Here is a 72089-nt window from a genome sequence, read left to right as displayed (position 1 = left end):
CAACCATCCGATGTGCCTTCAGAAATGGCACTATCCGCTTAGGTGTGGGACTAACCGTACCTTTCCACTCTAACTTAGTAATCCCAGATATGGCTAAAGTAACCGTCTTAACATGACTATTTAAGATCGCATGGTACGGGGATTACCAACTCATGCCCAAAATAACATCAAAGTCCGTCATATCTAGAATCATCAAATCAACCCAAGTCTCATAACCTATCATAGTGACTACACAGGATATGTACACCCGATCCACCACTGCGGACTCTCCCACCAGAGTATAAACATAAATAGGAACATCAAGAGACTCAACCATCATATCTAGACCCGATGCAAAATAAGTAGACATATATGAATAAGTAGAAATGCGATCAAATAAGTGCAATAGTCCGACCTATGATGTGCAAAAATAATACCGGTAATCATAGCATCTGTGGCCTCTGCCTCTGGTCTACCCGAAAATGCATAGCACTGGGCTCCACCACCACTAGACTGGGAACCCCCACGACCGGTCTGGGTGCCACCCCTACTTGAATGAGAATTCTCTCTACCATTCTGTGAACCACCTCTCGACGACCGACTAACTGGTCTCGGAGTAGAAAGCTGGGGTGGGAACCACCCTGCCGAGCTCTGGGGCAATCTCTGGTATAGTGCCCACCTTGACCACACTCAAAACATCCACTATGGGCTGCTGGCTGAGGAGAAGAACCAGAATAACCACCACGACCACCTAGCCGAGAATACGATGACTGAGAGCTCTGCCGCCGACTATATCCACCACTACAACACGAAGTACCACCCTGAGAAATCTGGATAGCTGCCTGAACTGGCCGATTGAACTGAGCACAATGGCCTCTACTATAGTGATCACGACCTCCAAAAAAGGAACCTCTAAAACCTCCCGAAGAACAAGGCCTCTTCCTAGACCTATCCCTAAAGTCCTGGCACCTAAGGGTCTCCATACCCCCGCAAGAACAAAGACTCGAAAGTCCTTTCTTTAAAAGGCTGCAAACATAGCAGCAACTTTGAGATGATACGATAAACCTCGAATGAACTTGCGAATCCTCTCCGCCTCATCAGGTAGAATAGTCGAGGCATGATGGGACAAGGCATGAAACTCTATCTCGTACTTAGTAACACTCATAGATCCCTGCTCGAGATGGTCAAACGTCTCACGCCTCTCTTCACGCAAGCTGAAAGGAACCCATTTCTCTAAGAAGACTCTCGAAAACTCCTCCCAAGTGAGCGGAGGCTATTTAATGGGCCTAGTCTCTAAGAACGCTCTCCACCACTGCTTGGCGGGGCCAATCATCTACATAGCCAGGAACCCCACACCATTGGACTCCACTAGTCCAAGGGTGTCCAACCTCTCATGGAACTAACTAAGAACTCATAAGACGCATCAGGATGTCTCATAGGTCTGCGGCTTCATCTTGTCAAAATTTTCCCACCTCTTCTGCTTATCAACAGTCATAGCAGGCTGAACCGCTGGTCGTGCAACAATACCTGGAAAAGCTATACCCGGAGTAACAACACCTATAACTGGAATTCAAAATTCCTGAGGAGTCACAACGGCGGCTGACTGCGCTTCTGGAGTCCTAAAACCTGCGGCTACCTGCTCAGGAGTTTTTGCTCCTACTCGAGTCTAGGATCCCTCAAAAAGAGCCGGGATCATGCCTACCTGAGGCATCCAATCAAAGTAACTCAGAAGACGGGCCATGGCCTTCTAGGGAAACTTTGTAGGCGGGTGAACTGGGGGAGCCTGACCCGATACCTCCATAGGTATCTCACCCTCGACCTGGTCACCGCTTTCTAGCTCTGGAGATGTATCACGAATGATCATGAGCGGCTACAGGCGCTCTAGCAACAAGGTCTCCAGCCTGACCTCAACCGATACCTCTACCTCATGCCCTGCCTTCCTTAACAGCTCGGGAAGCAGGTACGGGAGCTGGTGGTGACCCTGACCATGTACAACTGCTAACCGTGTTCTCACCATCTGTGAGAGAATGAAACAAAGAAGTCTTAGAACACATTAGAGGTAATTACGCACGATAAGGAATAAAAGATGAGAGTTTTCCTATATGTCCTATAGCCTCCCGAGGATAAGTACGGAGCACTTCATACCCATCTGCGAGACTCTAATAGACATTGTCATTTTAATGGTGAGATTTATTAACCAAGGGCTCTGATACCAATTTGTCATGATCCAATTCACCAAGTCATGATGGCACTAGTCCCACCATACTAGTAAGCCAACACCAACGGTTAACAACCCAAAATAAGCGAAAAATATTAAAAGCGAAAATAAGCATACAAGTGATTTTCAAGTCTTAACAATCTTAAATAGAAATACTTAAGTAACTATTACAATCTTTCCCCAAAATCCGATGTCACCATAATACAAGGACTGCTAAGAGTATAAATAGTCTGAATACATAAGGAAACTGTCTGAAATAAAGAAGACATAAAGTAAAAGATAAGGAGAATATGGAGCCATCCCGAATCCATGAGGCTCACGCCGGCCTCTCAAGCAACGCTCTAATGGAGAACCTGGTAGTCGGGCCTCCACTCGTGCTAGGGATCGAGTCTGCATACATAAAAAGGTGCAGCTAGTGTAGTGTGAGTACAATAAACAACGGGTACTTAGCATGCTTCGTTGACCAACCCTTTCCGGAACGGAGACGAGGGTTGGTCTTCGACATCACAACCACACTTGTCTGCGAATAATCCAAATATAAAATGTTATATCCCGTATTTTGTACATTGGGATATTCCGAGTTAACCATGAAAAGTTAAGGACAAGACTATTTCGGGATATGAGGTTGAGACCTTTGACCTTCGATTTTGTTTTAAGGCATAAGTTGCTTATGATTTTATTGGCATGAAATATTAAGAAAGATTTGGGGTTAAAAGTGAATTATTGGAAGATAATAATTTTTCATGAAATGGCCACATAAGCCATATGGCCGTGTATATGGTGGGCCCTCCCACAAAGCTTGGCCAAATTTAATTAGTTTAATTTATGAGTGGTACATGTGTGCACTTTATATTTGTTGGGGCTTTTTATATATATAGAGGATGGATGACTAGCAAACATATTAGTCATCTTTTCCAACTCTAGAAATATGAAGAAACATGGAGAAAAAAAAAAGAGGGGTTGTTCGGCCATGGCTGGCCGAACCCATGCTCTTGGAAAATTGATCAAAAAAATTATTCTCTCCTAGGTTTTCTACTCATTGGAAGGTCCTAAACAACATGGAGTAATTGTTAGAGCAAGCAAACCATTCATTCTTGCAATCCTCAACCCAAGCCATGTTGAAGAACTAAGTGAAGAAGGTAAGTTTTAATCCTCTTTTCATATGTTATGGATGGTTTATGCATGTTGTAGTGTGTGGAAAAGGATGAAATTCATGAAAATGGGCATGTTGAAGATGGGCCGTGTAGGTGCTATGTGTGTGGGAGTGATGAACTAATTTTATTTAATATTTTGGGTTGTTGTTGTTGTGGATTCTATGATGAAAATGAAGGTTTAATGATTTAAATTGAAGTTGTAATCGTTTGTAGGTTGTTGGAGAAGATAATGTGATTTTATCATAGTTTCTTGTATTGTTGAGGTTAATGTTATTAATGTGTGGAATGTTGGTGTAGTTTATGAATTTGGAAGAGAGAAATGTGTTGTTGATGTTCCTATGGTAATTGGAAGGTTTCGGGTTTGGGGTAGGTTCGTTGAGTCGTTTTGAATATTGTGTGGATTGTTTGAAATATTCTTGAGTTTTGTTTGAATGGTTTCGGATTGGTATTTGAATGTATGAGCATTGGTGTTGGCTTAATTATATATGGTTAATTTGAACGTAAATGGAATGTTGTCGAATTATGTAGAAAAGAGTTATTGACGTTAGAATGCATTTTGAATTGATTGTTGATGTTGTTAGTATGGTTATTGGTATTGTTGTTGAAGGTTTGGCCGAGTTGAATTCTCGGGGTTGTTGAATTTACAGGGGAAATGCTGCCCAAATTTCTGTAGATAAAGTGCTAGCCTAAAATTGAATTCCGGAGTGCCTATGGCTAATGTTTGGTATCTAATGACGTTGTTGTAGATTTTGGGAAGCGAGGCTTAAGTTTGGATTAGCTTAGGAAGCGGACGAGGTATGTAAAGCTAACCCTTCTTTCTTTTGGCATATCCTAATTGTAAGTAGGCCATGATACGAGTCTCGGGGTAACTCCATTCTTAAGATCCGAGCTTGACTACGATTCTTACTCACTCCTTAATGTTGGCAATTTTAACATGGTCAAATTATGGTTCTTAAGTCTTGTGTATGATTGGGTTACAAATGTTGCATAAAGAATGTTGTTTTTAAAAGATTCTGTAACTACGAACGACCGTAACTTTCATAGACGAGCTCGGATCGCTTCGAAACGTTCGTAGGAGATTCTATAATGAATAAGGTCTCCAACTTTCATAGATGGACTCGGATTGGTTTGATACTTGTCCGTGGGCCCCGAGACTTTCCTTTGTGTAATGCTAACGACTTTTGAAGGGATTGAGTGCGACTATCGTCTTAACCCTCGAGCGTCGATTACTTACTTCTCTATCGAGTTTGTAATGACGATTATGCCCCTAATTTTCATAAGCTATTTCATATGGTTTGATACGTATCTATGAGTCCTAAAGTTCTATTGATATATTTTCGAACGACATTCGGAAGAAACTTGATTTGACTATCGCCTTGGTTTTTAAATGATGGTTCACTTTGCTCATTCTATCGAGTCTTTGAAAATGTTTTAAACTGCATATAGTTGCTCACGACTCTGCTCGTGCATATGGTTGTTACCTCTTCCGCCGAGTCCCGGGCCGGCTATGTATCGTGCGCACTATGTTATATTCCGGTGTGATGCGTGTTACGAGCCACCAAGCCCTCGCGAGGGCGGTTCCGTTTATATTTGGTGTTATCTTGGCGCCGTGTTATGGCGTTATGATGCGTTATGATGTGTGACGGGGATACGGAGATATAAAACCTTCCGGTGTGATGCTGTGTTATGGCGCCAACGACGGGCGGGGCGACCATAGTTCCTGAGCCCCCATGCATGTTTTATGTTTTAATGAGTAAGCATTTTAATATTCTGGATATTGCATTTACTTTTTGTACTTCTGGTTTTGACTATGATCCTGTTTACTATATTCCATGCTTTGCACTCAGTACATATTCCGTACTGACCCCCTTTCTTCGGGGGCTGCGTTTCATGCCGCGTGCAGTACGTATACTTATTTGGATGATCCACCGCCCAGATTCCCCGTTCGCCTGTCTTGGAGCGCTCCTTGTTCTGGAGCCTATGTTTTGGTGCCGATTCTCCCGATGCATATGTATATACTATATGTCTATTCATGGGTACGGCGGGGCCCTGTCCCGTCATATGATTTTGTTATGATTCTTAGAGGTTTGTAGACATATATGTGTGGGTTATGGGTAGTTACTGTTCAGTTGTGTCCGTGTGATCTGTGTGCTGGATGTCCCCCTATATTATGATAGCCTTACCGACTTATGTGTGATATCGTCCGTTGAAAGATGTGACTGTGATCTGTATATACATTTGTGACAGCTTCGGGGCGACGTTCCACTTTTCTGTATATATGTGTTATTTGTCTACTGTATAAGTTATTCGTACGCTATTTCTGATTAATGGGTGTTATACCCCGCGTTTTCAGAGCATGAGTTTGACATGTACCTCATCGTAGTAATGGGATGTTTTGAAAGGCACAAGCCATGGAGAGTACGTAACAACGAAGAAAAAGGGTGAATTACGATCTCGTAAGTCGTAATCGGAAAGAATATTTTGAAACACGGGAACATGGCCATTATTAGTGTAATAAGTGATAAATATCATGTATGGAGAATTTCGGAATATTTCGGGATTGAGCAAATCAAGAAAATAAGTTCGACGAAAATTTGAGAAACGCGGGACAGATTTTAGTCAACTTTGGAGGCGCATATCTCATAGTATATGTGGAGTTTTAAGGTGTTTCAAAATTCTAAAATGAAGTTCGTCGAGTCTAGCTTGTAATGCAACAAACCGTTCATTGATAGGACATCGGAGTAAAGAATTATAGACGTTACAAACTGAACTATCGACGCAGAAACAAGATTCCCGCGGTACCGCTACAAGATCGTAGCTACGTAAAACCGACTTCAAGATTCCGTTTTAAGGGACAAAAATCTCATTTTTTCAGCACAAAAGTTCCCAATATTTCCAGAAAATTCAGCCATAAAAAGGGCCTCTCATGCCACCTAAAATTGAGAATTTTGAGTGAAATTTCAAGCTACGAAGTACTAATCGAAGCCCGGGCAACGCATAGTCACGAATATAATTTCATTTGGAGTTAGAGGAGCATGGGAACAAGAAAATGTTGAAGAACTAAGTGAAGAAGGTAAGTTTTAATCCGCTTTTCATATGTTATGAATGGTTTATGTGTGTTGTGGAGTGTAGAAATGAATGAAATTCATGAAATTGGGATGTGGGTGTTGTGGCCGAATGGTGGGTCGTTTTGTAGAACATAGTGGATAAATTCTATTTAGTATTTTTGGTTGTTGTTGCATGGATTCTATGATGAAAATGATGGTTTAATGATTCAAATTGAAGTTGTAATCGTTTGTAGGTTGTTGGAGAAGGTAATATGATTTTATTATAGTTTCTTGTATTATTGAGGTTAATGTTGTTAATGTGTAGATTGTTGGTGTAGTTCATGAATTTGGAAGAAAGAAATGTGTTGTTGTTGTTCATATGGAAATTGGAAGGTTTCGGGTGAGGTGGTAAGTTGGTTGGGCCATTTGAATATTATGTGGATTGTTTGGAGTGTTCGTAAATCTCGCTTGAATGATTTCGCATTAGTACTTGAATGTGCGAGCATTGATATTGGCTTGATTGTATGTAGTTGAATTGAATGTAAATGAAAGGTTGTCGAACTATGTAGAAAAGAGTTATTGACGTTAGAATGCACTTTGAATTAGTTGTCGATGTTGTTAGTATGGTTGTTGGTATTGTTGTTGAAGATTTGGCTCGAGTTGAATTCTCGGTTGTTGAATTTATAGGGGAGATGTCGCCCAAATTTCGTAAATGAAATGCTAACTTAGAATTAGATTCCTAAGTGTCTATGACTAATGTTTGGTGCCAATGATGTTATTATAGATTTTGAGAAGCCGAGACGTAGGTTTTGACTAACGTAGGAAGCGGACAAGGTATGTAAAGTTAACCTTTCTTTCTTTTGGCATGCCTTAGTTGTAAATAGGCTATGACACGAGCCTCGAGAAAATTCTATTCTTGCGATCCGAGTATGCCATTTGCATTTTATCTTTGACATTCGTAATGTGATGGAATAATGGCCCTTATGTCTTTGGAATGATTGGTTTTCAAATGTTGCATAAAAAGTTTTGTTCTTAAAAAGTTCTACGTCGGAAAAAGGGCCGTAACTTTCGTAGACAGAACCGGATCGCCTCGATATGTTCGTAGGAGGTTTTATAGCATATGATGACTATGTCTTTCATAGGCGGGCCCGGATTGGGTGAACGCTCGTCCGTGGGTCCCGCGACTCTCCTTTGTATAGTTCTGATGACCTTTGAAAGAACTTAATGTGGCTATGATTCCGACCCCCGAGTATGATTACTTATTTATCTGTCGAGTTTGAAATGAGGATTTTTATGCATATGATTTTGATACGTAACCATAATTTCTAAAGTTCTATTTGATATGTTCCCGAGTGGCATTCGGGGAAAACTTGATTTGACTATTCTCTTGATTTTAAATAATGATTCGTTTTGACTATTCAATGGAGTTTTTGAAAGTGATTTAAACTGCATATAGTCTCCCACGACTCTGCTCGTGCGTACGTGGTTGTTATATCTTTCGCCGAGTCCCGGGCCGGTTATGTTGTCGTGCGCACTATATGATATTCCGGAGTATGATGTGTCCGGTTCGCCGAGCCCCTCCGCCATGGGCCGGCACCGTATATATCCGGTGTTACGACGTGTCCGGCTCGCCGAGCCTCCGCTACAGGCCGGCACCGTGTATATTTGATGTGTTATGCGATATATCGGGTTTCGCAGATATGAAATCTTCTCGGAGTATGATGTGTTATGGCGCCAATGACGGCGGCGACCAGATTCTAAGAGCCCCTGCATGATTTGTGTTTTAAAAGTAAGCATTTTGATATTCTGGATTTTGCACTTATTTGCTGCACTTCTTATTCTGATTATGATCCTATTTACTGCTTTCCATGCTTTGCATACTCAGTACATATCCCGTACTGACCCCCTTTCTTCGGGGGCTGCGTTTCATGCCGCGCAGGTACAGATACTTATTTGGACGATCCACCAGCTTAGGATTCCTGTTCAGCCGTCTTGGAGCGCTCCCTTGTTCTGGAGCCTATGTTTTGGTATTGACTCTTCCGATGCATATGTATATGTCTGTTCATGAGTACGGCGGGGCCCTGTCCCGTTATATGATTTTGTTATTACTCGTAGGTCCGTAGACATATGTGTGGGTTGGGTAATCACCGTTCGGCCGTGTCCGTGTGATTCGTGATTTGGACGTCCCCCCCCCCGTATTTTGATAGCCTTACCGCTTATGTGTGATATTATCCGTCGCATTTTGTGACATACGTGTATATATTTGTGACAACTTTGGGCGCGACGTTCCACTTTTCTGTATGTATAAGATCTGGTTATGCCAGCTATGACCTGATGTCCGACCTTTGTATATGTACAGTCTGTTTGTACGTTGATTATGGTTAACAGGTGCGTATGGGTGCCCAGCTCGGGCACTAGTTACGGCCTACAGGGTTGGGTCGTGACAATGGGTGTGTACGGGTGCCCAGTTCGGGCACTAGTCGCGACCTACGGGGTTGGGTCGTGACATAAGACAATCATAATAGTGGCTAAACCCACATAACATATAGATTTTAAAGATAAGGCAAAACAAATACTAGTTATCACAACAACAACGTAAAGAATGGATGAATGATATGCAAATGCAATACAAGGCCCTGTTTCAACTTCCTGACATCCACACGTTCGAATATTAGCGAATCGTGACCCATGGGAGGCTCATGAGGCCCATATATCATCGCTCTGGTAATTTTCTCGGATCACAGCCTCAATCATATCATATCTCAATAACTTATCTCTTAGCCAACCGGGCTCAAATACCAATAGAACGTGCCAAACATAATCGCTCGTCCGGAGTAAGATCCCATCGGACTCCCAATCATATCCTCAAATCGTATGCATGGATACATGAAAAGCATGAATATGACATGCATCAAGTCAATAACAAGTATAACAAAGATGAAAACCATTCTTATGCTCATAACACCATAAAAGCTTCACCTTTTTACTTTTTTTTTATTCAACGAGGATATATGTATGAGTGATATACACACGAACATACAAGACAGGCAATTAATAATCATAAGAGACATATGTATGGGCATCGGACCCTAATCACAGATCCAAATGATCGTACTATTCGATCAGCTAGTGCCCAAAGCATGGCATTCAAACCAATTATACAATTGAATTTGCGCAAATACCTATAACATTATGACCGGTATCCGATACTAGTGCTCGTCACCTCACAAGTATTGGAACCCCCTTAATTCACCCCAATTCCCTCTTATTAGGTTCATTTTAGCCAACACACACATTCAAGAAATAGTTCAAGGTCTCAACATGCTTGGAATGCTGAATCTCGAATCACAACGCCCTCTTGACACTCTGATTAGTCTCCAAATGAACAAAGTCTAGTCAAATAAGGACTATTCATTAGAATACGAGTCTATCAATACCCATATTACTACATAATCCAAAACCCCCAAATTTAGCCCTAAAATTAGGATTCCGAACCCAAAAGGGCAAAACAAGAATTGAACCTAGAGTCATGATCCTCATACTTAATATAACCCATAAAATGAAAATCATTCAATAACAATCACTAATTCATGCTCAATTTCTAAAATCCCAAATTCTCAAGTTGGGTTCTAAAACCCTTCCAATTAATCTCTTAAAGTCAACATTCTAAGCATGGGCTATGGGTCTAAATCAAGGAATTAGTCATAAAACCAAGTTAGGAGACTTACCCAATGATTCTTACTTGAATTGCCTTCAATTCTCCGTCAAAAATGCTCTCAAACTTAGGGCTTTTCAAATGGAAGTCTAAAGGATGAAGATACTAAGAACCACATTCTATTCAGCGATGCGTGCACCTGCGCACTTAAGTTCCCACCGGCGAACTCACACTAGCGGAAGAATCCTCGCCACGACAAACCCTACACAAATATCACCACTCCACCTTGGTAGAGCCAAGCTCGCAGCTTCGCACACGCACCTGCGGGAATTCCTTCGCAAGGGCGGACTAAGGCCAACCCAAAGAATCCTTCGCTCCTGTGGGCCTCTATCACCGTAGTGTGTACATAGGGGTGGGACGTGGTTCGCTCCTGCGTGAACACCAGAACCAGAAAAATTTAGTTTTTGACTTCCAACACCCGAAATCCCGAGACTCTCCCAGAGCCTCCTGAGACTAATCAAATATGCAGAAACATGTAAAAACGCTCTACAAATTCACTTGCACACTCAGAATTTCTAATAGAGGTATTGTTGACCAAGTCAACCCTGAACGGCCAAAAATTAACTTTCCAACCAAATGACCAAAATGCCCCCAAGACCCTCGAGAACTGAACCAAACACTCAAACAACCTATACTTGACGTCCAGAAGCTAATGGAACCAACAAAAATCCAAAAAGATGCAATTACCCACGAAGTTGCCTAAGGTCAACCTAACACTTAAAGGTTACTTAGTTTAGCAAATTTCCAAAATAAGCAAAGGGGCGGTTTCACAAGGGCAAAAACAAGAAAGCAATAAAAAGTTAGGTCGGTACATTTCCTCATACCTATTGTTACGATTCACTTTTACGCGAGTGCATAAAAGCTACTACGAGGTTGTTGGTGCTCTAATTGGATTTTAGTTTTTTTAGAGTCGCCGCCTAATTTATTAAGAGAAATTAGGAAAACCGGGTAAAATAATTTATTCAACAAGAGAAAAAATCTTTTTTGTACTAGAGTTCGAGGTAAGGGTTACGATCCTCTAGAAAAGGTTTTAAACACCCTAGTATTAAGGATCCGTGGAATACGGGTTGACCTACGAGCTTCAATATGTGATTTATCTTGATTATTTGCTAAAATATTTATTTCATTGTTAAACTGTCATGCTAGTCATAAATTCAAAATTTCGAAAAAAATCCCCCCTAAAAGAGGAATTTTGGTTCCAAAAATCCGTATAAGTGTTCAACCCACTTTATTGCCGGACCAAGACACACTTAGAATTTCTCCCAAGTAGAGTCATTACTATTTGATTCTAACAAAATGAGTTTAGTACTTATAGGTTTTTTTTTTTTTTTTTTTATATATATATATATATATATATAGGAATTTGAAGGTTTTTACTACGTCCATTTTAATCAATTTGAAGCTCAAAAAAGTCAACCTGGATTCCTACCAAAGCGATCTTATCTCAAAATGGTCCAAGTATAATTCCTCTTATTTCCCCCCCTCAAGTTTTGGGCTTTAGGCCCAAAAATATTCCAAGTTCTTTTAAACAAAATGTAGTCCAATTTCAGTTTTATATAAAGAAAGGGTCAATCTAAGTTGAAGGCAAATATGATCTTTCTCCATGTCTGCACAAAATAGTCTAAGTTACAAGGTATATCCATGTTATTCAAGCCCAGAATTTTGTCCAAATTTGAAGGAAAACAGTCCGTTTGGTTTTTTTTTTTTTTTTATTTAAAAAAAAGGGTTTTACACAGGCTCAGGCCAGAAAACTAAATTTATATTTCTTTCTGTCCCTTCTATTTCCAGTTTTTCGCCGAAGTGGCGGAAGGCCCAAAAGATTTATTTCTATATTTTTATAGAAAATCCCACTTAAAGACTATTTAACTTATGCAAACAATTTGTGCCTAGACCGTTTTGTAATGAATTAATGTACACCGGTTTCATGCTTGTGTTAAAGATTAAATGAGTTTGAAAATATTTTAGGCAACTTCCTGATAATACTAAGTGTTTTTTCTAAGTTCTAATTCCTATAGGGTTCCAATATTTCACATAGTTGTTTACATACCAATACATATACACAATATATATCTATATCTATATATATGTGTGTGTGTGTGAAAATGAAATGAGATAAGTGATGCATCGGACTGGTGGGCCTACCCAAGCCCACCAGTGACCATTTTCACCCATGGCTGGGCCTTCAACATATATTAGCTTCCCTTTTCCCCCAGACTCGATCAATGAACAGGAGTAGTTGGGCCTTAGGCCTAACAAGTTTTCAGATGTAGAAGAGGTCGCCCAAATGGCCCGTAGGGGTATCACATGCAACAAACAAAGGAGGTGGTAGGATTAGATAAGTGTTTTGGACTTTAATCATTCACTTAATATAAACTAGATTAAAATTACAAACACACTTTTCATCATAATATATGTTCAGGCAGTTAGCATGCATAATGCAAAAAAATCCAACCCAAAATCACATATACAAAAAAACGTTCAAACTTGCGGGCCCAAATTAAAGTAATAATGACCAAGAACTGCAGGCCAAACAGAGTTAAACAACATAAAAGCAAAGCCCAATAAAAAAACATAGAGAGAGAGGCAAGCCCAAACCAAAACATCTAAAAATGCAGGGATTAGTGACTGTGGGCCCACTTGGATGATATACTACCTTTATACTAAATATATGGGTTCGCATATACCAAAAATATACAGGAACTGTATATACCTAGTATATCTGGTTATATCATCTGTATATTCAACCTTTTTGTAAGCAAGAAATCAATTATTTTTCGGTTCAGAGGCAAGTCCTACTCTATTTAGCATATTGTTACCATTTAAAGGGACACAAAAGCTATTTCAAGACATAAGACCAGTGATATACCTTATGTATACCTTAATGTACAGATCCTTATTTACCAAAGGCATACAAGGTACTGTATATTTTAGATATACCTAAAGTATATCCCTCACATATTTGGTTGTAGACTCTTATCTTGACATAAGCCGCATGATATTTCAGTTTATTTGACATACTAGTTATGTGAGGCGTCTTCTTAAAGTGCCCCCAAACTCAAGATATAAAAGAAATATTTTAACTAAAGAATATAATTTGTGTTAGACAAGTGTACAACAACAACAACAACAACCATATACCCATCAGTAGTCCCACAAGTGGGTAGTTATATAAAAGCAAAATTTTCATTCCACTCCTTTAATATTTTAACTTCCATTTTGATGAAATTATTTAATTCAAATCAAATTTGGAACCAGAATTTGACATTATAACTTATGTATCCTAATTTTACTGAAGTTATTTAGTTCTAAATAAATAATCTATATATAGTTAATGAACTTTTAAGACAAATACATAATTTAACTTGTGCACGGATAGATGGAGCCGCTCCTCTCTTAATTAGGGATTAGGGGTTCGAACATGGATATGAAAAAAAATCTTTGGAGGAAGCGCTCCGAATAGGCGCGATGCGGCGAATTATCCGGATTAATTGGGCTCAAATGCGGATATCGAGCACCAATCGAAAATCAAAGAACGTGAAAAATGAGGTAGGAGGTTCGATAGCTTTTGAAAAGTAGACTTTAAAAACAAAAACAAAAAAATTGACATAAATAAATAAGATTAGGACCTAAAAGTAATTAATTAAAAAGTTTTAAAAAAAATTGAAAATTATTGTAAGGACTACAAAAGTCCCCAGGCTCGATAGCTTTTGAAAAGTAGACTTTAAAAACAAAAAACAAAAAAATTGACTTAAATAAATAAAATTAGGACATAAAAGTAATTAATGAAAAAGTTTTTAAAAATTTGGGAAATTATTGTGAGGACTACAAAAGTCCACACATTCCCTCTTATATATAATAGTAATTTTATGAGGCTAAAACAGTATTTCACAAAAGGCCAAAGTCATAGATAGACCCTCAAACTTGTCCATATTTTTCATTTGGACCCCTCAACTGAGCAGCGTACCATCTGAACCCTCCAAGACAACGTTTACTGTGCCATATAGACACATGTCACTGTGCGTGTTGCCCACTTTTTTAAGGAGCGTGAGAAGCATTTCAAATGCTATTAATGTGGATCCCAGTTGACAAGTGTCAACAGAAAAAGGCATGAGAATATTATACTTTTTCTCTCTCTCCCCTTCATCTTCTCCAACAGAAAATGTCCATGATTTCTCCATTAATGGACCAAAAAAATCAATAGTCCTTTGAAATAAACACACAAAAAAAAACCCTTCATCCAAACACACCCCTTTACTTATTTTAGTCAATTTGGTTAGATTCAGCTAAGTCACAAAATATAAAAAAGGTCCCAATAAATTAAAAAAAATGCAACACACATACACATAGTGGCTGTACCGAGATTGTGACCGTCCCGCTCGAAACGCCTGCGGGAACTATCCACCCACACACACACACACACACACACTTTCCCGCAGAGACAACTAATTCCTCACAATTCTCGAGACATCTATCTATTCTATACTCACAATTAATCAAATCACATTTCTAAATTCCTTTTTTTTTTTCTAGTGTTGTTTTTCGAAGATTTTGCAGATCTGTTGATTGAGCATTAGCTTTAGCATTTTTGTAGAACCTCAATAATCATGGTGTCCACGTCTAAGATCAAATCCGTTGATTTTTACGGTGTTTGTTCTCATTTTATTTTTTAGAAAATTTTGCGGTCGGGGTTTGAAGAAGAGGAGAGGGGTCGGTCGGGGGGGGGGGGGGGGACGCTGAAGAAGATGACTATTTTTGTTTTTACTTTACTTTTTTTTTTTTTTTGGCAAAATCCTTTTTTTTTTTTAAAGCTAAAATCCACGTGGCTCTATCTTATTTGTTATTTTTGCGTGTGAATTACACGCACCATTTGTGTGTTGTTGCATATTTATTTTGTGTTTAAATGGCACAGTGATCTGGACAGGTTACATACTATTCATAGGAGTTAGAAGATGAAGAGCATGCTCAAGTATGCAAACAAAACACTAAGCTATCAAGTACTGAGCCTCAGACAAACAACACTGAGCTTTGGAGATCACATATTGAACCAAGCATACCACCTTTTAAGCTTATCACACATAAGATGCTAACTGATGAACAATAGGGATTAGATGCTCATTTGAAGTCCAAAAAAAGAGAAGCAGTATACAAGATGCAGGGTTTAAACAGGGGGTTGAGAAAGGTAACAAGAACATTTCCAAACTCAACAAAACAGTGACACTGCATATAAAGTTCCTTTTACACAACCAAAAAAACATTTATCAAACTTAAGGATCTGTATCACTTTTAACATACTAGACTTGTCATATTTTGCACAGTTTAACACATTGGCTTAGTTCCTTATGCAATACTTTCAAAATTTAAACTAGCACATACTCTTTTTAAACATTGCTTATCCAAACTGAAGGGGGAAGATACCGCACTAGGCCTAGAGTTACTTAAGTCTCATTTTTTTTATAGCCTAGATATGAGTGTACGCAGTTTCAAGGGCATTAAGCATGCTTATTCATTGTGTCTTATGAGTGTAAACTATTATGCAACAAATAGGTGAGCCAATGTAGCTAATCAACTTCACATGAACCAAAACAACAAACAAACCTATTATACTTACTTATCAACTAACAGATCTCAAATTCTAATCTCTAAATCAGACACAAATTCCTTTTTATGACTAAAAAGATACATTATGCTTAACAGGATACCATAGTTACCTAGCTAAATCACATTAACTACTAAGAAACACTGATTTGAACCATACCAAATACATATTAGCTAGTTTCAGGAATTAAGTAAGTCATGCTAGCTTTAAACATGCCAAAACTAAACAATATCAAGATATCAGGTCATAAAACTGAAATAAATTCACAAACCAACATGATCAGACTAAAATGGAACATAATTGAACTACTACAATCCTAGATTAACATATGACTAACATCATAACTTACTTAAGCAACTAATAAATCTAAAAAAAAAAAACACGAAAACTAAGCATATAATACATAAACAAACAAGTACTAGCTTAACTAATCAAACAGAACACATTAACATTTAAAACTCTAAAAAATATACAGAGAAAGGGAAGCATATTACCTTTTTCTTGTGCAACCCTTATCGAGAATGAACTTAGATGCCCTCATTTGCTCCTTACTCTCAATACTCAGCCACAAAAACAAGAAGAAACAAAGATTTAAAACTTTAACTTAACTTGAATAATTAAAGGTCTCAACAAAATGCTAAAACCCTAGGCAATTCAAGTTTTTGGTGAATATGTATGATATTCGGTGTCTTCATCCCTAACAATGTGATTTGGGGGTTCTATTTATAGAACCCCAAATTGCAAGAAAAACCCTAATCTCACCGATGTGGGACAAGTCAAAATTTTGGACTTGTTCCTCACAATCAATTATCATGTGGCTTAGATTAGGGCCAAACAACAAATAAAGGCCGGATTTTAGCCAACCCCAATGGATCCTCATGGTTATAATTGAACCAATGAGGTTTGAGGATTCAAAATCACCTCAAGACAAAAATCATTAAGAAAAATGTACTAGTTGACCGTTGATTTGCAGACAAGTGAAAGAAAAAGCAAAGTAATACCTTGTTTGGGTTGGGTTTGGGTGGTTTTAGTTGAGACATGACAGAGCAATAAATGCTCTTTCCATTCTCAAACACACTATGACCACCACACCAACTCGGGCCCCTTGATTTTGCCATTTCTGGCAACGTATGATGTAGTAGAGAGAAAGTGAGGCAAGGCGACGCTAGGGTTTCTGCTATGGAAGCCCTTGCCTTTCGTTTTTAGGGGTCGTTTGGTTATGCAGCTGTTGCTGCTGTGTTTTTGTTGGTGACGAGTTGGGCCAGGGCTGGCCTGATTGGGCTGGACTCGGCTCAACATAATAATTAAATAAAAAAAGGGGGACAATATATGTATATGCACACGATATACACATGTATATCTATGTATATGTTTGTATATATACGTAGGACAACTTAAAATTATTTAAGTAACTAGCCTTAATTTAATAATCTAGTTAATCATACTCCTTAATCGTGATTAATTAGGCAATTAACCAAAATAAGGGCACGGCTAATCAAGTAATGAGTCCAATTTTGCAATTACGACCCTAATTGAACTTAAACCATGGATTTAGCCATTTCAATTAGAGCCACATTTGGTTAAATCGAAAAATTAAAGACTAAATTGCAATAATAAACTCAATTAGCTCAAACCATGAAATTGACTATTGACTATTTCAATTGTAGCCACAATTAGCCACATAATGAACAATTTATGGAATTTACCACAATTAAACACTTGATTAATTATGATTGACTCCAATAAATTGTACAAATGCATATTAAATATGTAAAAATTGGGAATTGAGGGGTAAAATGATTTATTTATTTAATTAATCGGATTTCTTGAATTTTAACAGAGTAAAATGCTTGCTAATCGATTTTTTGATAATTTTAACAATTAAATAAATAATTGTTTTTAAATTATCTTTTTGATTAAGTTTAGTAAATGTTCCATATTAATTATAAAAATGTGTAAATTAATTTCTAAATGATTTATAATATTATTGAAGCTATTTTCCCAAATGAAATGGCAAAATATTATTGAAATAATTTTATAAAATCATTTAGACTTGTAGAAAATACACCTTCACTCCGTTTGATATCCAAGGACTCTGAGTAATTAAAATAAATTATGGGAGGTCAAAAATTAGGTGTCAACATTTATTGCGCATCAGCTTTGTATCAATTTCTCTTTTAGTATCCTCATAAATATGGACTACGTTATCTCATCCATCGCACTAAACACATATCAAAAGTGTGCTGGAAGAAGTCATCTGTTGGGAGATTTCCCATAACTGCTTAGCAACATCCCGTGATGTATATATCACTCTTCAGTGTCCAAAAATATTCTGGTGCGATGTACCCAAATGCTTTGTCACGACCTAATTCGTGAGCCATGATGACACCTACACTATCTCACCGGTAGGCGAACCATTTCCAAAAGTCTTGAAAACATTTGATAAATAACGAGAGAACAACCATTCACTAGAACATAATCCGATAATGTCATATAATAAAATAAGTGCGGAAAGAGTAACTTAGTCTTATACAACCCAAAAACCTGATCTAGTAGCACAAGAGCACTAGAAATGTCTGATACAAGTCCCGTGGGATGAAATAAAACTGTTTGAAGAAACAACTGGAAATAAATAAGGAAGAGATGTCCAGGGGCCACGAGTCAACTATGTAGCTCACCCTTAATGTCTCGAACACAATGCCTCGGGATTAGCCACGAGTTCTGAGCTACAACAGGGAGTGGTATATGTACATCATAAAAAGAGTGCCGAAGTGTAGTATGAGTACAACACTAGTACCTGTAGGTATCATAGGCCGACAACGATAGGAACACGTATAAAGCATATAAATACTAAAGAAAGCATCAAGTGTGACGTTAGAGTTAAAACAACTTAACAATGATCACGTAGCATATTTCCATGAAGTCCAGTAAGAAATCAGATTAATCAGTTAAGCACATATCATATAGAGGAGTGAAGAAGTACATGAATGATGAGAATAAAATTAAATGCAATGCATTGGCGAAGAAACACCCAGTACACACATGCTATAGGTCATGTCTTATAGTCATGACTCATGGGGGGGCTCGCGAGGTCCATATACCTGTCACTGCACTGCCCCAAGTCCTTTTCCTTCCCGACCGTGACCACTCACTGTACCACCCGACTTTACTAACTAAACTGTGAGACACCCACTGTACTTCCCCGCTACACTGCTGGACGGTGAGAACAATATCCTTACCTTTTCCGGTCCTTATACCATATCGCATCCTTTAGTCAACATAGCTTATTCAAATGATCATATAGATGGGAAATGAGTGCAACATGCGTAATATTCTATGTCAACAACATCATGAGTTTCGTGAATGAATATGAATCATCAAGCTAGTTTCATATGCCAACTCATAAACCAAAATCATTTCCTTTAATAATTACATGAGATACGGAGCGATGGGGTAATCAATTCAATCAAGCACATATAAGTCGAATAATGGCAATCATAGCCCACAGAAATAACAATATACCAACCTAAGTGGATTTATCACCACAACCATGCCCGAAGACTCAACATGCTTTCCCAGTCATTCTAACTACCCAATAATATACACCCGTACCCCCTAAGTGCTAATTGCAATCCCTACGGTGGGACCCCATCATGCCCAATACCCCTTCAGAATTTATAGACTACGCAGTCCAATCGGAGTCTAAATTAGTAAACCTAACTTATCTCGATGCTGAGCGGGTGCCACGAACAACCAAAATTGAGACTTCCCCTTCCTAAGTGCCTCAGAACGAGCAAAATCTAACAAACATGAATTCTAAGTTGGCACACGTGTCCAAAGGTATCTATAAAGCCATAAAAGAGATCCGGGTCAAAACGTCAACCCAAAACCCCATCTCCAAACCCCGAAGATCAAAATGGTAATTATACCGTGAAATCGAGTTCAACATTATCAAATTAGTATTCTACAATGTCACACAAATCTAAGAATACTCATATTGCCATGCTTTAGTCAAAAACCCAAAATGGACCCAAAATATCCACACTCGAACCCCAAGGGTAAAACAGGAAATTGAACTTAAATTCGACTTAGCTATGGTATCACGACCCAAATCACGGATCATGCGGGCACCCACACTAACCTCCCCTGGTGGGCGAACCCTTGCCCTAACTACCTTAATTTGATACAACATGCGGAATAATAATATGTAAACACACTCCAACAGTTTAAATATTAAACCCAATGCGGAAACAATACCTTTATTATAAGAAATTCCCAAAACCTGCTCTAGACTCGTACAAGAGCTTCTAAGAAGTTTACAATTTGAAGTAAATAATAGACTCAAACTTGATATGACTTCTGTTTAAGGATAAGTAACAACAGAAATCTAAGAAGAGACTCTGGGTTGCAAGATCTCAAATAGCTCACCCAAATGCCTCTGACGAGTGCCTTGAACCGGTCGCGAGACTCCAAACATCACCTGAAAACAACTCTACACTCCACAAGGAGTATAGCAAGAGTAGTATGAGCACAACACAAGGCTTGTAGGTATCATAGGTCGACAATGGTTAGTTCATGCATATAAACAAGAAGCAACTAACAAGTAAGCAGATAAATAATCAAACATAGACACAAATCTAGCAAATATGGAAGTCTTGCAGTAACGATAGTCACAAGGGCTTTCAATATCTCAGGTTATAAGCTTAGGTGGAAATCTCTAAACCTCTAGTCCATCAAGCCTCTAAAATAAATACCTTACAAACAACAACAACTCAATAATTCACCAATCAAGAATCAATCAGAGAATGTGCCATGCAGTGGCATGAATAGCAATTCAAATGGAGTGCAATGCAATGCAAATGCTATGCGATGCAGTAGTCACCTCTCACGCTCCACTCTCGTACACATATGCTATGGCAATGCCTCCTAGTCATGACCCATAGGGGACCCGTGAAGTCTATGTACCACTCGTGCTCTTCGACAGAAACCTCAAAGGCTATAAATCACACTCATTCTCCGGTAAAGACCTCGGAGTCTCTCTGTCACTCTTAATCTCCGGCAAAGACCTCGGAGTCTCTCAATCACTTTCAATCTCCGGCAAAGACCTCAGAGCCTCGTAATCACTCACCTCACCATTAGGACAACATAAGAGTAATATGGAGCGTGTCATGTATGATATCAGTCTCAACTATATCACCAAAATGCAATCAACAAGTACAAGTCATAATATTGTCCATGGTTCAATCATCAATATTACCCTTCCCTTTCATGAGATGAGTGAGCTAGTATGTGACAGAGATACAACTAGGTGATAATCACATCAAATAACACATAGAATATATGATGCATGCCTCGCATAAAATCAACCTCAATAATTACCACAATCATAGGTTCCACAGATTCATACTATGAAATGCAATTCAATATTCAATTTCTCAGTAATAACCTTCCTCTTCCATATGACAAGTGAGATAACAAGAGAGAGGGAGAGGCAATTATATCAAGTACATGAAATCACAACCATGGTGAGAAGCCCACATAACAATATCGCAATAATGGCGACAAGCCCACATAACAAAGATCACAATAATGGCGACAAGCCCACATAATGTACCGACAATACCAACCTAGATGGAATTCACCTCCACACCATGCCTGAAGATATCATGCTTTCCCCGTCAATCACTACTATCTAATACGTTTCGCTAACCGGAGTCTAGACATAAAGTAAGCCGTAACCTACCTCAATGCCGAGCGGGTGCCAAAAACGATCAAACCAATGTCTTTCCTTTGCGTTGAGCCTCTGAATGATCGAAGTCTATATAATATGCAATCTATTTTAGAATACGAATCAAAGAACACCCATATTGCTATACTTATATTGGAAACTAAAAAATAACCTTAAGAAGTGACCTGGCGCCTATAAGGGTAAAACTAAAATTTTATTGAAAAATCATTTCACCCATAACCTAAGGGTCATAAATCCAAAAATTAGTCAACTTCATCCATAAATGGACTCTCAAATCAGTAATTCTCATTTCTTAAGACTAGGGTTCGAAACCTTTAATTGCCCCTAAAATCATAACTTAGGATTACAATCCCATTTTGCATATCTCAACTACCACGAATTTAAGAGTACAAATATATCTCAGAGAGAAAACATCACAAATTAATTTTTGGAGTTCGTTATTTCCATCGATTATTCCCGAAAGTACCCAACAATAGAACTTGACATTACAACAATTGCTTTTCACGTATGCCACAGATCCATTTAAAAATTGATAGTCATGGCTGCCAATTTTCTTGGTTTAAATGCATCCCACTATTAACCATTTTACCATCATTAATTAATGATTATCCAAAAATTATTGTTTCCTTATTCTAAAAGAAACAAGCACCAACAGATCATTGTAATGCACGTAGAAGTTAACTTATTTCCCCACCAAACAAGATATTATAATACTCAAAGCCAAAAGGAACCTCTCAAAGCACCAAATCTAAATCCAAAATTAGATGCTTTACCAAACTTCTTACCTGAAGCAGTGATTGACCCTCTCTCCGTGGATTTTGATGTCCGACGCCAAAGACTTTGTTTCAAGGCGCTCTCTCTTGATTATAAATTTTGCTATGACCCCCAAAAGTCAAACCCTGCCATTTTAATTTATTCTTACACATGGACTATATAACATAGGGTATTGGATGAATAGTGGTCTTGGCCCATTAACTCATCACAATAGTTCCCACAATTTGCTTATTTACTTAACCATTTGAATACTTTAAAATATAGTCATTTTGTTAAATACTTTATTTACCTACTTATACCTTATATAAGTGCAAATAAAATCCATATGAATAAATTATTCACACATATTAAATAGACAAATTCTAAATTTTACCCATCAATTATATAACCGTACCATCTATCCCCGCAAGTCAAGAATATCATTTCCAAGCTACGGAAAGGGTAATTTGGGGAAAAGACTGCAAAATGCCAAAACGACCAAACAGGTCGTTACACTAAATAAGCTAAATCCAGCAAATCACCTAAACCTAACTATGGTTTCTCCGATTTCTAGAAAAACTCTAATCTTAAGTTAGGGCTAAAACCCCAAACTTCCAACCCAAAAGCATGATTTAATTGTTAAATAATGAAAGGAATTAATGGGAAATGATGAAATCAAGGTTAGAATTTTACCCCAACGATGACCCTTGAACTTGGCATTTGTTTTCTCCCAAAACTGAGCTCTAGATCTTGAGTTATGTGAAAATGGGCTTTTGTTTCGAAGTTGGGAAATAAATAACTGTTTCAGCCCTTTCTTTCTTAAGAAACATGAGACAAAGGCCGCGAACGAGGCCCGGACCTGGCCCAACCATCGCGAATGCGACGATTGCATCGCGATCGCGATGCTAAGGCGTAATCTGGCCCAACCTTTATTCCCCCTTCGCGAACGGGACTGAGGGCTCGCGTTCGCGTTGACAACCCTGGTCAATTCATGCGAACGCGGTCCCTCCTTCACAAATGCGAAGAAGGAAATCAACAACTGGAACCCCCCAGACACAAACCAAACATGCATTTCCATCATAAAACACGCTATAAACTCGCTTACTCACTTGGAGTTCACAAAAGAAGTCATCTTGACCCAGGGTTGACTAAAGTCAACAGTAAAACGTCAAAATCCTAACTTTTCAACCAATGACCCAAATCACACCCGAACGCCTCAGGACCCAAACCGGCTATCCCATGGAGTTCATAGCTTCCATTGTCTTTGTATCATCTGTAGTAGTCCTAATGAATTAGTTTCCACAATCAATTGATGTATCTGTCTTGTTTTACAAAATCTCAAAGCCTCTTGAATAGTTGTTGCTTTTGCCTCAACATTTGTTGTGTCATGAATCTGCTGAGCTTGAGAATAAATCAAATAACCTCTATCATCTCTAAAAAAAAAACTGTAAAGACTTCTGTCTGGATTACTTTTACTTGCACCATATGTGTTTCATTTTAATCTCCCTGTAGGTGGTAAAATACACATTAGCATAGAATATCTTAGGATTTTACATGCTCAAAATGTTGATCATCTCAGACCAGATTGTAGGACTGTTGATCCTAGGATATCTAACTCTGATAAAATGATATACCAAGTACTGAACCTGATATAGCAATCTAGCATAAGTAACATTTTCCCATTCTTTATGGAGTTCCTCCTTTTCCATAGTTCCCACACTATAAAGGAAGGAAGAGCTTTGAAAACTGACTGCAGCTTAGCACTTGTTACACTAGTCCACCATTTTGTAATGGCATGCTTCAATTGTAGTCCATCAATATTGATACATGCACAAGTAGAAAAATGTATCCATAAATTTGCAGCTATAGGAGATGTTAGAAACAAATGTGTCATGGTTTCCTGTTGTCCAACTTAGCAACACCAGCATTTTGATGCAATAATGATATGCATCCTCTTGAGATTATCATTTGTTACTATTTTTGGCACAACTCCACATAAAGATACTAATTTTTATTGTCACACCTTTCTCCTACATGTAATTATATTGCTGCACCTTATCTTGTTTAGCTCTCAAAAACTCCCAAGCACTTTTTACAGTAACTGATCCAACATTCTCCAAAGACCAAAAGGTTGCGTCATTACATTCTGTAAGAACAGGAGGTTTAACATTTTCTACAATATAATGGACAATATCATCTGGTAATCTATCCTGTAGGAGATCCATATCCCATCTCCCATCCTTCACAAATGTAGTAATCTCAATCTTTTTCTCTCCCATTTCCTCAGGAATAGTGAAATAGAAAGCATCAAGATTTGTCTAGTTTTCAAACCAAAAACTAGAGTTGCCTTGTCTTGGTTTCCACTAGATCCAATGTTCAATTTCCTTTCTACTTGATATCATTTATCTTCAAGCATGTCAACCTCCTCTCCTTATAGCAATTACTGGACGAAGCTTTTTGTAATATTCATTTATCATTTATTGACTCCATAAACTCATGGATGTCGTGACTTTCCACCAGAGTTTGACAAACAGTGCCTTAGATATATCATGTAGGGATCTGAATCCCAACCCTTCTTCATCTTTTGGTAAGCACATTGTACCCCATGTTTTCCCTTTACCCTTATTGTATTGATCCAAAAGATTTAGCAACTAATTGATGGATTTTGGTGATCACCCTTTTTGGTGGATTCATAGCTGATAACAAATACATTGGCATTATCTGCAGCACATGTGCAATCAGTATGAACCTCCCTCCAAAATATAGTAACCTATTATGGCAAGAGTGAATTCTCATCAGTATTTTTTTCACAAGCTCCTCATAGTAAATTGTTTTCTTTCTTCCACTAAACACAGGACATCCTAAGTATGTGAAAGGAAAGTTTCCTTTTCTCATGCCCAAAATATGTTGGATTCTATGCACAAATGTTGTATCAATCTTTTTATGACGGTAGAAACTACTTTTCTTACTATGGATCATCTGCCCAAAGGACTTCTCATACTTCTTTAGAATTCTCAGCACCTTCTTCATAGATTTAGTCTCTCCTTGAACATAAAAGAATGGTGTCCTCTGCATATGAGAGATGATTTATCTGAGAACTCTATTTTGGTAAACCATATCCCTTTAAATTGGATCGTCATGCAGTTTGTTCAAACTTCTTGCAAGCACTTAAGTAGCTATTATAAACAAGACTGGTGAAAATGGATCACCTTGTTTAACACCTCTTGAGGACTTAAATAAACCATGACTTTGTTCATTAATTAATACAAAGTACCAATTATTGGACAGTAATCTTCAAACCATATCTATAAGCACCTCACTAAATCCAAACTTCCTCAAAACCTTAGTTAGAAACAGTCATGACAGTCTATCATATGCTTTATCCATATCTAACTTTATCATCACATTTATGTGCTTACCTCTTATCTTGGTATCTCTAATAATCTCCTGTGCTAATAACACATTTTCCACAGTGCTTCCATCTTTTACAAAGCTTGTCAGATTAGGGGAGATCAAAGTAGGCAAAATACCTATCAATCTTTAATGCAACACCATAAATAGAATTTTATTAGCAAAATTACTTAAGTTAATTGGCCTCATGTCAGAAAAGGTTTTAACCATATCCTTCTTGGGAAGTAAAAGTAGATTGGTATGAGTAATGAACTGAGGGATTTCACTACCACAAAAGAAATCTTTAACCATCTGAGTGATATCCTCTCCTACTATGTCCCAACATGTCTGATATAACAAACCAAAGGAATCCATTTGGTCCACTACAGGTTTCACCATTCATAGCAAAAATAACTTGTTTTGCCTCCTCTTCAGTGGGCAATGTTTCTAAGTTCCCATTCTGCTCATCAAGAATCTTGGAATCTTGTCCAGAACTTTTAAGTTTGTTGGAATATTGTCTTCATGGAATTGATCCAGAAAGAATCTGACAGCTTCATTTCCAACCTTCTCCTTGATTTCTAGCCAAATTCCTTATAAATCCTGAATTTTGTGCAGTGTTAGCTTTCTTCTCCTCCGTTTCACATATGAATGAAAGAACTTTGTATTTCTTTCACCATCTTTGAACCATCTCATCCCTGACTTTTGCTTCCAATATTTCTCCTCCAGATGCAAGAACCTAGTAAGCTCAGCTTGTGCTTTGAACAATTGTGCTCTATTATCCTCAAAAGGATTTATTTCAAACTGCAACTCCTTTACTTTGATACTATCCTCAATGGTAGCAATTTGTTGAACTATGTTAACATAAGTCTCTTTGATCCACTAACTTAATTCCTTCTTCGCCTTTTTATTTTATGCTTGTAAACAAAAAATGGATTACCAGCAGAATCAGCTGTCCAATTCTACTCCACAACCCCTCTGAATGATTGATGAGAAATCCAAACATTTAGAAATTTGAAAGATCTGATTGCTGGTTGTTCATTATTACTACACTCCACATGTAAAGGAGCATGATTAGAACCGTGTCTAATCTGATAAGTGACTTCACTGGATGGATGTAGATCTAGGAAATCTTGATTGCACAACACCCTATCCAGCCTTTTAGAAATATAATTTGCTTCAGTTATATCATTTCGCCAAGCGTATTTGCTGCCAGTAAAGCCCATGTCAATTAAACCACATGTACTGATGCATATAGAGAAGTCCACTGTTTCATTAGTAGTCACAGGAAATCCACCAAGTTTTTCTTCATCAGATAATATCACATTAAAATTCGCTCCTATTATCCAAGAAATAGTATTTAGATCTGCTACTTGTTGTAAAGAATCCCGCCGAGATACTCTCTCATTAGCATCACATTTTATACAGCAGTAACAAAAAGCTCTTGCTTACAAATGCATGCTTCATCTTGAGAGTTATCTGCTGATATGTGTTTTCTACCACTGTACTATGCCAATCGTCATTCCAAATAATCCATATTTTACCTGAAGAATTGACCACAACATGTTGTAATCCTAGCTGTATTCTGTATGACTCTAAAGTTGTAGCATTTTGAAAATGTTCGATTACAACAATGTTTGAGTGCTGATGTCTTCTTCTCAGTTCAGTTAACCCCCCAAATGATTGTTGAGTGATAACTGACCTGATGTTCCAAAATAAAGCTTTATCTATCATTATAACCCTTGATTATTAGCCTTGATACCCCTTGTTGCTACACCCATTGGGGGTATGCTTCTAGTTCTATGTGCCCTCTTCTTCACCTTACTTTGCTGCAACTTGGTCAACTGCTTGGAGATAAGTCATTTTCAGTTACCACCTGGTCAATATTCTTGTCAAGAGAGTCATCTTATTGTGTATCCCTTATCCCCTCTACTTGCTCTAACTGTTGCATTGGTATGATAAACTGTAGTTGTTTATCATCCCCCCCACCTTCCATAAAAATTCTGCACTCTCTATATTATTGGAAAGTTCACCAGATTATACTATATTTATATCCACCAGATCAGCTTCATTACTTGGCCTTGGCTCCTCTTCTTCCCCAAGCAGGCTATTAAGATCATAATGATTGATCTTATTATCATCTTTGTCAATATTGTCCTCCTCTTGCTTTTATTTTTCCTTGTCTGCCTCTTCTTCTTCCTCTACAATGTCACTCCATTTACTTAGAGAACTCTATGTCTTCTGCCCATCTCTAAATGCATTTTCCACCCAAGAGTTAGTATTATCATGGTCCTCATTTCCTGACATAGGCTGCATTGAGTCATTATTCACCTTAATGATCTGCTCCAATTTGCATTACAAGAAAAAAGACATTTTCTAACAAAAAAACTTTTTGTTGCCATAATATTAATTATTGTTGCAAAAAGTACTTTTGGCAACAATATTTTTTGTTGTTGCATAAACTTTTCCCATCGATTGTTATTACAGTGACGTGCAACAACTTTTTTGGTTGCCAAAAGTACTTTTTGCAACAATAGTCAATATATGGTAATAAAATTAAATTGTTTGGCAACAAAAGAAAAGTTCATTTTTAAAAGTTTCATCATATGTGCCAACAGTAAAACTAAGTTATTGCAAAATACTAAATTTTGCCAACAATAGTATTTTTGTTGCCATTTATTGTAATTTCTTGTAGTGTTGCTACTGCTTGTTTCCAAATTGTTACCCTTTTTTGTTTCAAATGACATGTTTTGCTGTGCATTCTTTTTCTACCCCATGTTCTGCTCATTGTCAATATTAATCACATTCATTGTTTCTTTGTCTGTATCATTACTAACTCTCAAAGAACACTACAGTACTAGGATTAGCTTCACCACTATTATTACCCTTTGTCACTTCTATTTGCACTGTCACTTCCTTGTCATTGTTGATTTTCTCAATTGTAACTTTGTCAGCTTCAGCTTGATCTTTTTTACTACTATCACCATCCGATCCATTTTCATCAGCACTTATTAAAGCATCAAACTTATTATGAGTTTGAACACTGATGCATGCTATTGAATCACTGTTAGAATTTCTATTTATAGCCGTATCAAGATTCTTTTTTATATTCCATTGAACTGCATTTTCCTCATATCTCTTTGTATGAAAATTTCTATGCCTATAGCCTATCTACTGATGCTGAACTTTAGCCTTTCCTTCTTTTAGTTGTTGCTGTTGTTGATCTGCTGCTTTCCCAACGTCACTTTCTACGTACTTGACATTCTTGTCCACTTTAAATTCAGGATGTAGTACCCTACAATCCTCTTCACTATGCTATTACAATTTACACTCTTTACAGTACTTTGGCAACACATCATAATGAATTGTGACATCAACAGTTCTAATTGAACCAATTTTCTCATCTCCTATATTTATTCTAACAAACTTAGAAAAATTGGCATTCAAATCCACTTGAACTTTCACCCTACCACAACTAGGTCTAGTCTTAATAATTGTAGCCATGTCGAGTTGTAAAAGTTTACCTATGGCTGAAGCAAGAGTGAATATACATTCCTTGACAAAGTATGTTGGCAACAAGTTTGGCAAGGAGATCCATGCCATTGCTTGTGTTGTTTCCTTATCGATCTTGAATCTCGTATCATATATCAATGGTCGCATCTGGTATGATTTGCCATCCTTAGCTTCAATGTGATGAGTGTTATGGTTAACTTTTACGCGAGGCATAAAAGCTACTTCGAGGTTGTGGACTCTATTTGGATTTTTGTATTTTTTAGAGCCCGCCACCTAATTTATAAGGGAGACCAGGAAAACCAAGGTAAAGGGTTTATTCAAACAAGAGAAAAATCATTTAAAACCAGTGTTCAAGGTAAATGTTCTGGTGATTCCCTAGGAAAAGTTTTAAGCGCCCTCATATTAAGGATTCATAGAATACGGTTGACCTAAGAGCTTCAATGTATGATTAATTATAATTACTCACTAAAATGGTTTTCTTTCTTGTAAAACTGTCATGGCATATCATAATTTTTTTTTGGCAAAGGTTCCTTTATTTGAAGACAAAAAGGTTGAGTCTTTCTCTAAAAATGTGTAAAGTCTTAAAGCCATAGGTTTACACGAGTATAGCAAAAGGTTTCTTTTGGATATGAGTATAACTATCCACTTTTACTATTTTTAAGGCCAACCATATCCTACTTCTAAAACCCTTCTGTCAAAGTAAAGTTTTGGTGAATTTCCTTTTGTTTATTTGACTTAAAAAAATATTTTAAAACCCTAAAGCTTTTTCATGGTTTTGACATCCATCCTTTCATAATATTTGCTTCGTTTTTTTTAAATGAGTGAAAATCTTTTTTATCTTAAACCAATCCAAAATAGCCCTTTTTGGCTTTTGAAATTAGCAGCCCATTTTCCTCAAAATCGTATATAGGCATATAATCTCTTATCATTTCCAGTTATGTTTAAGAAAAAGGATCAACAAGTTAAAGAAAATCATTTGTCATGTTTCAGGCATCATTTGTCATTTTACACGATGTCTAAGTCCTAAACATTCGGGTTTCAATATTTACACAAGCATTCTCTATACACACACATACAATCACATATATATAAATGAAAATAAAGGGAGGAGTTAGGTTTATGGGCCTACCGAAGCCCACCAGTTGCCATTTTCACTCATGGATGGGCCTTCAATTATTTCTTTCATCCGGACTAGATCAAAAAGAGAAGTTGGGCCTCCGGCCTAATAGAGGTTTACGGTCATTCAGCCCAAGTGGGCCCCGATGATGGTTCCATGCAAAGAGGGGAGGGAAAAATGCGGTTAGAGAGCATCTAGACTTAGCAACTATATAAAAGAGAAAATAAATCACTTATACACAATCATATTCACAAAGGCAAGTATCGTTCGTATATTCAGCATATTAGAGTGTATCCCGTAAATGCAAGCTCAAGGATAGTAATTCACAAAGAAACAAGACTTAGATCAAGAGAAACATATGAAAACCATTTTAATTATGTGAAGTAGAGGCTCATATTCACATTACGTAAAGAAATAAAACAGTTTAGGCTCAAGAATGGTACTCAGGGTAAAAATGCAAACTGCAGGCCCAATTTCTGCAAGTGGCAGTTTATTCTTAAATTGAAAGCATGATATACTATGGGCATACAACCCAATATATAATAAGGTATATAGAGGGATTATATACCCGATATACCTATGTATATTTCCCATCATAGCAGTTTTGAAGGAGAAAAAAGAGCACAATTGAAACAAAACAGAAAGATATGTCATTTCAAATTACCTTTACCATAGGTATACCAGTGTTTTAAAAGGCTATTTTGGGACTTTCCCCAGGGCAGGGCACTGGTAAAATGCCCTGGAGCTTACGTGTGGGGCTTAGTTATGTGAGGTTTACTCCCTAAGCGCCCGACTGTATGCCTTAAACACGCCTAATGCCCAACTGTTATACCTCTCACTTTCAGAGCATGAGCATGCCACATACTTCACCGTATTAATGGAGTATTGGAGAATTCCCATGAAGTTTTAAAAGGTACAAGCCATGGAAAGTACGTAACAATGAAGTAAAGGATGAATTATGATCTCGTAAGTCGTAACCGGGAAAGACAACCTTGTAACCAAAGGACATGACCCTTATCAAATATAACTAATGAAAAATATCATGTATAGAGAGTTTTGGAAGATTCCGGGACCAAGCAAATTGAAGAGAATAAGTTTGTCGAAAATTTAAAAAAAGTTGGCAGAATTTTGGACAGAAATTTTAGGTCAACTTGAGAGGGGTATATCTCCTAGTATATTAAGAGTTTTGAAGTGAAACAAAAAGCCTAAATTGAATTTCAAGAAGTCTAGTTTCCAACGCAATAAACCACTCGTCAAAACGATATCGGAGTAGGGAGTTATGGACATTTTAAGATAAGCCTCCAAGCTGCAAAATGGCTCCCCGCGGGCCCCACTTGGAAAGTCGGTGGAACCGACTCTTAAGGGGTATGAATACCCTATTATTTTACTTTTTTCATCATTTACACTTCCTGGGAGTTATAGACACATCCCCACACTTCTCTTAACAACTTATAACCCCTTAAATCAAGAACCCAACAAGATTACACAAAACTAGTCCATGAAAATTGATTGTTCTTGCTTCTACTTGATGTTGTGGTGAGTTTGGTCTTGAATAAAGTTGGTGTGGCTAAAGTTCTTCAAGTATAAGGTATGTTCTTCATCCTATCTCTTATGTTGAGTTGATTTGAAGGTTTAGCAAGTCTTAAAAGTGAAAATAGTTATGGGAAAGGTCATAAAAGTTGTGTTGTAGTTGTTGAGTTTATGGATTTTGTTTTGAACATGTTGTAGCTATGTTGTTAAGCTAATTTTCATGTATATGGATGGTATCTAATGTTGTTGGTGTGTTGATGAGATTATGCTCCTTAATTGGGAAGAAAGAAAGTGTATATTGTTATTATATGTTGATAAATATCGTGTGGGATGTTTTATGGAATATTTTACGTATTGATGATGATGCTGTTGGTGTTAGTGTTGTTGTTGTTATGTTGGTTGTTGGTATTGTGATTTCGGGCTACGACTATAACCAGGGGAGATGCTGCCCGAATTTTGACAGATTTTAAGGGGATTTAATGTAAGGCTTAAGACAAGCATATGACGATAAGACTAACAATAGTATGAGTGGTTTTATATGTAGATTATGAGACCACGATTTATCTTATGTAGATTGCAAGACGGGAAGTGAGTTGGAAAGTCAAGAAATAAGCTCCAGGTATGTTAAGGTTGTTTCTTCTTTTCTTGGCATGATTCCATATATGGTAAGAGTGTAATGAACCTTGTGACTAGCGATTTGTCTAAGTAGAGCTTGTCATATTGTTGCCTGACTTCTGAGTGTTCTGTTGTTCCTTCTGAGGGGCCATATCCCCTTCCTATGTCCTGGAGTTCATAGAGAAACAGAAGAGACATGTTACAGAGTCGGTATTTTTCAGCACATGCATGATATACATATATTTAAATTTTATTTAGCCTAGCCACGTGGTCAGTGAGACAGAATGCTTGGCCTACGGGTCATGGAGTTATTGCCTGGCCTACGGGTCATGGAGTTGTTGCCTGGCCGATGGGTCACGAAGTTGCGCACACCTGACCTACGGGTCATGAAGTTAATTATACCTGGCCTATGAGTCATGGAGTTATTTATGCCTGACCCTCGGGTCACGGAGTTATATCTATAGAGTTATGTTATCTTATCTCAAATGAAAGGCAATCCAGGTAGAGTACCTCCAGATGCTTTCTTGAAATATCCAGAGTATAGCTTATTATTTCATTTCAGTAGTTTTCTTGCCTTACATATTCAGTACATTATTCGTACTGACGTCCCTTTATCTGGGGGCGCTGCGTTCATGCCCGCAGGTTCAGGTAGTTGAGCAGACGATCCAGCTCAATAGGCCTTCTACTCGGCCGCGGTCAGTGCGCTCCACTTAGTCTCGAGCTGCAGTCCCTTTGTGGCATGCTATTTTGAAATGTATGGGTATGATGGGGCTATGTCCCGTCCTTTCTACAGCTCGTGTTTCCTAGAGGTCTGTGGACAGTTGTACGTTGTTGGGGATGTTGTGTAGCCTTGTCGGCTCTTATTTTGTTGTACAACATACATGGGAGCCTCGTTGGCTTACTCAGTTGTGTATTTATATTTTGGGTGTGTGTGCCCAGTTCGGACGATATGGTCAGTGTATATATATATATATATATATATATATATATATATATATATATATATATATATATATATATATATATCCAGATTATAGCCTCGCCGGCTTGTTGGTATTGTTTGTGTGCAGGTAGGCCTTATTGGTTTAAGTTGGGGGTTACTCCCAGAGTTTCAGATTTAGAGTGGTTCGCTCGGGCCTAGGTTGGCATTGAGTGCCGGTCACGCCACTCCAGATTTGGGGCGTGACAAACTTGGTATCAGAGCAGTTCTGTCCTAGGGTTGTCTACAGACCGTGTCTAGTAGAGTCTTGTTTATGGGTATGAGGCACGCCACACTTATAAACAAGAGGCTGCAGGGCATTTAGGAATGATTGGACTTTCTTTCTCATCTTAGATTGTGCCATAGAGCTAAATTATAGGATGTGATGTCCCTGATTCTAACCCTAAATGTTTTGATTGTGGATAAACAGTTGATTATGCCGCTATGAGGCAATTGATGAGAATTGAAGTTGATACTCTGAAAGGTATGTTTCCTGCCTTACTGATATTGATAGACTTTGATATAAGAACTTGACCTAGATATTGCGGGTAATTGTGATCGCTCCGTGAGGCATCGGATGTGTTTTCTGGGCTGTGTACAGGACTGAGACAGTAAGAAGTATAGAGGAAACTCTGCCAATTTTTTTACAAATTAAATGGTTCGAATGTCTATGCTATAGAGAAAGAATGAGAGGGAAATGTGGCAATCGGATGTTTGGTAAGTCATGATTGAATGAACAATTATAATATGCTTTCAAAGAGGAGTTTTAGAATGATTTGAATTTAATTTAAGGGAAGAACCCTAGAGGGAAAAATGATTAGTAATTAAAGGAACTGGAATGAGTTGGATTTGAGATTTTGGTGAATTGAGATTTATTGAAGATATAGGGTAAGTTGACACTAAGAATTCAAATACAGTACTACGATTTATAGATTGGTGAGTAAGAGATAACGAAAAGATATTGACATGGGAAAGGAAGTTAACAAGTAGGGAAAAGTTTTACTCTAGAAGTTTATACATATACATAAGATCAGGACGGGTTGATTACAGGCACACAAACTCGTTTATCAGACTTTCCTATATGATGTGGGTTTACATTAGGATTTAGAAGTTACCAGTCATTCGACTTCAAGGGGATTCTGAGTATTTGATAGTTGGTACTATTCTGAGAATCATCATGGCCAAGTTACTTCGGGTATTAATGATGACCTTGAACTCAAGAATGAGAAATGGTTAGGTAAGTTGGATTGCAATTATGATTGTCTTCTGGATTGCTTATACAACTTCTAAATGTGATGTTGCTTGGCCGACGAAGGAAGTAGAGATTGTATCAACCTTAGGAATATGTGGTGTATTTCTAGCCAATCCTTATAAGAAGGCTTCACCTCATATTTTTTTCAGACGGGTGTAGTGAAGGTTATTTGATGATAGAGAAATTAGGTGCGATGTCGGTTTATGTGTAAGGAAAGAAGAGAGTAGGTGTACAAGTGAAGATAAGATATCACAAGGATGGATTCGGTTGCTACAGGAAAATAAAGGATGCGAGGTTGATTATCTTAGACAAAGAGACAGGGTACAAGTACGAGTAAAGATTTTTAAGTAAAGTTATACCGCTAGGATTTACAGTTAGGACGTAGAAAGATATGCTAGGAAGACCTACAGATTTAGACATACGAAAAAAAGAATATGAGAAACTAGAATAGCCCGAGGGAAATTAGGAGCATATGAGTTTTACAATTAGAATTTCGAACTGATCGCAAGGTATGAGTCTGGCTAGTTGGGCAAAAGAGGGGAGGCGTAATAAGCCATGGATTCATGAAAAAATCAAATGGCAACGGGATATCTCGCAAGAAAAGGTGTTGAAAAGTGATGAAAAGATAAGTCACGAGTGGCTACATCGAGTATTATGTATAGCCCTATGATTGATTTTATGACATGTTAAAAGTATTGATTGTGCTGTATGTCAAAATTAAGGTAGCAAGCGCTACAAAGAGAATTAGGATTGGGTTTTCTCGGGAATTAAAGTCAGATAGCGGTAACACGACCAAATATATAAGCGCGAGCATTAGGAAAAAGAAGGTTATGATATCATGAAGGGGAGAGAAACTTGGACAAGGAAAATGTATACCCATTAAGGGTCAGGTAATATATATTTTAGGAAAAGGTTAGGACGAAAGCAGGAAAGCAGACGATAGGATCAAATTTAAATAAATCAGGGAGATAGAGTAATGTTGTACGTGACAAAGGATGAACGTGAGGACCCCGGAACCAGCCTATACGTCTTCATAACCAGAACCAAGAAAGTTATAAATAATGGATAAAGGTGCATCCTTGAGAAGAAATAAACAGGTCTTATGAGAGCGACGAGGAAACTTTAAACTCCTGAGATTTAACCAGGAGGATGGATGTGAACCCATGATTGGTACGCCTATTTAAGGGAAGAAAGTACCTCAAGAAGAAATTTTCAGCATAAAAAGGGATTCGCACCCTTAACGAAACATTCCAAAATCTCCTAAGCTAAGAGTAAAGGATGACTAATGGAAACAGGCGTTTTATGAGTAAAAGAAAACAAAAGGGACTATGAGCACTAAAGGAAGGAGTAGGTGTCAACGAAATGGTTAAAGGAAATTAGTGGCTGCCAATTACAAGCAGAAGGTTAATAAGTCAGTAGGCTTGTCCAAAGGGAAACAAATTGAAATTTGAAGGCAATGGTTGTGTTAAAGATGCAAAGATGCGATCATGAAGAAAACCGAGAAAATTTGAGATATATATATATATATATATATATATATATATATATATATATATATATATACACACACACATATGTGTACAAGTTATAGTATCATAAGGGAAGACGAAGACTCGACTAAAGAAGAAGGATATATATATATATATATATATATATATACACACACATATGTGTACAAGTTGTACTATCATAAGGGAAGACGAAGAATCGACTAAAAAAGAAAGGAAAGGGTGTACTTTGTGCGGATTTCATGTTAAGAACAAGAGTCGATAGAACACTAGAAAGACTATGATGCATATCTAGGATGCAAACAAGTAGTTAAGAAGAATTACGGGATAAAATGAGCTAAGCTAATGAAAGGACGAATCGTGGGAATGGATGGTGTGGAATATCAACTTTTAATGGTATAGTATAGACATAAATCAGAATTGGGAACCTAGAGCAAGGAGAATTTCAAGGATATTAAGAAGACAGACGTAGAGAAAGACTAGGGCTAAAGGGGCATGGTATAGTCCGACACTCCATAAGGGGCCTAATGAATTCTGATGTCCCCATTAATTCATTAGCCTAGAGGATTACTAGACATGGAGGGTAGAAGTGAAAAGACAATAAAGAAGGCATCTGAATTGTATCCGATATGCATAAGCATTTTGATTTGATACAAGAACTTAACTAGCAAAAAGGAAAATAAGTTAAACCATGTGATGAAAAGAACTCTGGCATTATAAGGAATAGAGGAGTTGAAGGATCGCTAAGGTCGGCCAGATGACTATCAAAGACAGTTAACACTCAAAGGTTACTGGTATATGAGAACAACCTTTAAGGGGGGGGGGGGGGGGGGACAAATTTAGTTCTAAAATGAACTACAATATTCCCAAGCTCAAAAGAGGGAAATATACTGGATTTAAGGAGTCAAATTTTGAGATGAACCGATATGTCAAGAATGCGCTAAAGAAAAGTGAGAATGGACTAAATACAAGTATATTATGAGACAAATATGGAAAAAGAGGCATGACAAGATGATGAAGGTCTAGCGAATCAAAGAGAATAAGTTTCGTCAACACGATACGTTGTATCCTGGACCATGACTCGAATCACTCGCGCTGAAGAAATTTTAAATACATTTAGATATGCAGTAAAGTACCCTAAGGGGTAACAGAAGGAGTAAGAAAGGCCGCGTGTGACTAGGGATAAGTATAAAGGACAATCGGGATTACTGAAAAAAACTTATGGCACTAGAAGAGATGAAAGCTTTAAAAGAGGAATATTTATAGGAAGTTCAATAATCTTCAAAGGAAAGGAAGATAGTGTGTCCATGGATAGCAAGGCAGCAGTCCTGCCTAAGAATTAGGATGTACCTCGTAAGTTATGAAATTCCAAGTCGCCGGTTATATCGATTGTGAGAATATATGACATAGAACCATATAAACAATGGCCATGATGAAATGGCTAACAAAATGGTACAAGGACGGCGATAAGGAGCCGAAGAATAATGGAGGTTAGTTTAAGTCTCAATTAGTCACCGGTATAAGAGAGCCAAGGACTTAAGGAGGGAAGCATACTCGTATCGAAAGGAAATTATGATTAAGTAGAATTTTATGTTAGTTCCATGTTCATGAGTTTATTTTGTAATTATGTTAAAATTGAGAAGAGAAAATTGGAGGCAAATATGAATATCATGATATTGTAAGGAATTAAGGTGAGTCCAACCAAGGAATTAAAAGGAGACGATATGATATGTATATAAGGTCAGCTGGTACAAAAAAGGATAATCTAAAATAGCACCAAAGAAGCAAGCAAGGAAAGGTGCCATATCTGAACAAGAGAATTTGTTTACTAGTAGAGAAATAAGGAGCAAGGCAAAAGAGTACAACAATGAAGAGTGCTCACAGATCGGCAGGGAGCCGTAGCTATCATGAGTTAAGACCGTTTTAATGACAACAGGTCCCAGGACGGTAGCTAGATACCAGTTGACCACTGGGTAAATACATAAGAACATGAGGATATGGAACTAATGAATGAGTTCGACAAAGAATTGGGAGAATATGAAAGAAGACTAATGAGCCCATAGTATAAGAGCATGGAGATCAGGAACTAAAGGAGGACAACCATTTCAAGAAATTAATGATAGCATCGTAAGCTCGCAAGCTACAACATTCGAGGATGAATGTTTCTAAGGGGGGAAGAATGTTACACCTCTCACTTTCAGAGCATGAGCATGCTACGTACTTCACCGTATTAATGGAGTATCGGAGACATCCCGTGAAGTTTTGAAAGGTACAAGCCATGGGAAGTACGTAACAATGAAGTAAAGGATGAATTTTGATTTCGTAAATTGTAACCAGGAAGGACAACCTTGGAACCAAAGGACATGACCCTTATCAAGTATAACTAATGAAAAATATCATGTATGGAGAGTTTTGGAAGATTCTGGGACCAAGCAAATAGAAGAAAATAAGTTTGTCGAAAATTTGAAAAAAGTTGGCAGAATTTTGGACAGAAATTTTAGGTCAACTTTAGAGGGGTATATCTCCTAGTATATTAGGATATTTGAAGTGAAACAGAAGCCTAAATTGAATTTTAAGAAGTCTAGTTTCCAACGCAACAAACCACTCATCAAAACGACATCGGAGTAGGGTTATGGGCATTTTAAGATAAGCCTCCAAACTACCAAATGGCTCCCCGCGGGCCCCACTTGGAAAGTCGGTGGAACCGACTCTTAAGGGGTATAAATACCCTATTATTTCACCTTTTTCATCATTTACACTTCTTGGGCGTTACAGACACATCCCCACACTTCTCTTAACAACTTATAACCCCTTAAATCAAGAACCCAACAAGATTACACCAAACTAGTCCATGAAAAGTGATTGTTCTTGCTTCTACTTGATGTTGTAGTGAGTTTGGTCTTGAAGAAAGTTGGTGTGGCTAAAGTTCTTCAAGTATAAGGTATGTTCTTCATCCTATCTCTTATATTGAGTTGATTTGAAGGTTTAGCAAGTCTTAAAAGTGAAAATAGTTATGGAGGAAAGGTCATAAAGTGTTGTGTTGTAGTTGTTGAGTTTTGGACTGTTTTGAACATGTTGTGGCTGTGTTGTTGAGCTAATTTACATGTATATGGATGGTATCTAATGTTGTTGGTGTGTTGATGAGATTATGCTTCTTGATTGGGAAGAAAGGAAGTGTATATTTTTATTATATGTTGATAAACATCGTGAGGGATGTTTTATGGAATATTTTTGTATTGATGATGATGCTGTTGGTGTTAGTGTTGTTGTTGTTGTGTTGGTTGTCGGTATTGTGATTTCGGGTGTTACACCTCGGAAAATTCATGTCGTCATATGGTAGATAGACTAACTCAGGGTAAGAAGTATATGATGTTCCTACAAATAAGAAGTAGTACTTAACGGTTCTAATTAAGATTCCAAAGACGTTTGAGGCAAGGGAATAAATGCCAGGCTTAAGTCATGTTTTGGAAAAGGGTTTGCAAAGTACCGAGCTAATGTTGATTTAGTAATTTCTTGAGGAAGAGTTATAATGCTCTTTAGCTAGTTGATGAGGTGTTAAACAAGTGCCAACAGGTTCCATAAGAATTGGAGGCAAAACGGGTCGACGAGGACAAGTTTCGGGAAATTGTGGATTGTACGGTCCTTTATACGGACCGTATAATTTATACGGCCCGTATGTCTGTCCGTCGAACCCTCCCAGAGGAGGATGAGATTTTGGAGGAAATATACGGTCCAATTATACTGACCTTTTAATTTATACGGTCCGTATGATAGGCCCTAGATTTCGGGTCGGGCCAGATTTTATTTTCCATATATGCACGACCCTTCTCCTTATTTTTCATTTCCTACTTCTTCCACACTCTCAAAAGTCCTAGAACCTTCTTCCAAGCATACCAAGACAAATCTAAGGTGAAATCAAAGATCAAACACCAAAAAGTAGTAGAATCAAGTGTAAGAATGCTAGCTAGCTCGAATTTCGACAGATTTTAAGGGGATTTAATTTGAAGGCTTAAGACAAGCATATGACGATAAGCCTAACAATAGTATGACCGGTTTTATATGTAGATTACGAGACCACAATGATCTTATGTAAATTGCAAGACGGTAAGTGAGTTGGAAAGTCGAGAAATAAGCTTCCAGGTATGTTAAGGTTTCTCCTTCTTTTCTTGGCATGATTCCATTTATGGTAAGAGCGTAATGAACCTTGTGACTCGAGATTTTTCTAAGTAGAGCTTGTCATATTGTTGCCTGACTTCTGAGTGTTCTGTTATTCCTTCTGAGGGTCCATATCCCCTTCCTATGTCCTGGAGTTCATACAGAGACAGAAGAGACATGTTACAGAGTCGGTATTTTTCAGCACATGCATGATATGCATATATTTACATTTTATTTAGCCTGGCCACTTGGTCAGTGAGACAAAATGCTTAGCCTACGGGTCATGGAGTTGTTACTTGGCCTACGGGTCATGGAGTTGTTGCCTGACCGACGGGTCACGGAGTTGCGCACACCTGACCTACGGGTCATGGAGTTAATTATACCTGGCCTATGAGTCATGGAGTTATCTATGCCTGACCCTCGGGTCACGGAGTTATATCTATAGAGTTATGTTATCTTGCCTTAGATGAAAGGCAATCCGAATCGAGTACCTCCGCATGCTTTCTTGAAATATCCAGAGTATAGCTTCTTATTTCATTTCAGTTGTTATCTTGCGTTTTATATTCAGTACATTATTCGTACTGACATCCCTTTGTCTGGGGGCACTGCGTTAGTGCCGCGAGTTGGTAGTCGACGGACGATCCCGCTCGGTAGAGCCTTCCACTCGGCGCGTCGGTGCGCTCCACTTAGTCTGGAGCTGCAGTCCCTTTGTGGTATGCTATTTTGACATGTAAGGGTATGACGAGGCCATGTCCCGTCCTTTTTACAGCTCGTGTTCCTAGAGGTCTGTGGACAGTTGTACGTTGTTGGGGATGTTATGTAGCCTTGTCGGCTCTCATTTTGTTGTACAGCATACATGGCAGCCTCGTCGGCTTGCTCAGTTGTGTATTTATATTTTAGGTGTGTGTGCCCAGTTTGGACGAGATGGTCAGTATATGTATATATATATATCCAGATTATGGCCTTGCTGGCTTGTTGTTATTGTTTGTGTGCAGGTAGGCCTTATTGGTTTAAGTTGGGGGTTAGTCTCAGAGTTTCAGATTTAGAGTGGTTCGCTCGGGCCTAGGTTGGCATCGAGTGCCGGTCACGCCACTCCAGATTTGGGGCGTGACACCAACACTCGGGGCTCACCTAACAATTCTTACACAATTATAGGTCAAATTCCTTCGTTAACATTATCGACCCTCATAATTCTTTAATAAATGAATGATTTCTAATAGTTTTTTTCATCTATGAAAAAAAGAAGATTGAAAGTATCTCAAATAACAAGCCATAGTCTTGTATATTTACTAATTGAGAACACCGTGAGGGTGAATATCACTTAACATTTCTTTTAAAATACATAGCCGGATTTTCATGTTCACTTATCATTATCATTGGTCTTCATGTCTTTTTTCCTAGTCTTCATGTCTTTTTTCCTATGTCTCAAAATTATCTCATTTTATTATTTCGTTATTTGGATGTAATTTTTTTTCGTAGAAGGAGTAATGTTTTAATTATAATACTGATAAAGTTTATTGATTATTTTCTTTTAGGGAGGTAAATTGCATAGTATGGTAGTAATATATTTACGAAATTGAGATTCTTTTTTGTTTGAAAGTTAAAATGTTAGAGTTAATTGCATTTCATAATAGCTTTTATATCATTACATTATTTATATTTGGAATATTATGCTAGAAGTTTTGTTTTCTATGAGTTATTTTAATCATGTTTTTAATTTTTTGAAACTATTTATGTATTTTTTTCATAAATATGTGTTAGTATACTATTTTACTACATTATAAATTAAAATCTTAAAGATCCATGGGGCTTACGCCCCATGCCTCGAGGCTTACACCTCGCCCCATGCTAATTAAAGCTCCCCGTCTCGTGCCCCCACCTTTTAAAACACTGAGGTATACTATCACGACCCAACCCGCCATGACCGGCACCCTTGTAAATCCTAATGGGCGAACCAACATACATACCACCTAATCCATTCAATACAGTTTTTATATAAATCAAGCTAAACAATTATTACTCATTTAACAACAAAAGAACAAGTAAATCATGCCATAAATACTGTAGTAAGTGCGGAAGTTCTAACTATTACAATCCTCAAAATTCGAAAGTCATCGTACAGGACTTTAAGCCAAAACATGTCTAAGAACTGAGATCTGCCTAATGAATATCCATAATGTCCAGAATTGGAAAAGACATCATAAGTAGAAGATCTTCGGGTGGCCTGGCATGAGAAGAAGCTCACCCCAAAATCTATCAGCAATTATCCTCCACACTAGATGTGAGGACGAGTAGCTGTCTCTATCTCAAAATCTGCACTCAAAGAATGCAGCAAGGTAGTATCAGTACAATGACTATGTACGGGTAAGCATCATAGGCCGAATAAGATTAGTATCATGCATACCTTATGAAATCAATAGAATTAAGCAAGCCAGTAAATCCTACACGAATATCAATACATAACAACAAGTCAACCACGGATAGTCACAACAAATTACCAAATTGCCAAGCATCACAATCACGTAAGTCAACAACGTACATAAATTTACCACAAATACCCCACTCGCTGTACACACATGCTATCTGATGTCATAGCTCAGTAGTCATGACCTGCAGGAGAACCATGGTGTCCATGTACCACTCGTTCCGGAACAGTCCTCGGACCCGACCACAACCTCCGCTTCGGAACGAACCTCGGAAGCGGGATATAATAATAAACCTCTCATTTTTGGAACTATCCTCGGACCACGATAATCTAGGCCACATGTGTGCCTTGTCATACCATTTACAGAAAAGTATTTCTTACCTTCTCAATAGCCATATTCATCTCATCATTTCATGTCACAATACCCTCGAGAAGACTATATTAACTTCTCATCACAAAACATCCACTACAGATTAAATCACACACGAATAATGGCATGAAGCCCACACAACATTCAATCACAAGCACGTAGGAGCTTAACCACACAATATCATGTAATGAATACTAGACATGCTTTCTCCTAATGAAATCACAAACATACATTCAACTAACCAAAGTCTAACTCAAGTAAACCGTAACCTACCTCAGAGTAGAGCTGGAACAATGCCTGTCACTCTGCTACAGCCTTTCCTTTCCTCAAGGCCTCAATACGTTCGCGGTCTAAAAATAGAAGGCTTAATGAGTCACATTGCTCAATTTGCAAATACCAAGGCAAGAAATACCCTTCCCTCTCCCCATTCTAAGGGTGGATGATTTTCTAGGTGATAAACAACCTATCAAAGCCCCTAATATTCATAAACCATCAATTTCTACCACATTCTATCAAACATTCCCATTACAAACAGTTTCTATGACAAAGACACCATTTTTATAGAACCGTGGGTCTCAATCACTTAGTTTATGTCTCTAACTGTTCAATTTATGATTAAGAGCAACTAACCAATGCATTTAGATGATAACTAAGCGATGATAACCATAACCCATCAAGTTTAGAAGGTTTATTAACGTTCTAGGGTTTTTATTTCAATTTCACCATTAAAGACCCATGAAGAGGATTACAATCATGAAGGAGAATGGAATGATAGAATGGAAATCAAAGGAACTTACCTCTCAAAGAATCTTGCCCTAGCTTGGGAATCCTCTCTAGGTGCTTGTTGGAAAGTGTGTTGGTGTGTTATGAATGAAAATATAAAACTAAGGCATTAAAACACGGATTCTGCATTCCCGTCGACAGCTGCGGCGGTCACTACGCCGCTGCAGCAGTCCCACTATAGCGGTCCCAAGATAAATCGGCTCAACACTATAGCGGTCGCCACCCCGCTATAGCGGCATCACCGCAGCGGGCAAAGGCCCTCCAAAGCGGCCCCAAGAGAAAATGGCTTGCCGCTGGAAGCGGTCAGCCCACCGCTACAGCGGTGCTCCCACCGCCACAGCGGTGCTCCCACCGCCACAGTGGTGCATTTTGGGCAGTAGCTCGATTTTCTATCCAGTTTTTCCCCTATCACCCCACATTTCACCCAAGGGCTCAAAAACACAACACATAGCCTGCATACATACAAAAAGACGCCCTACGAATCTACTCGTGGCCTCAAAATTCCCAATGGAGTTCTAAACTCCCATAAGGACCGGAAGGGTCGTTACACCAAATGCCAATTAAGACACTGTTCATCCCCGAACGGACAAAGATGAGAATCTAGGGAGGAGTTACCTGAATAGGCAAAAAGTTGAGGGTATTTGCTACGCATATCCGACTCTGTTTCCCAAGTAGCTTATTCCACTGGTCGGTTCTTCCACTGAACTTTTACCAAGGCTATTTCCTTGGACCTCAACTTGCGGACATCCATGTCTAAGATAACAATGGGTTGTTCCTCATACGACAGATTTTCATCTAACAAAACCGAATCCCAGTGGATGATATAGGAACCATCACCGTGGTACCTCTTCAACATCGACACATGGAACACCGGATGAACGCCTGATAAACCCGGAGGTAAAGCCAACTTGTAAGCCACCTCTCCCACACATTTGAGAATCTCAAACGGACCAATGAACCTCGGGCTAAGCTTGCCCTTTTTCCCAAACCTCATTACCCCTTTCACGGGGTGAGACCTTCAATAGCACTTGCTCTCCTTTCTCAAACTCGAGATCTCGGACCTTGCGGTCATACTCCTTCTGTCTATTCTGCGCTGCCAAAAGCTTGGCTTGAATCACTTTCACCTTCTCTAGGGACTCTCTCAGAAGATCAGTACCCCACGGCCTCACCTCAAATGCATCAAACCATCCAATAGGAGACCTACACCTCCTTCCATACAATGCCTCAAATGGGGCCATATCAATACTCGAGTGATAGCTATTATTGTAATCAAATTCGGCTAAGGGAAAGAATTGATCCCAATGCCCACCGAAATCTATCACACACGCACGAAGCATATCCTCTAGAACCTGAATAGTCCGCTCAGACTGCCCGTCAGTCTGAGGATGGAAGGCTGTGCTAAGATCTAACCTCGTACCCAACTCCTCATGCAAACACTCCCAAAACCTGGATGTGAACGTGGTACCCCTGTCGGACACGATGGAGATAGGAACCTCGTGGAGTCTAAGTACCTCCCGAATGTAAACTTTAGCCAACTTCTCTGCATCATAAGTTATCTTCACCGGAATAAAGTGGGCAGACTTAGTCAACCTATCAACAATAACCCAGATGGAGTCAAACTTCCCTAATGTCTTCGGAAGACCCACTACGAAATCCATGGCTATTCTTTCCCACTTCCATTCAGGAATGGGCATTCTCTGCAATGTACCCCTAGGTTTCTGATGTTCATACTTCACCTGTTGGCAATTTAGGCACTGCACAACGAACTCTACAATATCCCGCTTCATCCTAGTCCACCAGTAATGTTGCCTCAAAACACGATACATCTTAGTGACACCAGGGTGGATAGAATACCTTGAACTATGAGCCCCTGTCAGAATGGTCTTAATCAAGTCGCCCACACGTGGCACACACACTTGCCCTTTGATTCGCAACACGCCCTTCTCATCAATCACGGCCTCCTTGGCCTCACCACGCAACACCTTATCTCGTATTTTACCTAGCTTAGCATCTTCAAACTGCTTAGCCTTAATCTGCTCTAAAAATGATGAACGAGCGTCAACACAAGCCAATACCTTGCCTGTGTTAGAGATATTCAGTCTCATAAAACTGTTAGCCAGAGTCTGTACCTCTCTAGCCAACGGACGCTCAGACGAAATTAAACGAGCCAAAATTCCCATACTAGCCGACTTCCGGCTCAATGCATCAGCTACCACATTAGCCTTACCAGGGTGATACAATATGGTGATGTCATAGTTCTTCAGCAGTTCCATCCACCTCCGCTGTCTAGAGTTCAGATCTTTCTGAGTGAACACATGTTGCAAACTGCGATGGTCTGTGTACACTTCACAATGGAGACCATACAAGTAGTGTCTCCAGATTTTCAATGCAAACACCACCGCTGCCAACTCTAGATCATGAGTAGGATAGTTCTTCTCATGCACCTTCAACTGCCGAGAAGCATAAGCAATCACCTTCTTTTCCTGCATCAAAACAACACCCAAACTAGAACGTGAAGCATCACAATAAATAACAAAATCCTTGCCCTCAACGGGCAATGCCAGAATCGGTGCTATTATCAACAATGTTTTGAGCTTTTGAAAGCTCTCCTCACACTCGTTAGAACACTGAAATGGTACTTCCTTCTAAGTCAAACGGGTCATATGAGAAGCAATATAAGCAAACCCTTTCACAAACTGACGATAGTAGCTAGCCAGACCCATAAAACTACGGATCTCGATCACTGATGTGGGCCTAGCCCATTCCTTGACTGCCTGAATTTTCTGAGGATCCACTATAATACCCTCCTTCAAAATAACATGCCCCAAGAATGACACAGAAGACAACCAGAATTCACACTTGGAGAATTTAGCATACAATTCCTTCTCTCGCAATACTCCAAGAGCAATTCTCAAATATTTCTCATGCTCTTCCTTACTCCTAGAGTACACCATGATATCATCAATGAACACTATAACGAATGAGTCTAGGTAGAGCTTGAACACACTGTTCATCAAATCCATGAACACAACTAGGGCATTTGTGAGCCCAAAAGACATAACCAAGAACTCATAGTGCCCATACCTGGTCCGAAAAGCAATTTTTGGAACATCCTCTGCCCGAATCTTCAACTGATGGTACCCTGACCTTAGGTCAATTTTTGAGAACATCGAAGCTCCCTGTAACTGATCAAACAAGTCATCAATACGGGGATGGGATACTTGTTTCGGACAGTTACCTTATTCAGCTGTCGGTAATCAATACACATACGCATAGACCCATCCTTCTTCTTAACAAACAGCACAGGAGCACCTCACGGAGAGGCACTCGGGCGAATAAACCCCTTACTCAGAAGATCTTGCAACTGCTCTTTCAGTTCCCTGAGTTCTGCTAGTGCCATCCTATAAGGTGGAATAGAGATAGGACAATTCCCTGGGTCTAAGTCAATCCTGAAGTCAATATCACGATCCGGTGGCATACCAGGCAAGTCCGCGGGGAACACATCCGCAAACTCGCGTACCACTGGAACCGAATCAAGGGATGGAGTATCTGCACTGGTATCACGGATATGTGCCAGATAAGCTAAACAACCCTTCTCTACTAGCTTCCTAGCACGAACAAAGAATATTACTTTCTTAGGGAGGGGACTAAGGTTACCCTTCCACTCGAGTCTAGGTGCCCCGGACATGGCTAGTGTAACAGTCTTAGAATGGCAATCAAGTATAGCATAATGTAGGGATAACCAACTCATACCCAAAATAACATCGAAATCTACCATGTCTGAAATCATCAAATCTGCCTAAGTACCATACCCCATGTTAAATTGCACACGCGGGGGTAGACGCCATCCATACCGCGAGAATCCCAACAGGAGTAGACACGAAAATAGGGGTATCAAGAGTATCACACATCATATCCAGACCCAAAGCAAAATAGGTAGATACATAAGAAAAAGTAGAGGCCGGATCAAACAAAATAGAAACCATACAGTCATAAACGGAGATAGTACCTGTGATAACTGCATCGGAGGCCTCAGCCTCGGGTCTACTTGGGAAGGCGTACAAATGATAGCGCTCTCCTGTCGCCTGTGTACCATCGCGATTACCGTTTCCAGTCTGAGCCCCGCCCCTGCTGGGCTGCTGTCCGCCTGCCCTGAGAACTGCCTCGGTTAGGCTGGGCACCACCCCTACCCGCGGTATGGCCACCCCGCCCTGCCGGTAGGCGATCCTTACCCCCTCGATCTGGTATAAATGGAGCTCGAGGAGTCTGATACTGAGTCCCCTGCCCACTCTGTCTAAGTCTGGGGCAATACCTCTTAATATGCCCTATATCACCACACTCGAAGCAAGCACGGTCCAGTGTCGGCCGTTGGACAGATGCTGATGAAGTAGTGTAGCCTTCATGCTGGCCGAGAGCCTGGTAACTTACCCCTGATGGGCCCCCGAGTGACTTTTGCATCGCGGATCGAACCGGATGCCCCGAATATACACCGTGAACTACGACCCCTCGAGAAGGAGTTCTTGCCGAACATCCCACCCGGTTCTTCTTCTACATGCTTCGCATGACTCTCTTGCCTAATACCCTTAACGGTACGGACATGCTCCACTACCTCCCGGGTGAAGCCCCCGGTGGCTACAAGCTCGGAGCGATAATGCGAAGCCCGGTGTTCAACCCTTCACAAACCGCCATATCCTCTCCCACCGGTGGGCGACAGAATCGAATAAAGCATGTCGGGATAGGGAGTGGAAACGAGACTCATACACAGCAACCGACGAGTTCCCCTGATTAATAGTAGTGAACTCATCCTTCCTTCGGTCCCTAAGAGTACGCGAAACTACTTGTCCAAAAACAAAGAGTAAAACTGGACCCAAGTCAACGGAGGAGACCCAGCTGGCCTACACTCGACATAAGCCCTCCACCAAAACTTGGCATCACCCAAGAACTGGAACGTCACAAACTCTACCCCGTACTTATCCACGGCCCCCATTTTATGGAGGGGCTCCCCGACAATCGATGATGAACTCATATGCGTCCTCCGAGCTCGGTACCATAAAACACGGGAGGCTTCATTTTTGTGAACCTCCAAAACGGATCATGTTCTTCGCCTGGTCATCATTGGCCTTTCAACGGGCCTCGGGAAGGCCTCGAAAACCAGGGAACTTCATCGAGGCCGAGGCACCACCGCCGTGGCTTGCGGAACCCGGGAGCACCGTGCTCTGTCCGGATCTGGAGCCGCTACCCCTGCGCCCCTACCTGCTGACCCACTAGTATAGCTCGGACCTGTCTTCAGCAACGACGTAACGATTCGGCGCACTTATGCCATCGCGTCTGGTACACCACGGCAACAGCGGCTCCCGAGTGGAAGAGCGGTAGTCTTCTTGCCGGAATGCGGGCCGCAACTCCCGCTGCCTCGTTAGGGACCACTGGAGGCACGGCGCACGGTAAGCATCATAGGCCGAATAAGATTAGTATCATGCATACCTTATGAAATCAATAGAATTAAACAAGCCAGTCAATCATACACGAATATCAATACATCACAACAAGTCAACCACGGACAGTCATAACAAATAACAAAATTGCCAAGCATCACAATCACGTAAGTTAACAACCTAAATAAATTTACCACAAATATCCCCACTCGCTGTACACACATGCTATCTGATGTCATAGCTCAGTAGTCATGACCTACAGGGGACCCATGGTGTCTATATACCACTCGTTCCGGAACACTTCTCGGACCCGAGTACAACCTCCGCTCCGGAATGAACCTCGGACGCGGGATATAACAATAAACCTCTCATTTTCGAAACTATCCTCGGACCACGAGCCCATAATCTAAGCCACATGTGTGCCTTGTCATACCTTTTATAGAAAAGTATTTCTTACCTTCTCAATATGCATATTCACCTCATCATTTCATGTCACAATACCCTCGAGAAGACTATATTAACTTCTCATCACAATACATCTACTACAGATTAAATCACACAGGAATAATGGCATGAAGCCTACACAATATTCAATCACAAGAACATAGGAGCTTAACCACACAATATCATGTAATGAATACTAGACATGCTTTCTCCTAATGAAATCACAAACATACATTCAACTAACCAAAGCCTAACTCAAGTAAACCGTAACCTACCTCAGAGTAGAGCTAGAACAATGCCTGTCACTCTGCTACAGCCTTTCCTTTCCTCAAGGCCTCAAAGTGTCTTGCCCTAGCTTGGGAATCCTCACTAGGTGCTTGTTGGAAAGTGTGTTGGTGTGTTATGAATGAGAATATAAAACTAAGGCAGTAAAACACGGATTCTGCCTTCCCGTCGACCGCTGCGGTGGTCACTACGCCGCTGCAGCGGTGCTGCTATAACGGCTAAGCAACCGCTATAGCAGTCCCAAGATAAATTAGCTCACCGCTCAAGCGGTCGCCACCCCGCTATAGCGGCATCGCCGTAGCGGGCAAAGGCCCCCCCACAGCGGCCCGAAAAGCAGCGGCCAGCCCACCGCTACAGCAGTACTCCCACCGCCACAACGGTGCATTTTGGGCAGTACCTTGATTTTCTGTTCAGTTTTTCTCCTATCACCCCACATTTCACCCAAGGCCTCAAAAACACAACACAATACCTGCATACATACAAAAAGACGCCCTACGAATCCACCCGTGGCCTCGAAATTCCCAATGGAGTCCTAAATTCCCATAATGACCGGAAGGGTCGTTACATATACACATGCAAGTTCACACTCTCCATTTAACCCATAAGATGATTAAACAAGCACTTCAAACCTTATCTTTAACTTCACAAAAAAATGAAAAGACACAAGAGACTCTATGAGACTCAATTCGTTCACATGTTGTCACGACCCATTTTGACATAAGTCGAACGGGCACTTACCTTTCCCACCTCGGTAAGCGAACCCTCAATCCAATCATAACGAAAGACATGAATAATAAATCGAGCGAGCGAAAAAGAATAAATACGTAAGTCTCCCAATATTATATAATAAAAATAGTGCGGAATGAAGAAAATACCCCCAGGGTCTAGTCTAAGTCATACAACAACATCTAATGAAAATATACAAGTCTGGAGTAATAATACATAAATTTGTCTATGTCTCGGAATAGGAATAGTAAGACATAAAATAGGTAGAGTCTTCAAGGCAGCGAACGTCTCATGCTGACCCTGGAAACTCGCAACAATGTTGATGATGACGATCAGCTACGAGAGATGGAAGCAGGCCCAACCTGATACTCTACAGTCATAAAGGAATGCAACATGGTTGCGACGAGGTATGGACAAGACTTTTAATTTTCGGTTTTGTTGATTTTGTCTCAAAGCATAAGTCGCATATTCATTTTTGGTGGGTATGAAATGTTAAGGGTAAACTTGGAATAAGGAAAAAAGTTAAAAGTGAAATATGGAAAGTTAGACATTTTATGAAAATTTTGGGACCAAAAAATGAATTATGGAAAGTTGGCCATTATTTGAAATGGCCATGAGGTGGCCGGCCATGTGTGAGTGTGTGTGGGCCATGGGGCCATGTGTTTAAATTATATATGTAGCCAAAGATGACTAAGTAAGTCATCTTAATCACTTCCACCCTTAAGAAGTTTCAAGAGAGAGTTGAAGAGAGAAAAAAAAAAACACGGCCATGGAGAGCAAGGGGCGCCGAAATGGAAGACCTCAAATTTGATCTTGGAAAATTCTTTTCTTTAAGATTTCCTACTAAGTGAAGGGCCCTCGTCGACGTGGAGTGGTTGTTGGAGCAAGAAAAACGTCCGTTGTTGCCTTGTCCAAGCCTAGCCGAGGAGGAGAAGTTGATTGGAAAAGGTGAGGTTTGATTTCCTTTACATGCTTTATAGATGGTTGTGTGTGTTGTGGTATACTTTGATGAATGAAGTTCATGGAAACATGCATGGTATGTGGAGTATAGTGTGTGTGTGTGTGGTGTGTTGTAGGAATGAAGAATTAATTGTATTCTACATGTTTGTGTGTTGTTGTAGGTGTAGAAATGAATAAACTTCATGAAAATATGGATGTTGAGGTTGAGCCATGAATGTTGTGTGTGGCCGTATGGGCTGTTTTAGTATGACAAAGAATGGATTGATTTTACTTAGTGTTTTAGTTGTTGTGGTTATGGATTATGTGATGTAAAAATGCATGGAAATCATGAAGGAGGTATGATGATGCCTTGGCCGAGAATGGGTTATTTTGTGTGCTAAGGAATGAATTAATATTGTGTGGTAATTTAGTTGTTATTGTCATGAATTCTATGATGAAAATGAAGGTTTAATGGTTTAAATGGAAGTTGGAGTCGTTTATAGATTATTAGAGAAGATAATGTGATTTCAATATGGTTTCTTGTATTTATGGAAATGAAGTTGTTAACGTGTAGATTATTGGTGTAGTTGAGAATTTGAAAGAAAGAAGCGCATTATTGTCGTATTCATTAAGTTGGAAGGTTTCGGGTTTCATGGCATATTGTTGGGATTGTCTTGAATACTTTGTGGATTGTTCGGAATGTTCTTAAATCTTGTTTGGATGGTTGTTGGTTTGGTTGCTTGTTGTTGATATTAGCCGAGTTGAAATCTCGGGGTTGGTGAATATATAGGGGAAATGCTTTGCCCAATTTTTGGTAGAAAAAGTAATGGTTTGGAATTGGATTCTTTAGCGCGTATGACTAATGTTAGATGCCTATCGATGTTATTGTAGATTTTGAGCGACCGAGGTTTGAGTTTGGATTAGCTTAGGAAGCAAGCCAGGTATGTGAAGCTTACCCTTCTTTTCTTTTTGGCATGTCTTAGACGAAACTAAGGTATGACATGATTTGTGCCTTGGGGTAACTCCATTTGTAGATTTTGAGTAGGTTTGTGATTCGTATTTGCTTGATATTGGCATCCTTGGTATGTTCTGTATGTCTTGGATATGATTGAGTTTGAAGTGTTGCGTAAGCGATTTTTATATGTTTCTTATTATTCGTATTTTTAATGCGGTTGAGTTACGATCCTCATGTCTTTTGTATGACTAAATTTCTAAGGTTGCAAAAGAGTTACGTTTTCAAAAGAATTTGGTTTTAAAGAGTTTTGTTTTCAAAAGAGATATATGCCTAAACGACTCCGAAACTTCAAACGTCCGTAACTTTTGCATACGACCTCGAAACGCCCCAAAACATAATATGTAAGTTCATAAGACATCACTCTCCCCTACCCCTCGTAGTCGGGCCGGACGGGGGTCGGCACCCGTCCGTGGGGCCCGCGGCCCTTCTATGCTACCTTTATGGATTTTTCGGAAAAATTAATATTTTCTTCACTATGATTATTTATTTATGTATTTGTCGAGTTGGAAATAAGGGTTTTATGCCCATGATTTTGATGCGTAACCACGGTTTTAAAGTTCGGTTTGAAATGTCCCGAGCGAGATTCGGGAGAAAACTTGATTTGACTATGATTTTGGATTTTCAAAAAAAAAGGGGTTCGTTTTGATCATTCGGTTGAGTCTGTGATGGTGTCTGATATGTGTGTGGTTACTTACGATCTGCTCGTGCGTTCTGTGTTACCTCTTTCACCGGATCCGGAAGTAGGTATATGATCGTGCGCACTATGATATATTACGAAGTTATCTTTGTGTTACGGTTCCCGAGACCTCGCCATAGGGCCGGGTTCCGTTTATGAAGTTATCTTTGTGATATGGCTTATGATGTGTTGTGATGATGTGTTGTGTTCGGGGATACGGAGATTTGAAATCTTACGGAGTTATCTTGTGTTGTGGCGCCGGATAGGGTGGCGACCACGTTACGTCCGCCGGGTCCTATGGACCGCATTTGATATGTGATGATGTATGATGAGTTTGTTCTCCGATGATGAGTTTGATCACCGATGATGAGGTAAATCCCACATCGGTTAATGTCATTCCATGTGACGATTATGATGCGTTCGGTATGAGTATGTATGATTTGTGTGTCGGATGTAAGTACTTAGATAGTTGGGTTATTACGACTTCACTTTACGTACTTCCTACTTTAGTTATGACCTCGTTTGATGTATGCTATGCTTTACATGCTCGGTACATATTTCGTCGACCCCCTTTCTTCGGGGGCTGCGTTTCATGCCACGCGGTACCCGCGGATGAGTCGGTGATGCTAGCGAGAAGATGCTCCGGTTGGATTGGCGAGCTCCATTTCCTCGGAGTCTTTGCCCGAGTCGAGTGCTTTGTATGGTGTTCGAAGTTATGATAGAGACTTTGCGAGACGGTGTCGAGTGTATGATATGTCGGGTCGTTTGTAAGCGGCTACGTAAGCCGGTGTGTTTGTATGTATTATGTTACCGATGTGTTTGGCAAGCGGCTATATAAGCGAAAATCTTGTTATGCCTTATATTGCGGTTTTCATACGATTGCGATTTTATTTGGTTTGAAAAAAAAAAAAACGAGAGGCATGTTTGTTTTCGAAAAAAAATTTTCATTACGTGTGTATGTTATGTTTTGTGGGCCCGGTATGGTTATGAGTGTTACGTTAGTCGGCGGGTTCGCTCGGCCCTAAGGTAAGGGTCGGGTGCCCGTCACGCCCCTATCGGAAATTGGGGTGTGACAAAGTGGTATCGAAGCGCGGTTCGTCCTAGGGGTTGTCGCAAAGTCGTGTCCGGTAGAGTCTTGTTTATGGTGTGTTGCGCGCCACGTTTATAAACGGGAGGCTACGGGGCATTTAGGATGGTTACTCTTCTTTCATATACGAGATCGTGCCGTAGAGCCAAGTCATAGGAGATGGGACTCCTTACCCCGATTTGTGATTGCGGTGAAGAATGACACGACGAAGGAAGTGAAGTGACGATGTTGGAAGTCACGAAGTACGCGGGTAAGTAAAGGTATGAAAGATGTATGTTGGCAAGGATATGGGACTCGCGATTGAAATACGAGTTGAAGCCTAAAGGGGAAAAGCAAATAAGAAAGTGTATCGAGTGCCGTTTGAGTTGGACACACGAGGTAAGTTTATCATTTTTGTACTTGTTGAGGATGATGTTGGGAGCCACCTGTGTGATATGATATGATATAATATGCATATATGTATGTTGGCCCTGTGAGGCATTGTTGGTATTTCCTGCGTGCAGGTTTTGAGGTAGTAAGAAATATAGAGGAAACTCTGCCGAAATTTTTTTCAGAAATGGGAAGAGAATGAGATGTGTGTTTGTAATACGACTTGAAAGGTCGTGCCGATAGTAAGAGTGAGATTTTAAGACAAGAGTAAGAAGGAAAAGTTTAACTTTGAGATCCTTATGATGTTTTGTGAGACTAGTTGAACATTCGAGGACGAATGTTCTAAAGGGGGAAAGGATGTTACACCCCGTACTTCGTACGTCGGAATATTCTAAGTTGGTTGCGACGAGGTATGGACAAGACTTTTAATTTCCGGTTTGTTGATTTTGTCTCAATGCATAAGTCGCATATTCATCCTTTGTTGGGTATGAAGTGTTAAGGGTAAGATTGGAATAAGGAAAAAAGTAGAGAATGAAAGTTGGAAAAAATTTTGGGACCAAAAAATGAATTATGGAAAGTTGGCCATTATTTGAAATGGCCCATAGGTGGCCGGCCATGTGTGAGTGTGTGTGGGCCATGGGGCCATGTGTTTAAATTATATATGTATTAAAGATGACTAAGTAAGTCATCTTAATCACTTCCACCCTTAAGAAGTTTCAAGAGAGAGTTGAAGAGAGAAAAAAAAAGGCACACGGCCATGGAGAGCAAGGGGCTGGAAGACCAAGAAATTTGATCTTGGAAAATTCTTTTCTTTAAGATTTCCTACTAAGTGAAGGGCCCTCGTCGACGTGGAGTGGTTGTTGGAGCAAGAAAAACGTCGTTGTTGCCTTGTCCAAAGCCTAGCCGAGGAGGAGAAGTTGATTGGAAAAGGTGAGGTTTGATTTCCTTTACATGCTTTATAGATGGTTGTGTGTGTTGTGGTATACTTTGATGAATGAAGTTCATGGAATTATGTATGTGGAGTATAGTGTGTGTGTGTGTGGGTGTTGTAGGAATGAAGAATTAATTGTATTCTACATGTTTGTGTGTTGTTGTAAGGTGTAGAAATGAATAAACTTCATGAAAATATGGATGTTGAGGTTGAGCCATGAATGTTGTGTGTGGCCGTATGGGCTGTTTTAGTATGACAAAGAATGGATTGATTTTACTTAGTGTTTTAGTTGTTGTGGTTATGGATTATGTGATGTAAAAATGCATGGAAATCATGAAGGAGGTATGATGATGCCTGTGGCCGAGAATGGGTTATTTTGTGTGCTAAGGAATGAATTAATATTGTGTGGTAATTTAGTTGTTATTGTCATGAATTCTATGATGAAAATGAAGGTTTAATGGTTTAAATGGAAGTTGGAGTCGTTTATAGATTATTAGAGAAGATAATGTGATTTCAATATGGTTTCTTGTATTTATGGAAATGAAGTTGTTAACGTGTAGGATTATTGGTGTAGTTGAGAATTTGAAAGAAAGAAGCGCATTATTGTCGTATTCATTAAGTTGGAAGGTTTCGGGTTTCATGGCATATTGTTGGGATTGTCTTGAATACTTTGTGGATTGTTCGGAATGTTCTTAAATCTTGTTTGGATGGTTGTTGGTTTGGTTCTTGTTGTTGATATTAGCCGAGTTGAAATCTCGGGGTTGGTGAATATATAGGGGAAATCTTTGATTTTTGGTAGAAAAAGTAATGGTTTGGAATTGGATTCTTTAGCGCGTATGACTAATGTTAGATGCCTATCGATGTTATTGTAGATTTTGAGCGACCGAGGTTTGAGTTTGGATTAGCCTAGGAAGCAAACCCGGTATGTGAAGCTTACCCTTCTTTTCTTTTTGGCATGTCTTAGACGGATTAAGGTATGACATGATTTGTGCCTTGGGGTAACTCCATTCGTAAATTTTTGAGTAGGTTTGTGATTCGTATTTGCTTGATGTTGGCATCCTTGGTATGTTCCGTATGTCTTGGATATGATTGAGTTTGAAATGTTGCGTAAGCGATTTTTATATGTTTCTTATTATTCGTACCCTTAATGCGGTCGAGTTACGATCCTCACGTCTTTTGTATGACTAAATTTCTAAGGTTGCAAAAGAGTTACGTTTTTCAAAAGAATTTGGTTTTAAAAAAAAAAAAGAGATATATGCCTAAACGACTCACCGAAACTTCAAACGTCAGTAACTTTTGCATACGACCTCGAAACGCCCCAAAACATAATATGTAAGTTCATAAGACATCACTCTCCCCTACCCCTCGTAGTCGGGCCGGACGGGGGTCGGCACCCGTCCGTGGGGCCCGCGGCCCTTCTATGCTACCTTTATGGATTTTTCGGAAAAATTAATATTTTCTTCACTATGATTATTTATTTATCTATTTGTCGAGTTGGAAATAAGGGTTTTATGCCCATGATTTTGATACGTAACCACGGTTTTAAAGTTCGGTTTGAAATGTCCCGAGCGAGATTCGGGAGAAAACTTGATTTGACTATGATTTTGGATTTTCAAAAAAAAAAAGGTTCGTTTTGATCATTCGGTTGAGTACGTGATGGTGTTTGATATGTGTGTGGTTACTTACGATCTTCGTGCGTTTTGTATTACATCTTTCACGGATCCGGGCCGGTATATGATCGTGCGCACTATGATATATTCGAAGTTATCTTTGTGTTACGGTTCCCGAGACCTCGCCATAGGGCCGGGTTCCGTTTATGAAGTTATCTTTGTGATATGGCTTATGATGTGTTGTGATGATGTGTTGTGTTCGGGGATACGGAGATTTGAAATCTTACGGAGTTATCTTGTGTTGTGGCGCCGGATAGGGTGGCGACCACGTTACATCCCGGGTCCTATGGACCGCATTTGATATGTGATGATGTATGATGAGTTTGTTCTCCGATGATGAGTTTGATCACCGATGATGAGGTAAATCCCACATCGGTTAATGTCATTCCATGTGACGATTATGATGCGTTCGGTATGAGTATGTATGATTTGTGTGTCGGATGTAAGTACTTAGATAGTTGGGTTATTACGACTTCACTTTTACTGTACTTCCTACTTTAGTTATGACCTCGTTTGATGTATGCTATGCTTTACATGCTCGGTACATATTTCGTGCGACCCCCTTTCTTCGGGGGCGCGTTTCATGCCACGCGGTACCCACGGATGAGTCGGTGATGCTAGCGAGAAGATGCTCCGGTTGGATTGGCGAGCTCCATTTCCTCGGAGTCTTTTGCCGAGTCGAGTGCTTTGTATGGTGTTCGAAGTTATGATAGAGACTTTGCGAGACGGTGTCGAGTGTATGATATGTCGGGTCGTTTGTAAGCGGCTACGTAAGCCGGTGTGTTTGTATGTATTATGTTACCGATGTGTTTGGCAAGCGGCTATATAAGCGAAATCTTGTTATGCCTTATATTGCGGTTTTCATACGATTGCGAGATTTTATTTGGTTTGAAAAAAAAAAAAAAACGAGGCATGTTTGTTTTCGAAAAAATTTTCATTACGTGTGTATGTTATGTTTTGTGGGCCCGGTATGGTTATGAGTGTTACGTTAGTCGGCGGGTTCGCTCGGCCCTAAGTAAGGGTCGGGTGCCCGTCACGCCTATCGGAAATTGGGGTGTGACAAAGTGGTATCGGAGCGGTTCGTCCTAGGGGTTGTACGCAAAGTCGTGTCCGGTAGAGTCTTGTTTATGGTGTGTTGCGCGCCACATTTATAAACGAGGCTACGGGGCATTTAGGATGGTTACTCTTCTTTCATATACGAGATCGTGCCGTAGAGCCAAGTCATAGGAGATGGGACTCCTTACCGATTTGTGATTGCGGTGAAGAATGACCGACGAGAAGGAAGTGAGTGACGATGTTGGAAGTCACAAAGTACGCGGGTAAGTAAAGGTATGAAGATGTATGTTGGCAAGGATATTGGACTCACGATTGAAATACGAGTTGAAGCCTAAAGGGGAAAGCAAATAAGAAAGTGTATCGAGTGCCGTTTGAGTTGGACACACGAGGTAAGTTTATCATTTTTGTACTTGTTGTTGATGTTGGGAGCCTGTGAGTGATATGATGATATGATATAATATGCATATATGTATGTTGGCCCTGTGAGGCATTGTTGGTATTTCCTGCGTGCAGGTTTGAGATAATAAGAAATATAGAGAAAACTCTACCGAAATTTTTTCAGAAATGGAGAGAGAATAAGATGTGTGTTTGTAATACGACTTGAAAGGTCGTGCCGATAGTAAGAGTAAGATTAAGACAAGAGTAAGAAGGAAAAGTTTAACCTGAGATCCTTATGATGTTTTGTGAGACTAGTTGAACATTCGAGGACGAATGTTCTAAAGGGGAAAGGATGTTACACCCCGTACTTCGTACGTCGGAATATTCTAAGTTGGTTGCGACGGGTATGGACAAGACTTTTAATTTCCGGTTTTGTTGATTTTGTCTCAATGCATAAGTCGCATATTCATTTTTGTGGGTATGAAGTGTTAAGGGTAAGATTGGAATAAGGAAAAAAAATTAGAGAATGAAAGTTGGAAAAATTTTGGGACCAAAAAATGAATTATGGAAAGTTGGCCATTATTTGAAATGGCCATGGTGGCCGGCCATGTGTGAGTGTGTGTGGGCCATGGGGCCATGTGTTTAAATTATATATGTAGCCAAAGATGACTAAGTAAGTCATCTTAATCACTTCCATCCTTAAGAAGTTTCAAGAGAGAGTTGAAGAGAGAGAAAAAAAGAGCACGCGGCCATGGAGAGCAAGGGGGCTGGCCGAAGACCCCTCAAATTTGATCTTGGAAAATTCTTTTCTTTAAGATTTCCTACTAAGTGAAGGGCCCTCGTCGATCATGGAGTGGTTGTTGGAGCAAGAAAAACGTCTTGTTGCCTTGTCCAAGCCTAGCCGAGGAGGAGAAGTTGATTGGAAAAGGTGAGGTTTGATTTCCTTTACATGCTTTATAGATGGTTGTGTGTGTTGTGGTATACTTTGATGAATGAAGTTCATGGAATTATGGTATGTGTGTGTGTGGCCGTGTGTGTGTGGTTGTTGTAGGAATGAAGAATTAATTGTATTCTACATGTTTGTGTGTTGTTGTAGTGTGTAGAAATGAATAAACTTCATGAAAATATGGATGTTGAGGTTGAGCCATGAATGTTGTGTGTGGCCGTATGGGGCTGTTTTAGTATGACAAAGAATGGATTGATTTTACTTAGTGTTTTAGTTGTTGTGGTTATGGATTATGTGATGTAAAAATGCATGGAAATCATGAAGGAGGTTGATGATGCCTTGGTGGTGTGTGTGGGTTATTTTGTGTGCTAAGGAATGAATTAATATTGTGTGGTAATTTAGTTGTTATTGTCATGAATTCTATGATGAAAATGAAGGTTTAATGGTTTAAATGGAAGTTGGAGTCGTTTATAGATTATTAGAGAAGATAATGTGATTTCAATATGGTTTCTTGTATTTATGGAAATGAAGTTGTTAACGTGTGGATTATTGGTGTAGTTGAGAATTTGAAAGAAAGAAGCGCATTATTGTCGTATTCATTAAGTTGGAAGGTTTCGGGTTTCATGGCATATTGTTGGGATTGTCTTGAATACTTTGTGGATTGTTCGGAATGTTCTTAAATCTTGTTTGGATGGTTGTTGGTTTGGTTCTTGTTGTTGATATTAGCCGAGTTGAAATCTCGGGGTTGGTGAATATATAGGGGAAATCTTTGCCCAATTTTTGGTAGAAAAAGTAATGGTTTGGAATTGGATTCTTTAGCGCGTATGACTAATGTTAGATGCCTATCGATGTTATTGTAGATTTTGAGCGACCGAGGTTTGAGTTTGGATTAGCCTAGGAAGCAAACCGGGTATGTGAAGCTTACCCTTCTTTTCTTTTGGCATGTCTTAGACGGATTAAGGTATGACATGATTTGTGCCTTGGGGTAACTCCATTCGTAAATTTTGAGTAGGTTTGTGATTCGTATTTGCTTGATGTTGGCATCCTTGGTATGTTAGTATGTCTTGGATATGATTGAGTTTGAAGTGTTGCGTAAGCGATTTTTATATGTTTCTTATTATTCGTACCCTTAATGCGGTTGAGTTACGATCCTCACGTCTTTTGTATGACTAAATTTCTAAGGTTGCAAAAGAGTTACGTTTTCAAAAGAATTTGGTTTTAAAAGAGTTTTGTTTTCAAAAGAGATATATGCCTAAACGACTCGAAACTTCAAACGTCCGTAACTTTTGCATACGACCTCGAAACGCCCCAAAACATAATATGTAAGTTCATAAGACATCACTCTCCCCTACCCCTCGTAGTCGGGCCGGACGGGGGTCGGCACCCGTCCGTGGGGCCCGCGGCCCTTCTATGCTACCTTTATGGATTTTTCGGAAAAATTAATATTTTCTTCACTATGATTATTTATTTATTTGTCGAGTTGGAAATAAGGGTTTTATGCCCATGATTTTGATACGTAACCACGGTTTTCTGAAGTTCGGTTTGAAATGTCCCGAGCGAGATTCGGGAGAAAACTTGATTTGACTATGATTTTGGATTTTCAAAAAAAGGGTTCGTTTTGATCATTCGGTTGAGTACGTGATGGTGTTTGATATGTGTGTGGTTACTTACGATGCGCTCGTGCGTTTTGTGTTACATCTTTCACCGGGATCCCGGGCCGGTATATGATCGTGCGCGCTATGATGTATTACGAAGTTATCTTTGTGTTACGGTTCCGAGACCTCGCCATAGGGCCGGGTTCCGTTTATGAAGTTATCTTTGTGATATGGCTTATGATGTGTTGTGATGATGTGTTGTGTTCGGGGATACGGAGATTTGAAATCTTACGGGTTATCTTGTGTTGTGGCGCCGGATAGGGTGGCGACCACGTTACGTCCGCGGGTCCTATGGACCGCATTTGATATGTGATGATGTATGATGAGTTTGTTCTCCGATGATGAGTTTGATCACCGATGATGAGGTAAATCCCACATCGGTTAATGTCATTCCATGTGACGATTATGATGCGTTCGGTATGAGTATGTATGATTTGTGTGTCGGATGTAAGTACTTAGATAGTTGGGTTATTACGACTTCACTTTTTGTACTTCCTACTTTAGTTATGACCTCGTTTGATGTATGCTATGCTTTACATGCTCAGTACATATTTCGTGCGACCCCTTTCTTCGAAATTTGCGTTTCATGCCACGCGGTACCCGCGGATGAGTCGGTGATGCTAGCGAGAAGATGCTCCGGTTGGATTGGCGAGCTCCATTTCCTCCCGGAGTCTTTGCCGAGTCGAGTGCTTTGTATGGTGTTCGAAGTTGTGATAGAGACTTTGCGAGACGGTGTCGAGTGTATGATATGTCGGGTACATTTGTAAGCGGCTACGTAAGCCGGTGTGTTTGTATGTATTATGTTACCGATGTGTTTGGCAAGCGGCTATATAAGCCGAAATCTTTGTTATGCCTTATATTGCGGTTTTCATACGATTGCGAGATTTTATTTGGTTTGAAAAAAAAAAAACGAGAGGCATGTTTGTTTTACGAAAAAATTTTCATTACGTGTGTATGTTATGTTTTGTGGGCCCAGTATGGTTATGAGTATAGGAGAGTCTGCGGGTTCGCTCGGCCCTAGGTAAGGGTCGGGTGCCCATCACACCCTATCGAAAATTGGGGTGTGACACAGCTCATCACAGTGTTTCATCAAGTACCAACAGTGTCTCAACAGTATATCATGAAGAACGAGAGTGCGTGCAATGCATGTATGAACATCAATAATCATGCTCATTATCACAAGTACCAACAATGAGTACGCCAATAATATAGCAACGTCACAAGTACCAACAGTGGGTACGTCAACAATATCATAATCAAGATGGAACAATAGATTCCAATATCTACTAACAACACATGGCATCAAGCCAACACAATAGAATAATCAAATCACGACACACGGGGTGGCTAGTCCCAATCACGCAACAGGACCCAACCTAAGACAATATCCAACCCAATTTTATACCCGAAGGTTTACATGCTTTCTCCGACAATATAATCTAAATATGTACTTCGCTATACGAAGTCTCACCAAGGGTAAGTCATAACCTACCTGGATGGCCGAACAACAAACACCAATCAAATCACTCTTTCGCTTTCCCCTTCCGCCGAGCCTCAGAACCAAAGAAGTCTAGGTATATTCGAAATCTATGCTAGAAATCATGAAGAACAATACTAATATTGCTATCATTCTATTTAGGTCAATTCTAACCCTAGAAATTAGGGAAACGGGGCCCACAAGGTCAAAACAGAAAATTCGGGAGCAAAAATATCAAATTATGCATTAGGTGATCATAACCCAACAACTAAATGATAATTTAACTCATGGATTCCCCTAATTTCGAAATTGAAGCAAAACCCCCCAATTTTGGGTATAAACCCTAACTCTTTGATTCAAGAATTCAACTCTAATAATGGAAGATAAATGATTAACAACCTTACGTTCATCAAAATCTAGCATAAACTCCATCAATTTCATCATTAATAAGCCAGATAGAACATTCATCAAAATCCACTTTTAATCTTCCATAACTAAGGAATTGATAAAGGAAGAGGAATTCTAAGATGATTAGGAGAAGTGAATTAGCAAGAGGATTAGGAGAACTTACACTAGGAATCTCCACCAAAATTCTCCAAGAACAGTTCCCAAGAGCTTTATCTCGTAATGGTATTAAATGATACACTAAGGGCTTTTAACACTTCATTAAATATGCTCATTGCCCGTCACCCGCTTTGGCAATGCTGTGACCGCTCCAGCGGTCAAGCGAAATTGGCTTGGACCATTCCAGCGGCAGGGTGACCGCTCAGCGGTACCGCTGCCGTGGTGCTGGTGCCGCCAAAGCAGGCACCGGACACCAGAAATCCACCCAAGTTTCACAATTCAATCCAATCTTCCGACTAATTCTCGAGGCCATCTGCTCACATACCACACACATAGACACACATAAAAACACGCTACGGATTCGCTCGTGGCCTCGAAATTTCCAACAGAGTTCCCGTTGATCGAGTTAACCCCCGATACCTTAATTTCAATTTCCCAACCCAAGTCCCAAAATGCATCTGAGTGTATTGGGAACTGAACCAGGTATACACACAAATTCTAAATGACCATCCGAAACTCTCGGAATTGACGGATTTCTAAAAAAGGTTCGTTTATCCAAAAGTCAACTTTGGATCAACTCTTTTTCACTTTAAGCCCATATTTCACAAAAGGTTGCCCGAATCTGATCTAGACATCTCGAGAAATGTGCCAACTATTCCCTCGGGTCTAAAGTAAGCTAACCAAGCTCAGAAAAGGGAAAAAATGTTAGAAAGACTATAACGACCAAACAGATCGTTACATCAGATACCAATTGAACCGTCGCTCGTCCTCGAGCGAGGAAGATAAAAGAAGCAGGGAAATACCTGAATCAGCAAACAACTGGGGATATCGGCTACGCATGTCGGACTCAGTCTCCTAAGTAGGCTCCTCAATAGGACGGTGCTTTCATTGCACCTTCACAGAAGCAATCTCTTTCGACCTCAACTTTCGAACCTGCCTATCTAATATCCCGATAGGCTCGTCCTCATAAGTCAGATTCTCATCATGTAATAGAGAACCCCAACGAATAATGTAGGTACCGTCGGCATGGTACTTCTTCAGCATCGAAACATGAAAAATCGGATGAACTCATGGCTTGGGCGGCAATGCCGGCTTCATCGCTACATCACCCACACGGTCAACAACCTCAAATAGACCAATATACCTGGGGCTCAACTTGCCCCTCTTACCAAACCTCATAACGCTCTTCATGGGTGAAACCTTCAATAAAACCTGGTCACCAACAGCAAACTCTAAATCCCGGACCTTCCGGTCTGCATACATCTTTTGCCGACTCTGAGCTGCCAAAAGCTTGGCCTGAATAACTCTTACTCTATCAAGGGACTCTCTCAACAGATCCGTACTCCAAGGTCGAGCCTCGAATCCATCAAACTAACCAACCGGAGATCTACATCTCCTACCATATAAAGCCTCAATAGGCGCCATGCCAATGCTCGAATGGTAACTGTTATTGTACGCAAACTTTACCAATGGTAAGTGCTGATCCCAATGACCACCTAAATCAATAGCACATGCTCTCAGCATGTCCTCGAGCACCTGAATGGTCCGCTCAGACTGGCCATCGGTCTGGGATGAAAAGTTGTACTAAGATCCAATCAGGTACCTAACGCCTCATGAAACACCATCCAGAATTGGGAAGTAAAGATAGTACCTCGATCAGATACAATAGAAATAGGAACCCCATGCAATCTCATAATATCCCGAATATACAACTTGGCTAACTTCTCTATGGTATAGAAAACCTGAACTCGAACAAAGTGAGCGGACTTAGTCAACCGATCAACTATCACCCAAATAAAATCGAACTTGCCCAGGGTCTTCGGAAGACCCACAACAAAATCCATGGTAATCCTCTCCCCACTTCCCTTTCTAGAATAGGCATCCTCACGAAGCACCTACCGGGTTCTTTGGTGCTCACTTTACCTGGCCGACAATTTCCATACTTAGCCACGAAATCAACTATATCTCTCTTCATCCAATGCCACCAATAGTGCTGTCTCAAATCACGGTACATCTTAGTCGCCCCCAGATGAATGGACTAGTGAGAGCTATGAGCCTCAGATAAGTTTAACTGAATGAAATCACCAACATGAGGAACGCACATGCGTCCTCTTATCCTCAAAATTCCCTTAGAATCAATCACGGCCTCATTGGCCTCCTTGGCCTCACCCCCTAAAGCTCTATCTCGAATCTTGCTCAACTGAGCATCCTCAAACTGATGAGTCCTGATCCGATCCATTAAAGACGACCTCGCCTCTACACAAGCTAAAATCCTGCCTAGGGCTGAAATATCAAGGGGAACGAAATTGTTGGCCAGAGTCTGAACCTCCATGTCCAGCGGATACTCGAAAACAATCAATCGAGCTAAACACCCCATACTCACTGCCTTGCGACTCAAGGTATCAGCTAACGTTGGCCTTCCCGGGATGGTACAGAATAGAGATGTCATAGTCCTTCAGGAGCTCCATCCATTGGCGCTGCCTGAAATTAAGATCTCTCTGGGTAGACACATACTGAAGACTACGGTGATCGGTGAAAACCTCACAATGAACATCGTACAAATAGTGCCTCCAAATCTTCAAAGCGAAGACAACGGCCAACAACTCCAAATCATGGGTAGGGTAATTCTTCTCATGAATCTTCAACTGACGGGAAGCATAAGCTATCACTCTACCCTCCTGCATCAACACAACACCTAAACCCACACGAGAGGTATGACAATAGATCGCGAAATCCTTACCTTCCACGGGTAATGCTAAGATTGGGGCTGAAGTCAAAAGAAGCTTGAGCTTTTGAAAGCTCTCCTCACAATCATCTGACCACTGGAAGGGAACATCCTTCTGAGTCAATCAGGTCAAAGATAAAGCAATAGCAGCAAAAACCTTCACAAAGAGACGGTAATAGCTGGCCAAACCCACAAAACTATAAATCTCAGTAACACTAGTGGGCCTCGTCTAACCCTTCACAGCCTCAATCTTCTATGGATTAACGATAATCCTATCTTTAGACACAACATGGCCCAAGAATGTTATAGATTCCAACCAAAACTCACACTTAGAAAATTTGGCAAACAAGCTATACTTCTTCAACAACCCAAGAACAGAACGAAGATGGCTCTCATGCTCCTCTCTACTCTTGGAATATGCCAAGATATCATCAATGAACACAATCACGAAGGAATCAAGGAATAGTCTAAAGATGTCATTCATCAAAGTCATAAATGCGTACCGGAGCATTGGTAAGCCCAAAAGACATTACTAGAAACTCATAGCGGCCTTATCTCATCCGAAATGCTGTCTTCGAAATATCCTCTGCCCTGATCTTCAACTGGTGGTAGCCTGAATGCAAATCAATCTTCGAAAACACCAAGCACCCTAAAGCTGGTCAAACAGATCATCAATACGAGGCATAGGGCACTTTTTTACGAATGGTAACTTTGTTCAGCTGGCGATAATCAATGCACCTCCTCATGGTCCCATCTTTCTTCTTCACAAATAACACAGGAGCACCCCAAGGGGAGATACTCGGTCTAACGAACCCCTTGCTTAATAAATCCTACAACTGCCCCTTAAGCTCTCTCAACTCGACAGGTGCCATCTGATATGGCGGAATAGAAATAGGGCGAGTGCCCGGATCTAAGTCAATACAGAAATTAATGTCACGATCGGGTGGGATACCTGACAGATCCGACGGGATTACCTCCGTGAACTCACTCACAATAGAAATAGACTTAAGGGGTGAAAATGCAACAGTCGTATCATGAACATGATCCAAATAGGCTAAACACCCCTGATTGGCTAATTTCTTCGCCTGAAGGGAGGACATGATCTTCTTCGGAGCGGGACTAGAAGTACCCCTCCACTTAAGCCTAAGAATGCCCGGCATGACTAAGGTGACTATTTTGGCATGACAGTCCAAGATAGCGTGATAAGGAGAAATCCAGGACATCGCCAATATAATATCAAAGTCCACCATATCGAGAATCATCAAATCTACCCAAGTGTCATACCCCATAAAAGTAACCAAACAAGACCGGTAACTCGATCAACAATCACATAATCTCCGACCGAAGTAGACACATGAACAAGTATATCTATGCTATCACAAGGAAAATCCCAACCAACGGCATGAAATGTAGATACATACAAATAGGTGGATCCAGGATCAAATAACATAGATGCTGCTCTATGACGGATATAAATGGTACCTGAAATCACAGCATCTAAGGCCTCTGCCTCGGGCCTACCAGGAAACTAGTAACAATGGGCCCTATCACGTCCAGTCTAAGATCCCCCTCTCACACTCTAGGAACACCTCTCGTTGACTGGGATCCACCTCGAGAACCATGAGAAACACAGTGGCCTGATTGAGCGTCGCCCCTCTGAGAAGCCCCATCTCGACCACTAGATGATGTCGGAGTCCTCGGCGAATGATAATTCGGCTTGAGTCGGGGATATCTCCTAGAAACATGCCCAAACTCTCCCCAAGAATAACAGATAAAAGGAGACGACGGCCCGTCTGCACCGGCTCGGGGACCCGGATGAAGCAACTGCGCGTCTGCGATCTGGAAAATGAACTCTCAAAAGCTCTCTGTCTGGGTGGCTCACTGGGGGAAGCCTGTAAAGCTGAATGGACAGGACGGCCGAACTATGGCTGATGCAGCCTAGAAAACTGACCGGTGCCCCTCTAACTAGAGCCATCATAACTCCCAGTCTGACGCGGTCTCTTGTCAACACCACCAAATGCACGGGCCTTAGCGCCCTCAACCATAGAAGCATGCTCGATAATGGACTGGAGGGAAGTCCCCATAGACTCCATCTAAAGACAAGAAATCTGTAGAGAGCCTACTAGTCCCCCAATAAAACGCCTGATCCTGTCGGCCTCAGTTGGGATCAAAGGAGTGGAATAACGGGCCAAATATAGAAAGCGGGTCACATAGGTCTCCAAAGACATGCCCCCCTACTCAAGGTGTAGAAAATCCTCCTTACGCGCCTTTCTCAAAGAGCGGGGTACATACTTCTCAAGGAAGGCCCGGTAGAGCCGAGTCCCGAGTCGGAGAGGGGACCGCCAAGTGCAAGCCACGAAATACCTCTACCAAATCTTCGCGTCGCCGCAAACTGGTAGGACACATAGTCAAACCCATGAGTCTCCACGATCCCCACCCGGTGCAGCAACTCAAGCATATCCAGAATAAACTCATAAGCATCCTCAGAAGAAGTACCCGAAAACCTCGGCTGCTCTAACTTCCTGAACCTCCCAACAAGATCCTGATCTGATATGGTCATAATAGTGCCCTCCATGGGCCTAAGATCATCACCAGGAGCGGGTATCGCATCAATACGGGGAGCCATAGCTACAGCGGGGTGTGCTACCTGAGTAGGTCCCTTCTCGTGGGGTCCGCGCTCCCGGACCCCGGCTCTGCGAACCTCCACCGGGGAGTAAGAACACCGGCGGCGACTGTTGGGCACCGGGCACGGCGGTGTAAGTCGGCCACGGTATCGTGCACGGCCCGATCGGGAAATATGCTCGAGTTGTGTCTGAGTTGGGGCCACGCCATCCTCTGCGGCCCGACCTCGATCTGGTTGATACTCAGGCTCGTGAGTTGGAGATATCTCCGTGCTTGCCTGCGGGAGCCACACCAGGCCTCTCTAGGGGCAGCCACTCGCGGCCTCTAGCACTACCGCGCCCTCTGTTGTAGCTCACCTTCGGGTGCCACGTAGGCACACCTCGACACCCCGACCTCGAGCCATAGCAGCTCGAGTCCTCACCATATGTGAGAGAAAAGATAAGAGTCAAATACCAATTTGATCTTTATAGATACCAATTAGAATAAAATAGCACGAAAGAATGAAAGAAAGCGAGATTTTCTAAATGTCTTATAGCTTCTCGCAAATAAATACAGAGCTCATCATACCGATCCACGAGACTCTACCAGACACGCTCTTGTATTATAGACTAGGTAACCTAGGGCTCTGATACCAACTTATCACGACCCATTTTGACATAAGTCGTGCGGGCACTTACCTTTCCCATCTTGGTAAGCGAACCCTCAACCCAACCATAACGAAAGACATGAATAATAAATCGAGCAAGCAGAAAAGAATAAATACTTAAGTCTCACAATAATATATAATAAAAATAGTGCAGACTGAAGAAAATGCCCCAGGGTCTAGTCTAAGTCATACAAGAGCATCTAATGAAAATATACAAGTCTGGAGTAATAATACATAAATCTGTCTATGTCTCGGAATAGGAATAGTAATACATAAAATAGGAAGAGTCTGCAAGGCAGCGAACGTCTCGTGCTGATCCTGGAAACTCGCAACAATGTTGATGCTGACGATTAGCCATGAGATATGGAAGTAGACCCAACCTGATACTCTACATTCATAAAGGAAGCTAACCAAGCTCGGAGAAGGGCGAAAATGCCGAAAAAACTATAACAACCAAACTATCCAGTATTGACACTTCCTAACACATCATACATCAGCCGGATGAGTTCTAGATTTCAACTTAGATCAAGTAAAATATTTGAATTATCAAGAGATATGCACTAGTAAGGATCCATCTATTCCAAGGAGGTTGGGTCACTATACAAGTTATTTGGCATCTCAGGAGTAATGTATAACACAAGAGAGTTGAGAGGGTAAGGGAAAAAGAGGGGAGGTTTGTCACGTCCTAAATCGGGGAACGTGCGACACCTATCTTTTTTCCACCTGGTAGGCAAACCCGTCCCTTAATCACAACTCAAAACAATATAAAGTAAATACACCCATATATATATATATATATATATATAAATCATAAAATAGATAAGTGCGAAAATAGTACAAACACAATCCTGAGAAATCTGGTCTAAAGGCAGTACAAGAGCCACTACTACATCAACAAGTCTGGAATAAGTACAAGTCTCAAAATATGAAATACTGTCTCGGAATAACAAGATAAGATAAGTAATAATGAAGAGTCTCCGGGCTTCGGATCCATCAATGTGCTCAGCCTAGACACTCGGTAGCAAAGGCCTCGGGAATCAGTCGCGAGGAGTGGATGTGGAACCTGTCACGTACTCTGTACTCATAAAGAATGCAACAAGGTAGTATCAATACAAACATTATGTACTTGGTATTATAGGTCAACAACAGTTAGTTAAAATATATAAAGGAAGAGACTGAAGAATAGACATGCTCACAACCAAGTATAATATAACACAGTCCAAGAATAGCAACTCAAGTACAGAAAGATTAAGCAGCCGAATCATAGCCTATGGTGAAGGACCTAAACACAGGTCTACCAAGTTCCCCACAATTCCTCAGAATAGCCACAAACTCAAGTACAACCAACAAATTGGATCAATAGATGTAAAACGAGATAATGATAATGAATGCATATGCAATGTAAGGATATGTACTGGCTAATGTAATCTCCGTACACACATGCTTCGAGCAGAATACCTCCACGCCTCGACAGTCATGACCCATGGGGGACCCGCAAAGTTCGTATACCACTCTCGCGATCCCTACAAAGACCTCGAGCATCGGACACTCTCTCGATCCCGGTACAGACCTTAGGCATCGGCCTCTCATCTCTCTCATCATCATCAGTACCAAGTCTCGGCTCATATCAGTGTATTATGAAAGATGAGAATGAGTGCTATGCATAATATCAATGACCAATGATAACATATCAAATTCAATCTTGCCACACATGGACACATATCTGAATATCAATAATAAGTCAAGTTCTTTCCTCTATCCAAGATGATACACAATAAGTAAGGGATAACGATTTTCACAATCACAATAATGCAACTAAGTATCAAGTCTAATATCACACATGTGGCAACAAGCCAATAGATCACGAACAAGGCAACAAGCCCGCAATCAAACAACGGTACCAACCTAAGAATCCATCCCACTTCATGCCGAAGGCGTAACTGCTTTCTTCGACAATCACTAACTCTACATATGCTTCGCTAACCGAAGTCTAACCATAAGGTAAGCCATAACCTACCAGGCAGCCGAGCAGGAGCCACAAACAATCAAACCTTCGCCTTGCCTTTCCGAAGAGCCTCCAAGTACTCAAAGTCTATCCATTATCGAATTCTAAGTTAGAAATAAGAAAAACGATACACCCATATTGCTATTCTATTTTTCGAATCAAAATCAACTATGGAAAAGGGGAAAATGGGCCCACAAGGGCAAAATGGGTATTTCAAAGGCAAAATTGGTAACTTAACATTCTAGAAGTTCAACTCAACTATTCAATGGCTAGACTGACTTAAGAATGGGTCAATTTCATCAATCAAGTCAAAACCCAGTTTGGGTATAAACCCTAACTTTCAAACTTTCAATTCATCAATATTAATGGAAGATTCAAGCCTATTAGTCACTAATTCATCAAATTCCATGCTTAGATTAGTCAAATCCACCAACAAATATCATTTAGAAAGACTAAAACTCAAATAATGAGGTAAACATCAAAACCCATCTTTCTTTTTAAGGTCTAGACTTTCTAGCATGGATTCAAGCTTAAGAAAGGTAAAAGAATGAAATCTTGGTTAGAGAACTTACCCACGAGAAATCAGCCAAGAACCT

General features: G+C 40.0%; 1 pseudogene; it reads right to left on the bottom strand.

Annotated features, from left to right (window-relative positions):
• Positions 1 to 42542: 42542 nt before the first annotated feature.
• LOC132057735 (uncharacterized) lies at positions 42543 to 47941 on the bottom strand (annotated as a pseudogene).
• Positions 47942 to 72089: the final 24148 nt, after the last annotated feature.

Source organism: Lycium ferocissimum, chromosome 5 (assembly GCF_029784015.1).
Source record: "Lycium ferocissimum isolate CSIRO_LF1 chromosome 5, AGI_CSIRO_Lferr_CH_V1, whole genome shotgun sequence".
NCBI classification, from domain to species: domain Eukaryota; kingdom Viridiplantae; phylum Streptophyta; class Magnoliopsida; order Solanales; family Solanaceae; genus Lycium; species Lycium ferocissimum.
This window is presented reverse-complemented; position numbering and strand designations above follow the sequence as displayed.